General features: G+C 43.3%; 1 protein-coding gene across 3 annotated transcripts; it reads right to left on the bottom strand.

Annotated features, from left to right (window-relative positions):
- Positions 1–12,343: 12,343 nt before the first annotated feature.
- On the bottom strand, positions 12,344–65,118 carry impdh1a (IMP (inosine 5'-monophosphate) dehydrogenase 1a). 3 transcript variants are annotated; one of them, XM_072241673.1, is made up of 15 exons: positions 64,896–65,118; positions 52,995–53,043; positions 46,636–46,737; positions 45,397–45,471; positions 42,108–42,314; positions 40,792–40,879; positions 40,007–40,206; positions 39,568–39,658; positions 38,878–38,973; positions 35,657–35,800; positions 26,659–26,803; positions 26,022–26,165; positions 20,107–20,190; positions 15,350–15,366; positions 12,344–13,724 (listed from the first exon to the last, which is right to left on the bottom strand). In XM_072241673.1, the coding sequence occupies exons 1-15, from the start codon at positions 64,991–64,993 to the stop codon at positions 13,624–13,626; spliced, it is 1,641 nt and encodes a 546-aa protein (XP_072097774.1). In that variant the 5' UTR covers positions 64,994–65,118; the 3' UTR covers positions 12,344–13,623. The 3 variants fall into 3 exon arrangements, with proteins under 3 accessions (XP_072097774.1, XP_072097772.1, XP_072097773.1); XM_072241671.1 differs by lacking the exon at positions 15,350–15,366 and having other exon boundaries at positions 20,136–20,190; XM_072241672.1 differs by lacking the exon at positions 15,350–15,366 and having other exon boundaries at positions 13,613–13,724.
- Positions 65,119–72,089: the final 6,971 nt, after the last annotated feature.

The following is a 72,089-nucleotide window of genomic DNA, read 5'->3' as shown; positions in this document are numbered from 1 at the left end:
TCTGCTCCTATGTCTTGTGGTCTTATGGGCTATTTCAAGAGGAATAGAATATAAAAGCAAGGAGATAATGCTAAGGTTTTATAAGACACTAGTCAGGCTGCACTTGGAGTATTGTCAACAGAAAGGGTGTGTTGTCATTGGAGAGTGTTTAGAGGAGGTTCATGAGGATGATACTGGGAATGAAGGGGTTAACATTTTAGGAGTGTTTGGCAGCTTTAGGCCTGTACTCACTGGAACTTAGAAGAATGTGTGGTGATCTCATTGAAACCTACTAAATGTTGAAATGACTAGATAGGGCGGATGTGGAGAGGATGTTTCCTTTGGTGGACTTGGAGAACTTACATGTAGCTTTACTTACCCTTCATGAAGCAAAACAGACCAAAGTGAATTATCATCATCAGCATGTATTCAACAATACATTCAATAATCATTTACGTAGAGGTGCCTTGACAATAGTTAAAGTACTTAGCAGTAATCAACTATAAATTCATTTGATGTGCAGGTATTCTTAATCTCTGAGATACCTTCAACTTTTAGAAGATGATGGGTTTATTTTCACCTACTGGGCTTCAGATCTCCAGTCCATCATGAGCCCTGAGGTATAGAGAAATAGGGGAGTCCAAGTGCATGATTCTCAAAAGGCTAGTATACACATACAGCAAGTAGTTAGAAAAACAAAGAGCATTTTATCAGTTAGCTCAATCATAGTAGTCATAGTCATAGTCATACTTTAATCAGAATGGAAGACAGGATTAGGAAGGTATGCTTCAGTCATGTGGGACTCTGGTGAGACTATATCAAAGGTAAAAGGAATATGAGAGGATCATGGGACAGGAGGCCCAGGGAGAAAGAAAGGGGGAGGGGGAGGGAAAAAACCCAGAGGATGTGCAAGGGGTATAGTCAGAGGGACAGAGGGAGATAAAGGAGAGGGAGGAAAAGGGTCGGTACTAAATTTTGCTTACTAACTTTGTTAACAGAAGTTCTGTTTATTCTTTCTTCTAGTATTTGGATACATCTGTGCACTTGTAATGCTACTGTGACACTATAAATATCCTTTGGGATCAAAAAAGTATCTATCAGTGAAATCAGTCCCTTTTGCCAATCAACTGTCCAGCTCTTGGCTCCATCCCTCCCCCTCCTGTCTTCTCCTATCATTTTGGATCTCCCCTCCCCCTCCCACTTTCAAATCTCTTACTAGCTCTTCCTTCAGTTAGTCCTGACGAAGGGTCTTGGCCCGAAACGTCGACTGTACCTCTTCCTAGAGATGCTGCCTGGCCTGCTGCATTCACCAGCAACTTTGATGTGTGGTGATTGCTCGGCACTCTGATCAATGAGGAACAATTGTATAGGCGCTAATGTTGAGTAAATTGCGGAAACAGTCTCTGGAGACTGGTTGACCCAGTGTGATTAGATTTACTATATTAATTTGAATTGTAGCCTTCCATTGGCGGTTGTGCAGAACGACTCCCATGAATTCACTAAATAAAGGTGGCAACTAGCCTCGAGATCTTTGCTTACTTTGTGTTTGATCGGTACTAAATTTTGTTTACTAACTTTGTTAACAGAAGTTTTGTTTATTCTTTCTTACTTCTAGTATTTGGATACATCTGTGCACTTGTAATGCTACTGTGACACTATAATATCCTTTGGAATCAATAAAGTATCTATCAGTGAAATCAATCTTTATCTTATTAAAGAGTGAAACAGGTTTTAGGAGGCACATGGCCTTCCTCTCCTGTATATTGTTTATATCACACAACCAATCCTGTTAGTCAATACCAGGCTCAATTTGTTAATGACCATCTGTATGGACAGAGCACGTATATCCCAAACCATTGAAGAACCTTTCACCTATCTAGTATTGACTCGGGCACTTCTGCAGTCTCCCAGGGCTTCATTTTAGATTAGATTAGATTCAACTTTATTGTCATTGTGCCGAGTACAGATACAAAGCCAATGAAATGCATTTAGCATCTGACCAGAAATGCAAAGAATAGTGTTAATTACAAAATAACTGCGAATAAAAAAGTGCTACAGCACACAAATATAAAAGTACTAAGACAGTACAATATGGATGCAATACTGCTTAGCGCTGTGATGAGAGGAACGTTTTGCTAATCTTCCAGAACTTAGTGGTTAGAGCACACTTAGTTTTCCTTGTTGCAGTCATCTCTTGACTACATCATATGTACACATTTTCTTCCACCTGGACTGTCTGGGGTTTTGGCATTGTACAGCTCGCCTGGAATCGCCTGTGGTGAAATATTGGATGATTCTGTATATGAGCTGAAACTATGCCAACTGGTGATTCATCGTCCCATTCACTGCCTGGACAGAACATTTAGCCTCGCCATTAGATGGCAGATACAGGTATAGTGAGGATGTTAAAATACATCGAATTCCATTAAAACAAAGGAATGCTACATATTGAAAATTAAAGCACACTGCTGATACTGAACAAGCAACACACACAAAATGCTGGTGGAACGCAGCAGGCCAGTCTGTTGGTCCTGATGAAGGGTCTCGGCCCGAAATGTAAACTGGACTTCTTCCTATAGATGCTGCCTGGCCTGCTGCATTCCACCAGCATTTTGTGTGTGTTGCTTCTGTAGTCCACTGGTAAGCCTCAGGCTCGCTTTCGTCTAGGGGGAGCAGCCTTTGGCCCCGCCAAACTGGGTAATCAAGTTTGTGTGGATGCTGTGTGATGTACCCCACCCCGCCAAATGACAGACAATACACCATATGCGATTAAATGATTACACTTTATAGATCTTACTGGAACTATGTAATTAATAGAGATAAAATATAAAAGGAAAATAAAAGGCGCCAAACTTATCAAAGTTCAACCACTTTGTGCACAACAGTTGGAGTTCAATTAACGGAGTCCTCTTTCCACCATTCGATCCCTTCCAACCGCCCGGGACCAACCACAGTGGTTGACCAGATGCTCCACACTAGTCTGTCTTTGTCTCCTCTCCTCGCCGAACACCCTAGGCCTCGGACTGCCGCTTGGGGTCCGTCCCGCCACCCAGCTTACAGCATCATGTCCCCTCTCTCTGTCCCCATCGCCTTCTGCTCCAAAGCCCACGAACAATAGCTTACAGACACACAAGAAAGAATAACATCTATCCCAATTGGTTAACAAATGAATACAATGCTCTTATCAGTAATATAACCCAAACAAGCAGAAAGAGAGAGAAAGAGAGAGAGAGAGAGAGAACTCCTTACATCACAGTTATTATTACAGAAAAGCCATTTTATTCTAACATAACAAAGAAGCCATTTTTTTGATTAGCCTCAGCAGTAACATAAAAGAAGAAACCCCTTACGCTTGAATTGCATCTGCAGATTTTCTCGTGTTTGCAGATACTGGAAATCAGAAACAAAAACTGCAGGTACTTGAAAGCTCCAAAGGTCAGGTGGCACCTATGAAAAGACCCGTTAACATTTCAGGTCTATAACCCTTTGTCAGAACACATCATTGGACTTTGTCAGCTAAGACAGTGCATCCAGAGTAGTATTCCACATTGATAGCTTGTAGTCCAACTGCATTAAGACAATATCCCCAGACTGGTAACAATTACCAGAATTATTAACTTTCTCCTAAAGGTTACCAGTGGTTTAGAGTCAATGCCTAAAGTGAAATGTCTGTGCAGAGAATGAAATTTATTGAAGTTAGTAACTTCAGAAATGGCCACCAATATGCCTTTTTCGATCTGGAGATTTTTTCTCTAGAAGTAGTTGCTGTCTCACTGCCGAATATCTCCATTGTTGAAGGAATCACATGACAGCAATTAGTCAAAAAATCACTTCTAAGCATTGCTTATATGCCCAGGATGACAATGATTCAAATCATTCCATCCAGTCATTTCCTGAGACCATGTGATAGGAAGCAGCTGCCATCGTCGTTTTCTTCCTGAAGCCTTCATCCACACTCCAGAATTATATTCCAAATTAAGTTGTCTTGCATGTTTACAAGTCATCTCCATTAAAAACAATTCTGCATACCACTTCAAAAGTCTCCCTTATCAAATTCTTTTATTTGAATTCCCTCATCAACCAGCCCACTAATGATCATATAGCACATGTTCTAAAAGGGTCCTGACGTTGCACCTCTTTACCAGTGTCCTTAGTCTGATCATGTATCAATCTGGCCTTATTTATAAACTCCAGAAGTACATACTAGGGGAATGAACTGCATTCTCCTAATAAATTCATCAAAGTCCTTATGCATTGCCGACTGTAGTCAGCAACAAGGTTACCTTCTTTTAATGCATGACTGCATTCCTCTGTTCTGTTCCCTCTCCCTGGGTCTCAGTGATACTGTTCATTCTCAGGAGCATTGCCACTCACCCCACATACAGAACAAGTGGCCTCGATCTCTCTAGTACACCAATATATCCACTGTATCTGCTGTCTGACCTCATTGCCATTTTACATGGTGAACTCCCTGTGTCATATCTCATGTTTGATTTCTACCCTGTTACTTCCACAAGGAACAATACCCCAAACTCAATAATAACGTTTCTTTAAGCTTGAAGGGGGGGGGGGGGGGTCTCATAGAAACATTCCAAATGTTAAAAGGACTGAACAGATTAGATATGGCAAAGTTATTTCCCATGGTAGGGGATTCTAGGACAAGAGGGCACGACTTCAGGATCATCCTTTTAGAACTGAGATGCAGAGAAATTACTTTAGTCAGAGGGTGGCAAATCTGTGAAATTTGTTGCCATGAGTGGCTGTGGAGGCCAAGTGATTTTTATTTAAGGCAGAAATAGCTAGGCTCCTGATTGGCCAGGGCATTAAAGGGTATGGGGTGAAAACAAGGGAGTGGGGATGACTGGATGAAATGGATCAGCCCATGATTGAATGGCAGAGCAGATGTGATGGGCCGAATGGCCTACTTCTGCTCCTAAATCTTCTGCTGTAAGGTCTTTGTGTTCTCCCCTAAGGCAATCAGCATGGAGAGAGCTACCAACAAAGCATCCTTTATTGAAAGCAAACAAGAGCAAATCTGTACAACACACACAAAATGCTGAAGGAACTCAGCAGGCCAGGAGAAAAAAAATGATGAAGATTTTTCTCCAGTCCTGCCGAAGGGTCTTGGCCCAAAACGTTCCTCCTGTATTTTATGTGTTGCATCCTTTATTGAAGATAGCCAACAGTTATGGTAGTGAGTGATTAGTGTAACAATGTACCGCATGCATGCACCATTTCTAAAGATATTTTCATATTCATATACAGTGGATTACGCTTAATTGGGATTCATCAGAACCAGTAGATTTTGGTTCAATTAAGTGGCTGTCTCAATTAGCCAAATTTTCATGGAAATAGTTAACGGGTATATAAAAGCAAAACTACTGTTTAACTGAATAACGAATTATGTATGCAAATAAAATACAAGACATATTAGAACACTATCAATACTACTACAGTACTATAAAACTATGGGGATCAATTCCATATGGAATTCTTATTGGAAGAATTCAGTGTAAGCTGCCATGTTCTTTTGATTGACTGTAAATCTACTGCCTTCATACAATGCCATTGATGATTTCATCCTCCAAATCTTCACTTTCATTGTAACATTCAAGATGATTGTCAATATCTTCAGATCCTTTGTAGGTCTTAACTTGTTGAAGTAGTGAAATCGTTTTATTTTGACTCTCAACCATTTCTGGCATTTCCAAGTCTGAAAGCTTGAAACTGCAGTATGCAAAACAGTTCTAAATTGTCTTACTGCTTACTTCTCATCAACTATCAGTGACAAAAATCACTGCTTTTTGAACACAAACACATATAACTGATGCTATTTAAAAACTGTTCACTCTAAGCACAGTGTCGTGTGGAATGGCCACACAAGTGCACATGCCTGCCAGTTAGAACTCGTTCAATAACGGTCTCCACCAATAATTAAGCAGCAAGGTGCCTCAGAAAAATGAAGGAAACCCAGCCATTTCTCGATTTGTTTTTGTTCTTTTGTGCTCGAATAAGCAGCTGCCCCAATTAACCAGAATCCAACGTACACTAAAATGAGGTTAGAGAAAGATTTAGTGCAAGCATTGTAGGATAAAAAAGGGAAAGTGTTTTAATTGACATGGAACATCCCTTCAATAAACACATTCAGCAAAACAAGGAGATACTCAGTTGTTTTAACAAAAAGTAGCCAGATGTTATATGTTGATGCCATGGCCAAGGAAGCTCACCAATGTCTCTACTTCTTCAGGAGGTTAAAGAAATTTTGCATGTCATTGTCAATTCTTACCAATTATTATCAATGCACCATAGAAAACATTCCCCCTGGATGCATAATGGCTTGGTATGGCAATTGCTTTGCATGTGACACAAAAAAATGCAGAGTTGTGGACACAGCTCAGCACATCACAGGAACCAGCCGCTCTTCTACGGACTGTCTATATTTCTAACTGTCTCAGTAAAACAGCCAGCATAATCAAAGACCATACTCACCCCAAGCAGTCTCTCTTCTGCTCTCTTCTATCAGGTAGAAGATAGCAGAAACCTAAAAGCATCTACCACCAGGATCAAGGACAGCTTCCAACTCTCTATTAGACTCTTTAATGGACCCCTTCTATGATAATGGACTCTCGACCTCACAATCCACCTTGTTATGATCTTGCACTTAATTGTTTACCTACACTGCACTTTTTGGGAATTGTTACACTTCATTCTGCATAGTTATTGTTTCACCTTATTCTAACTCAATCCACTGTGTAACGATCTGGTCTGTATGAATAGTATGCAAGACAAGCTTTTCACAGTTTCTTGGTACATGTAACAATAATAAACCAATATAACCTGAAATGTACATCCAGAAAGAAAGGTGGAAGCAAATTAAATAACTGGCACCAAGTTATTTAATGGTACATTCTGAAGGACTATTGAGAAAATATAGGGAATGACTTCATAAAGTATAGCTGGGCTGAAATGGCTTGTTCTGCATTCGTCTAAAACTTCATGAGTTCCACTTAGAAGACAGCTTGATTTGATAGAATCCATTATGCCCCTGGGTTAGAAACTGACAAGAAATCCCACAAGAAACTCGAACCCATTCCCTGAGTCAACTCATTTCCATTAACCCATGGATTTTAAGTACTGTATGTCACTCTAGATTAATTGCACAGATCACGACTAACATTCTTAGCCATCCTATTACTGTACCTACTTTGATGACCCAGTGAAGATGGAGAAGAGATTTGAATATGGAGTCACAGGGAAAGACAGACTAGCATACCTTAATTGTCTTGGGCAATTGCACAATTCATATTTTAGTATTAATGTCAAAAATGAGACAATAGGGATCTATAGAAACACAGAAAACCTACAGCACAATATAGGCCCTTCGGCCCTCAAAGTTGAGCCAAACATGTCCCTACCTGAGAAATTACTAGGCTTATGCATAGCCCTCTATTTTTCTAAGCTCCATGTACCTATCCAAAAGTCTCTTAAAAGATCTTATCATATCCGCCTCCACCACTGTTGCCAGCAGCCCATTCCACGCACTCACCACTCTGAGTAAAAAATTTACCCCCGACATCTCCTCTGTACCTATTCCCCAGCACCTTAAACCTGTGTCCTCTTGTGGCAACCATTTCAGCCCTGGGAAAAAGCCTCTGACTATCCATACGATCAATGCCTCTCATCATCTTAAACACCTCTATCAGGTCACCTCTCATCCTCCATTGCTCCAAGGAGAAAAGGCCGAGTTCACTCAACCTGTTTTCATAAGGCATGCTCCCCAATCCAGGCAACATCCTTGTAAACCTCCTCTGCACCCTTTCTATGGCTTCCACATCCTTCCCGTAGTGAGGTGACCAGAACTGGGCACAGTACTCCAAATGTGGTCTGACCAGGGTCCTATATAGTTGCAATATTGCCTTTCGGCTCCCAAATTCAATTCCACTGTTGATGAAGGCCAATACACCGTACGCCTTCTTAACCACAGAGTCAACCTGCACAGTTGCTTTGGGCGTCCAATGGACTCGGACCCCAAGATCCCTCTGATCCTCCACACTGCCAAAAGTCTTACCATTAATACTATATTCTGCCATCATATTTGACCTACCAAAACGAACAACTTCACACTTATCTGGGTTGAACTCCATCTGCCACTTCTCAGCCCAGTTTTGCATCCTATCAATGTCCCGTTGTAACTGCTGACAGCCCTCCACACTATCCACACCTCCAGCCTTTGTGTCATCAGCAAACTTACTAACCCATCTCTCCACTTCCTCATCCAGGTCATTTATAAAAATCACGAAGAGTAAGGGCCCCAGAACAGATCCCTGAGGCACACCACTGGTCACTGACCTCCATGCAGAATATGACCTGTCTACAATCACTCTTTGCCTTCTGTGGGCAAGCTAGTTCTGGATCCACAAAGCAATATCCCTTTGGATCCCATGCCTCCTTACTCAATAAGCCTTGCATGGGGTACCTTATTAAATGTCTTGCTGAAATCCATATACATTACATCTACCGCTCTTCCTTCATCAATGTGTTTAGTCACATCCTCAAAAAATTCAATCAGGCTTGTAAGGCACGACCTGCCCTTGACAAAGCTATGCTGACTATTCCTAATCATATTATACCTCTCCAAATATTCATAAATCCTGCCGCTCAGGATCTTCTCCATCAACTTACCAACTACTGAAGTAAGACTCACTGGCCTGTAATTTCCTGGGCTATCTCTATTTCTTTTCTTGAATAAAGGAACAACATCCGCAACCCTCCAATCCTCTGAAACCTCTCCCGTCCCCATTGATGATTCAAAGATCATCATCACTGGCTCAGCAATCTCCTCCCTCACCTCCCACAGTAGCCTGGGGTACATCTCATCCGGTCCCAGCGACTTATCCAACTTGATACTTTCCAAAAGCTCCAGCACATCCTCTTTCTTGATATCTACATGTTCAAGCTTTTCAGTCTGCTGCAAGTCAGCACTACAATCGCCAAGATCCTTTTCCATAGTGAATACTGAAGTATTCATTAAGTACCTCTGCTATTTCCTCTGGTTCCATACACACTTTCCCACTGTCACACTTGATAGGTCCCATTCTTTCACGTCTTATCCTCTTGCTCTTTATAAGATTACGTCATCCTAGAACTTTGATGTACAACTCTATACTAGGAAACATAGAAGCAAATACATGCATAACAAGCACTGAGATAATACACCAGCTGACCCATTTGTTTTGAATGCGAACAAAATGGCTTTTTAGAGCAGCTTGTGCTTGAGCCTACTAGAGGAAAGGCTATCTTAGATTAGGTGTTGTGTAGTAACCCAAATCTATTAGGGAGCTTAATGTAAATGAACCCTTAAGAGACAGTGATCATATGACTAAATTCATACTGCAGTTTGAGGGAGAAACAGAACTTACATGTATCGGTATTGTAACGGAATAAAGGGAATTACAGAGGCATGAGAAAGGAACTTGCCCAAGTGGATTGGAGAAAGATACTGGCAGGGATGACAGCAGAATGGACATGGCTGAAGTATCTGGGAGTAGTTCACAAGGTGCAAAATAGACATGTCCCACTGAGGAAGTTGTTCTCAAATGGGTTGGGAAAGGAAGTTAAGGACTGCATAAAAGACAAGGAAAGAGCACACAAGTAGGAAGTTGGATGATTGGGAAGCTTTTAAAATCCAACAAAAGGCAACTAAAAAAGCAACAAAAAGGGAAAAGATGAAAGATGAGGGCAAACTAGCCAATAATATAAAGCAGGACACCAGAAGTTTTTTCAGTTATATGAAGAGTAAAAGGGCAGTGAGAGATGATATTGGACCACTGGAAAACAATGCTAGTGAGGTAGTAATGGGGGACAAAGTAATGGCAGATGAACGTAATGGGTACTTTGCATCAGTCTTCACCGTGGAAGACACTAGCAGTGTGCCAGAGGTCCATGAGTGTTAGGGAATAGGAGTGAATGCCATTGTTATTACAAAGGAAAAAGTGCTAGGCAAACTCAAAGGTCTTAAGGTGAATAAGTTACCTGGGCCAGATGGAATACCTCCCAGAGTCCTGAGAGAGGTTGCTGAAGAGATAATGGATGCATTGGTTATGATCTTTCAAGACTCACTTGATTCTGGCATGGTCCCAAAGGACTGGAAGATCGCAAATGTCACTCCACTCTTTAAGGGAGGAAGGCAAAAGCCTAACCTCAGTGGTTGGGAAAGTTCTGGAGTTTATCATTAAGGACGCAGTTTCGAGGTACTTGGAGACTAATGATAAAATAAGTCAAAGTCAGCATGGTTTCTGTAAAGGGAAACCTTACCTGACAAATCTGTTAGTCCTTCGAGGAAGTAACAAGCAGAGTGGACGGGAAGGTGATTTACTTGGATTTTCAGAAGGCGTTTGATAAGGTGCCAATATGAGTCTGCTTAACAAGGTAAAATCCTGTGGTGGAATAGCTGACAGGCAGGAGGCAGCAAATGGGAATATAAGGGGCTTTTTTTGGTTGGCTGCTGGTGAAAATCGGTGGAGAGGTTGGTAGCGCTGAGGAAGCAATGCAATTGCAGCAGGACTTAAGACAAATTAGAATGGACAAAAAGTGCCAGATGGAATACAGTGTTAGGAAATGTATAATAATGCATTTTGGTAAAAGCAACAATAGTGCGGACTATTATATAAATGGGGAGAAGGCTCAAACATCAGAGTTACAGAGGGACTTAGGAGTTATCGTGCAAGACTCCCAGGTTAATTTACAAATTGAGTCTGTGGTAAAGAAGGCAAGTGCAATGTTGGCATCTATTTCAAGGGGAGTAGAATATAAAAGCAAGGAGGTAATGGTTCTGGTCACCTCACTGTGGGAGGGATGTGGGGACCGTGGAGAGGGTGCAGAGGAGGTTTGCAGGGATGTTGCCTGGATTGGGGAGCATGCTTTGTGAGGATAGGTTGAATGAATTTGGCCTTTTCTCCTTGGAGCGACAGAGGATGAGGGGTGACCTGGTGGGGGTGTGTGGGATGATGGGAGGCATTGGCCGTGTGGATAGTAAGAGGCTTTTTCCAAGGGCTGAAATGGCTAGCATGAGAGGGCACAGTTTTGGGGTGCTTGGAGATAGATACAGAGGAGATGCCGGGTAGGTCTTTTGCGCAGAGTGGTGAGTGCATGGAATGGGCTGGCGGCGACAGTGGTGAAGGCGGATACAATAGGGTCTTTTAAGAGACTCCTGGATAGGTACATGGAGCTTAGAAAAGTAGAGGGCCATGGGTAACCCTAGGCAATTTCTAAGGTAAGGACATGTTCGGCATAGCTTTGTGGGCCGAAGGGCCTGTATTGTGCTGTAGTTTTCTATGTTTCTATAATGCTGTGCCTTTATAAGACACTAGTCAAGCTGCACTTAATGTCAACAGTTTTGGGCCCCTTATCTCAGAAATTATGTATTGTCATTGGAGAGGGTCCAGAGGACGTTCACAAGGATGGTTCCGGGAACGACGGGGTTAACATACGAGGTGTGTTTGGCAGCTTTGGGTCTGTACTCACTGGAATTTAGAAGAATGCAGGGGGATCTCATTGAAACCTACCGAATGTTGAAAAGACTAGGTAGGGTGGATGTGGAGAGGATATTTCCTATGGTGGTGTTGTCCAGAAATAGAGGGGACAGCCCCAAAATTGAGGGGCGATCCTTTAGAACAGAGGTAAGGAGGACTTTTTTTTTTAGCCAGAGAGAAGTAAATCTGTGGAATGCTCTGCCACATAATGCGGTATGGGATGAGGTAGTATATACATTTAAAGCAGAAGTTGATCATTCCTTGATTGGTCAGGGCATCAAAGGATATAGCGAGAAGGCAGGAGGTGTATGGGGTTGAGTGGGATCCGGGATCAGCCATGATGGAATGGTGGAGCAGACTCGACAGGCTGAATGGCCTCATTCTGCTCCTATCTGTTATGGTCTTTAAGGTAACAGGATAGAGTTGTGAAAGAGAACAGCATATTCTATTTCCTTTTACACATTTTAAAGTTTAAGCTTCTTCTACAGTTGCCCAGAATAGTTTTCCTGTTGCTCTTTTCACGTCCTGCACAAGCTGCCTGTGGCTTCTCAAAGTAAAACCGTTGAGTTAAATGGAATTAGGCTGCAATCCAAAGATGCTGAATTCAAGAGGACCTGGAAAGATAAGTAATTTCCTATCAAATGTGTTTCACTACATTAACTGCTTATCACTTCAAATTTCCAGAGCTCATGGTTTCTATTTATAGCACTTATTTAGCAGTACAACGCTGTGAACTGTAATTTCCAGAATATTTTCAGCAACCCAAAGGTTGCTCAACATCAACATTTGGCTGTATTTACTGACTGTCTAAATGAAAAAAATGTTTTAAACTGTCAAAATCAAAAGCATTTATTCCATTTGCTCCACCTCACAGTAAGTGTTTTCTTCTTTACCGGCATGGAATTGCAAATTATTTCTCATAGCTTTGTCCAACAGTAAGCATCAGGAATGGAGTAATTCTGACCCAGAGTTCTTCCAGCTACCCTTTGCCCAGATTGCCTAGCCTAGACTTGGGGCTAATACACCAAAGTATTTTAGTGTTTGGCCTGAGAACTTGTAACTGAGTATCAGATTACCGGATGATAGATAAAGGATGGGTAAGTGTGAAGAACTTGAATGAACAAAAACAGGTGAGTCACATGGTGGCAATTTATTCTGATGGATTTTGCTGGGGTCAAGTCAATAAAACTGGAACATGCCCTTGAAGCTTAGCCCAAGGTCACCAAAGGACACATCCACACAGCTGTAGCAAAGCCAGTCAATGGCATGCTCCACAAGGTGTAAGGAGTGTCCACAACTCCCCTTTTCCATACTTGAATGGTATGATGTGACTTCAAATACATGATGCATTGTATACTGGAAGCTCAGCAAACCTCTGGAAACAATGAACCATTTCCAGCTTCTGTCCAAAGCTCACAGTGCCCTTCTTTCCCACCATCCTATCATGTTTTGTTGTGTAACAGGGAGGAGATTAAAACAAAGTCATTTCCATCAGTTACAGTGATGCATTAACCGCAGGAAGTGACAAGGACACACGTATAACATATAAAACTGTACAAAGCACAAATCTGAAACAAAAACAGAAAGGATGGAAGGACTTAGCTGACCTTGTGGCAGATGCTGCTAGGCTGGCTGAGTTCTTGCAGCATTTGTCTTTTTTTGACAAGGACACAATGTTAACAATTCACTCCATATTTGCCTTTTGACAATTCTGGTCACTTGGACTGAACAAAATCATGCTTTCCCCCCACCCAAATTAGTATTTTTTTTAAATTAAAGCAGAAACACAAACAATTCTGATGACAAAAATAAACTTATTGTCCAATCTGTTGAGTGAAACCATCAAAGAGAAATCCTCTTGTGAAAGCTGGACACCAGGCTTGGCCCCGGGATTCGGGAAAATAGCAAGCACATAGTGACCATCACACTAATAGCTCACAGTCTCACTGGATGAGGCCACTGTTGCATTGATTTTTTTTCTCTCCCAGATTCTATTCTTCACAGCTCAGGTTACAAAAGTCCAAAATAAAGTAAAAAAATTGTGCGTCACAAGCCAGGAGGCGCAAAGCAGGGTAGCTGCCTCTATGTCAGAGGCAGAAGATGGTCTAGATGGTCATGGGTGCCTTTGCTGCTTGATGGCCAATGGGGAGGGGACATTGGGAGCCATGGTCTGGTGAGCAACATTCCCATCTTCAGTAAAGTCGCTTCTCGTAACTGGAAGAGGGAAAAAAAAAAATCAGCACACTCAATTCCTTTCAGGAAGATCATTCATTCTATAATCTCCCCTCCATTGTCCAAGCAGTTACCCCTCAGTTATTCACCCCTCACCCTAAACATTTGGTCAAACAACTAGTCGCTCAGTGCACTGGCATCTGGAGGTTGATGTTTCTGCCTATACAATGATTATATATTAGAAATCCTTTGGCTTTATAACATCTGGAGATGATCTGATGGTATCAAAGATATCACCTATGTAAGTTATTTTTCTTCCTCTTTTCGTCCCCTTAGACCTCCACACAAGTATGTTGCTGGGCACCCTTAAAAGGGCACATGTCCAGAGTTCAAATGGCACTGATATCCTAACTCATCAGTGAATTAAACTGGAATGTTACTGATCATTTCTGTCACAGGTTCCCATTGCAAGAGTCAGTTACATGGGAGGTAACCAAATGATCACTGCACTTTTTGCTAACAGAAATATACTGTCTCTAAATAGAGAAAGCAGCTGACCTTAGTATGGCCAGTGGCCATAGGATTTTGGTTGCAATTTACAGCCCAGAATCATTGTTAAGAACCCTGGCAGAAGACAGGGCTTGGTGGAAATTCCGGGAGGGGCAATGACACTGTACGATAGGGGTCGGGGACACTGATTGGAGCTCAAGGGCACCACAGGGTGTCTCAGGGATTGAAAGGATGGGACAGGATGGAAGCAGAATGAGGACGTGATGAGAATGGGATAGGAGGACCTTGGTCAAAGATCAGGGAGGGAGGCCTCTCCTTATGACAACTGAAGAAAAGGAAGATGTTGAAGGAAGTGCTGGGATAGGGTGGAAATGATCAAGGCCTCAACAGCCTTAGTCAAACAGACAGAAATAAGAAGATATGCAATTAAGCAGAAATTGACAGGGGGACCAGGGTGTGTGTGTGAGCGCGTGCAATGGAGAGAGTGACAGTGTCTGTAGGAGACAGAGGAGGTGGTGAAGGATGAAAATGGGGGATTGGTATCTTACAGTTGGTATGTGGTAGAGTTTTACAGTAGGAAATCCCATAGCCCCTAGAATAATAAGTGGTCACTGGTTTAGTAATTTATTCTAAGCTTTTCCAGATGATCCAAAAGGAGAGTTACGTAAGGAATGAGATTACAGCAGTCACTGAGAGATACAAGAATAGCCTTCACCTCAGGATGAGGCTTGCTGGAAAAGAACCTTGAAAAGGTGCTGTTGGCTTTCTCTAGAGCTCACATGGACACACAATACTGAATCCTCAATGGGTATTCATGTTAATAGCCGAGATTCCAACACCTATCACGTTAACATGCCAGGGTCCTTTGGGCATTGAAGCCAATTGACAGACTACACCAGTGGCAAAGCCACCCTCTGCATGACTGTGTAACCCCAGGGTCTTTCATGACACTTGTAACTTTTGCACAGGACTTTACCGAGTGAGATCTTCACATCCAGAAATTCACAGCACGGAGCCAAAATTCAGGCCACAAACATCAATCTGTGGTTACCAAACATACGTCAACTGGGCAGATTGTTGAGTAACTTTCTGTGGCAGACATAACTTAAGATGCTATTAATCTATTAATTAACAGTTGATTCCAATGGTTTACTTACATGGCAAAAATGTGTATCTGATACGCGATTGCATGAGCAAAAAAAGAGAAAGAAAAATAAAAATGTGTGGATATAACAGCCATCATGGCAAAATACAGTTTTAGTTTCACATGTAACTGCCTAGTATAGTACATCAGGTGAGAACAGCACATGCCCCAGCATACAGCAGCTCTTTTCATATTATAGTCAAGGCCCTGAGTTTGTAAGGTTTCTCAAAAGTGGAGACAGCATTGCCCAGTACAGACAAACACGGAATAAATGTTAACGAGTTCAAGAAGCAAGAGAATTTAACCTATTACACCTCACAGACAGTGGCCCTGACTTATTATGTGCATGAGCTGAAGGTGATTGCCAGACTCTATACATGCACTACAGCAGACAGCTGAGATGTCGTCTACGGGAGAAGCAAAGGAAGCGGGGTGACGCTGAACAACTTCTATCCTTTCCTTTCTGGACTGAAAGAGACACTCCACCTGTCAAGTCTGCGTTCACCACCACAAACCAGAATTGAATCTGGGCACCAACCAGATTGCTCCCCTGTACATATAAACCATTCACCGGCTCAAAATTACATTAGCCTAGGGATATTCAGGCTATCCACAACAGTCATGCTTGGCCATCATCCTCAGTTCTGTTTGAGAAACCAACACCAACCTGCAAAGAGCTTTCATCAAATGTTCTGGCTCAGATCAAGAAAGTTCCCAGAAGAACATAGAACAGTACAGCACAGCACAGACCCTTCGGCCTACAATGTTGTACTGACCCTTAAACCCTACCTCCCATGTAACCCACCTTAAATTCCTCCATATACCTGTCTAGCAGTGTCTTAAATTTCACTAGTGTATCTGCCTCCGCCACTGACTCAGGCAGTGCATTCCATGCACCAACCATTCTCTGAGTAAAAAACCTTCCGCTAATATTCCCCTTGAACTTCCCACCCCTTACCTTAAAGCCAGCTCCTCTTGTACTGAGCAGTGGTGCCCTGGGGAAGAGGCACTGGCTGTCCACTCTATCTATTCCTCTTATAATCTTGTACACCTCTATCATGTCTCCTGTCATCCTTCTTCTCTCCAAAGAGTAAAGCCCTAGCTCCCTTAATCTCTGATCATAATGCATACTTTCTAAACCAGGCAGCATCCTGGTAAATCTCCTCAGTACTCTTTCCAATGCTTCCACATCCTTCCTATAGTGAGGAGACCAGAACTGGACACAGTACTCCAAGTGTGGCCTAACCAGAGTTTTATAGAGCTGCATCATTACCCCACAACTCTTAAACTCTATCCCTCGACTTATGAAAGCTAACACCCCATAAGCTTTCTTAACTACCCTATCTACCTGTGAGGCAACTTTCAGGGATCTATGGACATGTACCACCACATCCCTCTGCTCCTCCACACTACCAAGTATCCTGCCATTTACTTTGTACTCTGCCTTGGAGTTTGTCCTTCCAAAGTGTACCATCTCACACTTCTCCGGGTTGAACTCCATCTGCCACTTCTCAGCCCACTTCTGCATCCTATCAATGTCTCTCTGCAATCTTCGACAATCCTCTACACTATTCACAACACCACCAACCTTTGTGTTGTCTGCAAACGAGCCAATCAACCCTTCTACCCCCCAACATCCAGGTCGTTAATAAAAATCACGAAAAGTAGAGGTCCCAGAAACGATCCTTGTGGGACACCACTAGTCGCAACCCTCCAATCCGAATGTGTTCCATCCACCGCGACCCCCTGCTTTCTGCAGGCATGCCAATTCTGAATCCACCTGGCCAAACTTCCCTGGATCCCATGCCTTCTGAATTTTTGAATAAGCCTACTGTGTGGAACCTTGTCAAATGCCTTACTAAGATCCATGTAGATCACATCCACTGCACTACCCTCATCGATATACCTGGTCACCTCCTCAAAGAACTCTATCAGGCTTGTTAGACACATCTGCCCTTCACAAAGCCATGCTGACTGTCCCTGATCAGACCATGTTTCTCTAAATGCCCATAGATCCTATCTCTAAGAATCTTTTCCAACAGCTTTCCCACCACAGACGTAAGGCTCACTGGTCTATAATTACCCGGACTATCCCTACTGCCTTTTTTGAAAAAGGGGACAACATTCACCTCCCTCCAATCCTCCGGTACCATTCCCGTGAACAACGAGGACTTAAAGATCCTAGCCAGAGGCTCAGCAATCTCTTCCCTCGTTTCGTGGAATTCAGAATGGGGTGGAAAACAGATTATATTTCACTCAGGACTCAGCTAGATGCATTCTCCCAAGAGGCAAACAAGGGAACAAAATCTATCACACTGGGGTGCACACTGAGGCTCTCCATTGGTCAGGGTTGACCATAGATTTGCATCCTTGCTGTCTATGCTAACACCATCTGTTGATACGCAAGCCACTGCTGTGCGATATGGAAAGCAAGCTGTTGCCCATGGAACAGGCTCTCCCTCTCCATGCAGCTGATGGATCACAAGGAGTAGCAGGGACCGATACAGTTTCGCACGAGCAGCGTCACAGGAGTTGGCAGTCAGCGTTGAACTGCCTTTAGGGACTCTGGCTCCTGACATACCTTCCGGATTCACTCCCACAGCCCGCCCATGAGTGGATATAGCAGCAAGGCAGCGGGGGTTTGAAATCAGTTTTCCTTCTTCTAGATAAGCTATTAACCACGGCTGACGAGGCCCATCTGCCCAGATAGGGCCCGTCACATCAGAATCAGAATCAGGTTTATTATCAGCGGCATATGACGTGAAATTTGTTAACAGTGCAGAAAAGATGTTAAACCGATGCTCCCTATTTCCTGTTACACAGATCTAAACTACTCATAGAGTCATTGAGAATATACCAAAGAAACAGGCCTTTCAGTCCATCTAGTCCATGCAGAAACAATTTAGACCACCTACTCCCACTGACCTGCACCAGGACCATAACCATACTATCCATATACCTATCCAAACCTCTCTTAAATGTTGAAATCAAACCCACGTGGATCACTTGCACTGGCAGCTCATTCCACACCCTCACGACCCTCTGAGTGAAGACGTTTCTCCACATGTTCCCCTTAAACTTTTCACCTTTCACCCTTAAGCCATGACCTCTGGTTGTAGTCCCACCCAACCTCAGTGGAAAAAGCCTGCTTGCATTTACCCTAACCCTCTATAATGTTGTATACCTCTAACAAATCCCCTCTCATTCTTCTCAGTTCTAAAGAATACAGTCCTAACTTATTCAATCTTTACTTACAACGCAGGTCCTCCAGACCCAGCAACATCCTTGTAAATTTTCCCTGTACTTTTCAACTTTATTTACATCTTTTCTTTAGGTAGGTGACCAAAACTGCACACAATATTCCAAATTAGGCCTCACCAACATCTTATACAACTTCAACATAACATCCCATTCTTGTTACTAATACTTTGATTTATGAAGGCCAATTGCCAAAAGCTTTCTTTATGACGCAATCTACACATGACACCACTTTCAATAAATTACGGACTTTGTTCCCAGATACCCTTTGTTCTACCACACCCCTCAGTTCACAGGTTAACCTACCCTGGGTGGTCCTACCAAAGTGCAAAACCTCACACTTGTCTGCATTAAATTCTATCTGCCATTTTCAGCCTATTCTTCCAGCTGATACAGATCCTTCTACAGGCCACTACGCCCCCAATCTTGGTGTCATCCACAAATTTGCTGATCCAGTTAACTACATTATCATCCAGATCATTGATATAGGTGACAAATAACAAAGGACCCTTGCGGCAACCCTCTACTACCACTCTGGCTTCTCCCACAAAGCCATTATCTCATCCAATTTACAAACGTTTGTACTTCCTCATCCTGAATGCCGAGCAACGGAACCTTCTTGATCAGCCTCCTGTACGGGACCTTCTCAAATGCCTTACTAAAGTTCATGTTTACCATGACACAATCTGAAGAAGAGCAGGAACAGTCCATCAAGAAAGTTCTGATCAATATTCTTGCTAACCAGCATCACACTAGTTAACATTACAATACACAGGATCACAGAGTGTTCAAATTGGTGACTGGAATTAATTTATTTTTGTACTGAGATACATTTCAAGACAGGGCAGGTAGGGTAACAGTGGGCACCTATACATCAAGGAACCAGAGTAGGTAGTTGTGCCAGTAAGAGCTAAGGTAGGTGAGAACACTAGAGGGCAGGGGACAAGTGCCAGGGAGCAGAGAGCAAGGCTATGAAATCTGGGTGGGCAGCAACTGTGCCAAGTAGCAGGGGGCAAGGGTTGGCAGGCATGCCAGGGAGTAGTGGACAAGGTTGGTAAACATAGGGTGGGCAAAGGGCATGCCAATCAGCAGAGGATGAGGGGACGAGGGGACGTGGTGAGGGAGCAGAGGTTGATGTTGAGAAGCCTCAGTGGGTAGCAGACACCCACAAGTACAGAAGGTGTGCGGGTGAAAAGGCTATCATAATGAGGAAGGTGGATTGTTAAAGGTTTAGTTCTTCAGTGCCAATGAGTGCTTATGAGACAAGGAGAACAAGGACAAACTGCTGCTTGATAATGAGTTAAACATTTGTATATTTCCCTCAAGTTAATCACAGGGAACTTCTCAAATATTTCAATCTTGCCTGGTTCAGGGAAATCATTTTTATAACTCTGCCATTCTATCTTAGGTGACATGATGAAATGGTCATGAGGATGGGCTGCAACTAATCCACCACTAAAAGCAAAAATGAAGTCTAAGTAGAAAAAAATGGAGACAGGTTGAGAGACTTACGAATGCAGACCATGCACACCACCTTCTACCTGAGCGGAGATTGTTCTCTTCTCAAACTTCAGCTCCCCTGAGTACATCATTGATCTGAAAAATGGGTAACATGCAAACAGATTATGAAGTGTCAGGTAGAAGAAATGGTTCAGATGGAAAAACGACAGAGAGAACAAAAATGAGAAGTGATATAGACCAAGTGAATTAAGTAGTCAAGATGTATTCTCCAAAACATTATAATACAATCTAAAGCATTAGTGTTGAGAATCCGATAACCAGTCTCCCTTTTTCGCATGCTCAATGCCCCACTACATTAAATCTTATCTCCATATAATGTAAGATTTATAACAGTAGATTAAGAGCCAAACAGACCATCTTAAGGAACAATGTATTGTCCAGTGTGGAGCTACTGGAAATGGTGGTCTTCTCATTTGTAATTACCACGGAGAAGGCTATAGAAACTAGGGAACTGAAGGAAGAAAACAGTGATGTCCTGAAACAGATCCACATAAGCCACATAAAAGTGGATAAACCGCAAAGGCTTGATTAAGTCTATACTAGGGCATTGTGGAAGACTGGAGAAGAATTTGCTGGGATCTTGGCAAAAATATTTATAACCTTATTACCTACAGGTAAGGCACTAGAAAACTGGAAAGTGGCTAGCATTGTGCCTTTATGATAGGCTGCACAGACAAACCAGGGAACTATAGGGTGGTAAACCTAAACTGAAAGGTGGGTAAGTTACTGGAGGGGATTCTGAGACAGAATCTAGCTACATCTGCATAGGCAGGGACTTATAAGAGACAGTCTGCATAGCTTTGTGCAAGGGAAATCATGTTTCACAGATTTAATTTGAGTTTTTTTTGAAGAGGCGACCAAGAGGATTGACAGGGGAAAGATTATAGACATTATCTAGGCCCCACATGATAGATTGGACTGGAGGGTTGAATCACATGATCCACGAAGATACTAAGCTGGCTTGGTCGTATGGGTCACAAGGTTGCTTCTCAGATTGGAGCTCTGTGTGTGACCAGTGGTGACCGCTCTTATCTGTCTTCTACGAGGGGTGATTGATAAGTTCGTGGCCTAAGATAGAAGAAAGTCCCTTACTATAAGACTATAAGACAAAGGAGCAGAAGTCGGCCATTCAGCCCATCGAGCCTGCTCCGCCATTTTCCCATTTAGTCCCACTCCCCCGCCTTCTCATCATAACCCTTGATGCCCTGACTACTCAGATACCTATCAATCTCTGCCTTATATACACCCAATGACTTGGCCTCCACTGCCGTCCGTGGCAACAAATTCCATAGATTCACCACCCTCTGGCTAAAAGAATTTCTTCGCATTTCTATTCTGAATGGGCGCCCTTCAATCCTTAACTCATGCCCTCTCGTACTAGACTCCCCCATCATGGGAAACAATTTTGCCACATCTACTCTGTCCATGCCTTTCAACATTCAATATGTTTCTGTGAGGTCTCCCCCCATTCTTCTAAACTCCAAGGAATACAGTCCAAGAGCGGACAAACATTCCTCATATATTAACCCTCTCATTCCTGGAATCATTCCAATGAATCTCCTCTGAACCCTCTACAACGTCAGCACATCCTTTCCTAAATAAGGAGCCCAAAACTGCCCACAGTACTCCGAGTGAGGTCTTACCAGCGCCTTATAGAGCCTCAACATCACATCCCTGCTCCTATACTCTATTCCTCTAGAAATGAATGCCAACATTGCATTCGCCTTCTTCACCACCGACTCAACCTGGAGGTTAACCTTAAGGGTATCCTGCACGAGGACTCCCAAGTCCCATTGCATCTCAGAACTTTGAATTCTCTCCCCATTTGAATAATATTCTTCATGATTTTCATAAATGACCTGGACGAGGAAGTGGAGAGATGGATTAGTAAGTTTGCCGATGATACAAAGGTTGGGGGTGGTGTGGATAGTGTGGAGGGCTGTCAGAGGTTACAGCGGGACATTGATAGGATGCAAAGCTGGGCTGAGAAATGGCAGATGGAGTTCAACCCAGATAAGTGTGAAGTTGTTCATTTTGGTAGGTCAAATATGATGGCAGAATATAGTATTAATGGTAAGACTCTTGGCAGTGTGGAGGACCAGAGGGATCTTGGGGTCCAAGTCTATAGGTCGCTCAAAGCAGCCACGCAGGTTAACTCTGTGGTTAAGAAGGCATACGGTGTATTGGCCTTCATCAATCGTGGAATTAAATTTAGGAGCCGAGAGGTAATGTTGCAGCTATATAGGACTCTGGTCAGACCTCACTTGGAATACTGTGCTCAGTTCTGGTCGCCTCACTACAGGAAGGATGTGGAAACCATAGACAGGGTGCAGAGGAGATTTACAAGGATGTTGCCTGGATTGGGGAGCATGCCTTATGAAGACAAGTTGAGTAAACTCGACCTTTTCTCCTTGGAGCGATGGAGGATGAGAGGTGACCTGATGGAGGTGTATAAGATGATGAGAGGCATTGATCGTGTGGATAGTCAGAGGCTTTTCCCAGGGCTGAGATGGCTTCCACAAAAGGACATAGGTTTAAGCTGCTTGGGAGTAGGTACAGAGGAGATGTCAGGGGTAAGTTGTTGTTTTTATTTTATGCAGAGAGTGGTGAGTACATGGAATGGGCTGCCGGCAACGGTGGTGGAGACCGATACAATAGAGTCTTTTAAGAGACTTTCGGATAGGAACATGGAGCTTAGAAAAATTTCTTCGGTGTCCACATTTCCAAGGATCTCACCTGGTCCCTGAACTCCTCCATCCTGATCAAAAAGGCACAACAGCACCTTTATTTCCTGCGAAACATCAAGAAAGCTCACCTCTGTCCCAGGATACTGATGGACTTTTACCACTGTACCATTGAGAGCATACTCACCAACTACATCTCAGCATGATATGGCAATTGTCCCATATCGGACCGCAAAGCGCTCCAGCAGGTGGTGAAAACTGCCCAGTGGATTATCAGCACCCAATTGCCCACTATTGAGAACATCTACCATAAACGATGCCTGGGCAGGGCGAAAAGCATTATCAAGGATGCATCTCACCCTAACCATGGACTTTTTACTCCCCTCCCATCTGGTAGGCGCTATAGGAGCCTCCGGTCCTGCACCAGCAGGCACAGGAAGAGCTTCTTCCCTGAGGCTGTGACCCTGCTGAACCTCACATCACAGCGCTAAGCAGTACTCAATACCCAGAGCCTGGACTGACACCAACCTACTGCCCTCTACTGTGCCTATCGTCTTGCTTATTACTTATTGTAAAGCCTGCATTGTTTTGTGCACTTTACGCAGTCCTGGGTAGGTCTGTAGTCTAGTGTAGTTTTTGTGTTGTTTTATGTAGTTCAGTGTAGTTTCTGTATTGTTTCATGTAGCACCATGGTCTTGAAAAATGTTGTCTCGTTCTTACCGTGTACTGTACCAGCAGTTATGGTCGAAATAACAATAAAAAGTGACTTGACTTGTATTGCACCCATATTGGACTGTCTCAGTACTTTTATATTTGTATTCTGTAGCACTTACTTTTTATTTGCAGTTATTCAGTAAATAATACTATTCTTTTGCACTTCTGGTCAGATGCTAATTGCCTTTCATTGGCTTTGTATCTGTACTCAGCACAATGACAATAAAGTTGAATCTAATCTAACCTAGAGGGCTATGGGTGACCAAAGTAATTTCTATGGTAGGGACACGTTTGGCACAACTTTGTGGGCTGAAGGGCCTGTATTGTGCTAAGGGTTTTCTGTTTCTAAATACGTTCTCTATGTCCCCGGGTAGGGGAGTCTGAAACTAAAGAGCAAAGGTTTAAGGTGAGGGAGGAAAAGTTTTAAAGGGGATCAGAGCACAGAGGCTAGTGGGTACGTAGAACAAGTTGCCAGAGGAAGTGGTAGAGGCAAGTACAGTTACAATGTTTAAGATATTTGGAGAGTATGTGGATTGGAAATGTTGAGATGGATATGAGCCGAAGGCAAATGAATGGGATTGGTTCGGGTGGCACCTTGATTGGCATAAACAAGTTAAGGCGAAGAGTCTGTATAGTTCTATGATTCTATATCCGCTTGGGAAAAACAGGGTCATCCATCAAGCTGCCCCACATTCACACTGGTTTATAGTACCATGAGAAAACGTTTCCACACAGATGGGTAAACAATAAGATTCAAATTACTTGAGAAAAATATAGGAACAATGAAAGAAAGTACACTGCAGGAAAATAGGTTGGCTTTAGGGAGAGGAGGTGTTGGAGTTGTTAAAATACATTAGGATGGATAAGTCCCCGGGGCCTGATAGAATATTCCCCAGGCTGCTCCACGAGGCGAGGGAAGAGATTGCTGAGCCTCTGGCTAGGATCTTTATGTCCTCGTTGTGCACGGGAATGGTACCGAAGGATTGGAGGGAGGCGAATGTTGTCCCCTTGTTCAAAAAGGGTAGTAGGAATAGTCCGGGTAATTATAGACCAGTGAGCCTCGCGTCTGTGGTTGGAAAGCTGTTGGAAAAGATTCTTAGAGATAGGATCTATGGGCATTTAGAGAATTATGGTCTGATCAGGGACAGTCAGCATGGCTTTGTGAAGGGCAGATCGTGTCTAACAAGCCTGATAGAGTTCTTTGAGGTGACCAGGCATATAGATGAGGGTAGTGCAGTGGATGTGATCTATATGGATTTTAGTAAGGCATTTGACAAGGCTCCACACAGTAGGCTTATTCAGAAAGTCAGAAGGCATGGGATCCAGGGAAGTTCGGCCAAGTGGATTCAGAATTGGCTTGCCTGCAGAAGGCAGAGGGTCGTGGTGGAGGGAGTACATTTGGACTGCAGGGTTGTGACTAGTGGTGTCCCACAAGGATCGGTTCTGGGACCTCTATATTTCCTGAATTTTATTAACGACCTGGATGTGGGGGTAGAAGGGTGGGTTGGCAAGTTTGCAGACAACACAAAGGTTGGTGGTGTTGTGGATAGTGTAGAGGATTGTCGAAGATTGCAGACAGACATTGATAGGATGCAGAGGTGGCAGATGGAGTTCAACCTGGAGAAGTGTGAGGTGGTACACTTTGGAAGGACAAACTTCAAGGCAGAGTACAAAGTAAATGGCAGGATACTTGGTAGTGTGGAGGAGCAGAGGGACCTGGGGGTACATGTCCACAGATCCCTGAAAGTTGCCTCACAGGTAGATTGGGTAGTTAAGAAAACTTATGGGGTGTTAGCTTTCTTAAGTCGAGGGATAGAGTTTAAGAGTCGTAAGGAAAGATGCAGCTCTATAAAACTTTGGTTAGGCCACACTTGGAGTACTGTGTCCAGTTCTGGTCGCCTCACTATAGGAAGGATGTGGAAGCATTGGAAAGGGTTCACAGGAGATTTACCAAGATGCCGCCTGGTTTAGAGGGTATACATTATGATCAAAGATTAAGGGAGCTAGGGCTTTACTCCTTGGAGAGAAGGAGGATGAGAGGAGATATGATAGAGGTATACAAGATATTAAGAGGAATAGATAGAGTGGACAGCCAGCGCCTCTTCCCCAGGGCACCACTGCTCAATACAAGAGGACATGGCTTTAAGGTAAGGTGTGGGAAGGGGGATATTAGAGGAAGGTTTTTTACTCAGAGTGGTTGGTGCGTGGAATGCACTGCCTGAGTCAGTGGTGGAGGCAGATACACTAGTGAAATTTAAGAGACTACTAGACAGGTATATGGAGGAATTTAAGGTGGAGGGTTATATGGGAGGCAGGGTGTAAGGGTCGGCATAACATTGTGGGCCGAAGGGCCTGTACTGTGCTGTACTATTCTATGTTTAATTGGAGCCTTAGAATGACTGCCTCTCCTACAGGGGCTTTTCCCAATCTTAAACAATTTCCCCTTGGATCCTTCCACCCTACCAGTGAAACAATGGTGATTGGAAAATAAACACACTGCAAACTTACCGAAGGATGGAGAGGCTCTTGGCTCCGATATCCTGGCATCCATGCTGAATTCCTGCTATCAAGTAAGGTGCAAACTTGTGTATTGATCCCTTGTCCTGAATTAATCCTGAAACTCCTTGGGCTACTTTCACCTTATCACCTTCACTGAACAAGACATGACAGGATCAGTACTGAGAACAGGAATCCTCTAAAATGCCCTGTGCATTGAGATGAGGGCACAATTCTCCTGCCTACTATAATCAGCCTGTAATCAATAAGACCATAAGGGGTCTAGAAGGAGGTAATACTATTTGCCTCTAACTCAGGGGCAAAGTAAGCACAACATAAGGTAGAATTTTACTAACAATCACCCAAACCAGGTCATTTTCAAATAAAACTGGCATTCACACAGGGTGAGAGGACCTGGCTGTATTGGAGATGGACAAATTTAGCTTGATATAAATGTGTCAGTTCTTCGGGTTTTTCAACCAATTAGTATTGTATTTTGTTTTATAATTGACCTACATTTGGCAATGAAGTTAAAATATATCAGTGCATACACGTTACAGCTTCTTTCAAATAGGGAGGAAGATGGGAATCCACCTGACCTCAGAAGAAATGACTTCATGCTGCTGAAGCCTCCTGGTCCCAAACTTACCTGAAGTATCGTTTCTGACTGTTTGTGCTTTTCTCCATTGCGTCCAATGACCCCATGCCACGGTATTTCTTCAACCTCACTCCATCAGAGAAAAAATACTCGCCTGGGGCCTCTGTTGTAGCTGCCAGCAATGAACCCATCATCACTGAGAGGGAATGGTGAGAGAGAAAGATTGAAGAATGTGAAAGTGAGGATGAGTGGAAACAGAAAATACAGAAAGAATTGACATCAACATTGAGCATTCCTTGGTGAGATTTCTGTTATTATCCCACCGTAGCTTCAATGCACATGAAGGGTAATCGTAGACCCCAAGTTAAATATAAAGTATTAACACCAGTTCAAGTATGAACTGGAAGAGGAAAGGCTATTTCACCCTCTGTATCACACGTACCATTTCAGACCCAACTCCATAATGTCATCATTTCCATACATTTCTTTTGTTCTTTGAATAAAATGATCAAAAAAGTGTTTAAGTATAACACTTGACTTTATCAACAGAAAATTAGGGGTCCAAATCAAACATTCCCACAGGAAGGAATTACATAGCAAGACCCAGCTTTTATGCAATCTGCCAAATCCTAATGATAGATCCTGTATCTATGAGAAATGAAGTCAGGGTTGTATCAGTACTGCAGAATCACACTAGTACACAAACCACTGATCTTTTGCTGTTTCCTTTAACAGTCATCCCTACAAATCCTTTCACCCTCTCCTCCAAACAGACTGTCAAAACAATTGAGATATCTGTTTGGATACACCTGGTACTTTGAGCCTGCCATGCCAAGGAAGCCCCAATGCTTCTCCAATGCCCAATACTTAATTTGCATTGTTACTGATTTCTTTCAAAGTTCATCTTATCCATTAAATGATCCCTAGTCCATAAAATCCTTTTCCGTAAAGGTTTAACCTCATCCTGGCCTAATCTTAACAGCTTCTGCTAACGATTCTCTTTATTCAAGTATTGTGCCTTCTTTAAACTCTCCATTATCTCCTACTGAAAATTAATGTTCGGCTTTTATTGCCCAAACTCCAACTTCCTCATCCTCTTAAAAGAAAAATAAATATATTCTCACAAATATTTGAAGTGTCATTTTTATTTGGAGAGCTGTCCTACAGGCTAGCCAAGCAACTTCTTGCTGATGATTTTAAGGCCCGATTCTATGGGTATTGGCTACGTAACAGAAACATTCATCATAATCCCTGTTCCAACATCAAACCCACCAGAGGAGCTAGCAGATATAGAGGCCAGAGGGAGTAACACTGAAACAATGTTAATTTATTTTATTTAGTATAGAACAGGCCTTTCTGGCCCTTTGAACCAGTGCCATCTGCAAACCACCACCCACAGTCTTCACTGTGGAAGACACTAGCAGTGTGCCAGATGTTGTGGTGTGTGTAGGAAGAAAAGTGGGTACAGTTGCTATTACAAAGCAGAAGATGCTCAAAAAGCTGAAAGACCAAAAAGTACATAAGTCATCTGGACCATATGAACTGCACCCTAGGGTTCTGAAAGAGGTAGCTTTAGAGATTGTGGCGGCATTAGAAATGATCTTCCAAAAATCATTGGACGCTGGCATGGTGGAGGACTGGAAAATTGCAAATGTCACTCCACTCTTTAACAAAGGAGGAAGGCAGCAGAAAGGAAATTATAGACCAGTTAGCCTGACCTCAGTGGTTGGGAAGATGTTAGAGTCAATTATTAAGGATGAGGTGATGGAGTACTTGGTGACACAGGACGATATAGGACAAAGTCAGCATGGTTTCCTTAAGGGAAAATCCTGACGGACGAACCTATTGGAATTCTTTGAGGAGATTACAAGTAGGATACATAAAGGGGATGCTGTGGATGTTGTATATTTGGACAAGGTACCACACATGAGGCTGCTTACCAAGTAAAGAGCCTATGGTATTACAGGAAAGTTACTTACATGGTTAGAGCATTGGCTGATTGGAAGAAGGCAGCAACTGGGAATAAAAGGATCCTTGTCTGGATAGCTGCCAGTAACTAGTGGTGTTCCAGAGGGGTTGATCTTGGAATCACTTCTTTTTATGCTATATATAAATGATTTAAATGATGATATAGATGGCTTTGTTGCCAAGTTTGCAGATGATACGGAAATTGGTGGAGGGCCAGGTAGGTTGCAGAAGGACTTGGATAGATTAGGAGAATGGGCAAGAAAGTTGACAAATGAAATATTGGAAAATGCATGATCATTCACTTTGGTAGTAGAAATAAATGTGTGGATTATTTTCTAAACGGGGAGAAAATTCAAAAATCTGAGCTGCAAAGGGACTTGGGAGTCCTTGTGCAGGACACCCTGAAGATTAACTTGTAGGTTGAGCCAGTGGTGAGGAAGGCAAATGCAATGTTAGCATTCATTTCAAGAGGTCTAGAATACAAGAGCAGGGATGTGATGCTGAGGCTTTACAAGGCACTGATGAGGCCTCGCCTTGAGCATTGTGTACATTTTTGGGCTCCTCATCTTAGAAGAGATGAGCTGGCATTGTAGAGGGTCCAGAGGAGGCTCACAAGGATGACTCCAGAAATAATGCAAGGAACGTTTAATAGCTCTGGGTCTGTACTCACTGGGTGGGGGGGGGGGGCAGAGAATCTCACTGAAACCTTTTCAATGTTGAAAGGCCTAGACAGAGTAGATGTGAAAAGAATGTTTCTCATGGTGGGAGAGTCTAGGACAAAAGGGCACAGCCTCAGGATAGAGGGGCATCCATTTAAAACACAGATGCAGAGAAATTTCTTAAGCCAGAGGGTAGTGAATTTTTGTAATTTGCTGCCACGTGCAGCAGTGGAGGCCAGGTCGCTGGATATATTTGAGGCAGAGATTGATAGGTTCTTGATTGGACCGGCCATCAAAGGTTACGGGGAGAAGACCAGGAAATGAGGTTGAGGAGGAGGAAAAAAAAAAGGATCAGCCATGATTGAATGATGTAGGAGACTCGATGGGCCAAATAGCCTAATTCTGCTCCTATGTCTTATGGTCTTATTTAGCCCTAGCTTAATTACAGGGCAATTTACAATGACAAATTAACCGACTAACTGGTAGGTCTTTGGGGCTGCAGGAGGAAACTGGAGCATCGGGAGGAAACCCATGCGTTCACAGGAAGGGCATACGGAGACTCCTTACTGATGTCGGAATGCCCCAAACTGTAATAGTGTAGTGCTAACTGCAACGCCACAGTGACACCCCCAACTGACCTGTTAGTTCCCTGGATATCATGGTATCTGGTCAAACCTCGGTAAGGAAACCTCTTCTTCACTATCACTGATCTCTCAGACAATGACACACTGCAGCTCCATGTTGAACAACACTTGAAAGAAGCACTGAACATTGCAATGCACAGTGCGTACTTTGGGAGGGGGCCTCAGTTGGCTAAGTGCCGAAGGTACGTTACCAGACTGGATGTTAGGCATATAGAGCAAGCGAACACAAGGAATAAGCTAATTTAACATTATCTACATCCATCCATCCTCCAGCAGATGCATCTGTACCATTACAAGTGTTATCAAGTTTTCACAGTGAGGACATCCTTTGTGACACATTATTGGTGTTACACTCACCAGTGATCTTAACCAAGACCAAAGACATAGGAGCAGAATAAGGCCGTTCAGTCCATAAAATCTGCCCTACCATTCCACCACGGCTGATCTCGGATCCCACTCAACCCCATACACCTACCTTCTTGGCATTTCCTTCGATAACCTGACCGATCAGAAAATGATCAACTTCCGCCTTAAATATACCCACGGACTTAGCCTCCAGCAGACTGTGGTGGGCATTCCACGATTCACTACTCCCTGGCTAAAAAAATTCCTCCTTCCCCTGTTCTAACAGGTCGCACCTCAATTTTGAGGCTGTGCCACCTAATTCTGGATACCCCCAGTAGAAGAAACATGCTCTTGACATCCACTCTGTCTTGTCCTTTCAACATTAAGTAGGTTTCAATGACATCCCCTGCATTCTTCTAATTTCCAGTGAGTACAGGCCCAAAGCTGCCAAACACTCCTCATATGTTAACCCCTTCATTCCCAGAACCATCCTTGTGAACAGTCCCGACGAAGGGTCTCGGCCTGAAATGTTGACTGCACCTCTTCCTACAGATGCTGCCTGGCCTGCTGCATTCACCAGCAACTTTGGTGTGTGTTGCTTGAATTTCCAGCATCTGCAGAATTCCTGTTTGTGTTTCTCGTGAACCTTTGGACACGTTTCAATGACAACACATCCTTTCTGAGATATGACGCCAAAACCGTTGACAATACTCTAAGTGCGGGCTCACCAGTGTCTTATAAAGCCTCAGTATTATCTGCTTGCTTTTATATTCTATTCTCCTTGAAATAAATACCAACATTGTATTTGCCTTCTTTACCACAGACTCACCCTGCAAATTAACCTTCTGGGAGTCTTGCACAAGGGCTCCCAAGTCCCTCTGCATCTCTGCTGTTTGAACCTTCTTCACACTTTGATAATAGTCTGCACTATTGTTCCTTTTACCAAAATGCATTATCGTACACTTCCCAATTCTGTATTCCATCTGCCATTTTTTCCCATTCTTCCAATTTATCCAAATCCTGATGTATTTACATTGCTTCCCCACCACCTATCTTTGTATCATCTGCAAACTTTGCCACAAAGCCATCAATTCCATTATCCAAATCATTGACAAGCAATATAAAAAGTAGCAGTCCCAATACTGACCCCTGAGCAACACCAGTAGTCACTGGCAGCCAACCAGAAAAGGCCCCCTTTATTCCTACTCGTTGCCTCAATCCTGTCAGCCATTCCTCTATCTATGCCATTACCTTTCCTGCAACACCACAGGATTTTATCTTGTTAAGCAGCCTCATGTGTGGCACCTTATCATATGCCTTCTGAAAATCCAAGTAAGTGACATCCTCTGCCTCTCCTTGGTCTACCCTGCTTGTTACTTCCTCGAAGAACTCTAACAGATTTGTCAAGCAAGACACTCGACCCATCATTGGACTGTTCCACAACCTGTGGACTCACTTCCAATGATTCTTTATCTCATGTTCTTAGAAGACAACTGTGTCAGATATTAATGGTAGATTTTTAATTGTTAAAGGAACAATTTGTAATAGAAAAATTGTCCTGGTTAATCTATATGGACCTAATGTAGATGATCCTTCTTTTTTTAAAAATGTATTTCCTTTATTGCTGGATTTAAATGGAATATATGTTGTTAATGGATGGTGATTTCAACTGTTGTTTAAATCCTTTGATTGACAAGAGTTCAACCAATCAGTGGCTTCTGAGTTGTTCTGCATCACTTATTAACTCTTTTTTAATTGATTATGGCCTGGTTGTAGATTGGAGACATTTACATCCTAATGATAGAGATTATTCTCTTTTACACATGTTCACAAAAAATATTCGCAAATCGATTATTTTATAGCTGATCTTCGATTTTTGTCCAAAGTCCAGAAATGTGAACATGATGCTATCATTCTCTCGGATCATGCACCTTTAAGCTTAGCTTTTTGAATTGAATGATGTCGTTACTGCAAATTTGCCTTGGCGTTTTCCAGAAAATTTATTACAAAGTTCGGATTTTGTCAATTTATTGAGACTCAGATAAAAGATTCTTTTCTTTTTAATAATACGGGAGATGTGTCGAAATTGATTATATGGGACACATTTAAAGCATACTTGCGCAGTCAGATCTCCTATTTAGCTAAGCTTAAAAAACAGACAGAAACAGAGTTAGATAAGATTTTAAAGCAAATTAAAGACTTGTATAATATTTATGCAATCTCTCCTAACATTGATTTATTCAAAGGGTTGAACTCCAATCACAATATAATTTATTATTAACTTATCCTATTGAAAGAAATTTGCTTAAATTGAAAAGTCAATTTTGTGTGTTTGGAGATAAAAATAACAAGCTATTAGCATTTCAATTAAAAGCAGCTAGAGCTAAAAGACAAATTTTAAAAATTCGTAAGGGAGACGGTAGTTTAGCATGTAATTATAAAGACAATAATAAAAATCTTCAAGACTTTTACATTGAACTTTATAAATCTCAGTTTCCAGTTGATCCTTCTAAAATGAACGCCGTTTTACAAAAGATCAATTTTCCTCAAATTTCTGTTGAAGATCAACAAACTCTTGATGCTCCTATCACTGAAAATGAAATTCAGAAAGCTATTTTTTCAATGCAATGTGGTAAAGCTCCTGGACTGGATGGTTATTCTGTTGGATTTTATAAAAAATTTGAAAAATTGCTTTCTCCATATATGTTGGAAATGATTAAAGATTCTTTTTTGATAGGAGAGTTACCTCCTACATTTTATGAAGCTTCTATTTCTTTAATTCTTAAGATAGATAAAGACCCTACTGACCATTCTTCATATAGACCTATTTCATTATTAAATATGAATGCTAAAATTCTTTCAAAAATAATGGCTAATCCGCTGGAGAATATTCTAGCTAAAATTATCTCTCAGGACCAAACAGGTTTTGTAAAGGACCGTTATTTCTTCTCTAATGTTTGGAGATTGTTAAATGTTATATATTCATCCTTTTCTAAGACTCCCCAATGTGTTGTTTCTCTCGATGCTGAAAAGGCATTTGATAGAGTTGAATGGAAATACTTATTTAACATTTTAGAGAAATTCAGCTTTGGTTTTAATTTTAATAAGTGGATCAGAATGATATATAAAAGCCCTATTGCTACTGTTACTACCAATAATTGCAGATCTTTTTTTCAGCTTTCGCGGGGCACGAGACAAGGGTGTCCGTTAAGTCCCTTGTTATTTACTTTGGTGCTGGAACCCTTGGCTATTGCACTTTGTGAAGCTAAAGACATCCATGGAATTTTCATAAATGGGACTATTCATAAGATCTCCTTTATGCTGACGATCTCCTAGTTTATAATTCGAATCCTGAAGAATCTATTCCTAGCTTATTGAAACTATTAAACGAATTTGGAAAGTTTTCGGGATATAAACTAAACCTTCATAAAAGTGAATTATTTCTCCTAAATGATTCTGCTTCTATATATGATGACATTCCTTTTAGAGTTACGGACTCTTTTAAATATTTAGGTATTATTATTACTAAAAATCATAAAGACCTTTATAAAGCTAATTGGGTTCCTTTAGTGGATTTTATGAAGCAATTATTTTGTAGATGGAATCCACTTACATTTTCATTAGCTGACCGAAATCATGCAGTTAAAATGATGATTTTACCAAAATTTTTATATGTATTTCAAAATATCCCTTTTTTTTAACTAAGAAATTTTTTGATCAGGTTGACCATTATTTCATCTTTTGTTTGGAATAATAAAAGACCAAGAATTGGTAAATATCATTTACAAAAATTAAAAAAGGATGGAGGTCTTGCTCTGCCTAATTTGAGAATGTATTATTGGGCTGTTAATATACGTCATTTGTGTTTTTGGTTATATTGGGCTAGTAAAAATGTAAGACCACCTTGGGCTGATTTGGAATTGAAAGCTGTGAAACAGTTTCACTTAACATTATTAGGAGCTTCTCTACCTGTACAACTGGCCAAAATTGCTAATATAAATTTATATCCTGTGATTAAGCAGTCATTACGAATTTGGTTCCAGTTTCCTAATTTTTTTAATCTCAAAAAACTTAAACTTATTAGTTTAATTTATCAAAATTATTTATTTAAACCTTCATTAAGTGATCCTACCTTTCTTCTTTGGAGGAATAAAGGAGCTTATTCCTTCACGGCAGGCAGCATCTCTAGGAAGAGGTACCTCTTCCTAGAGATGCTGCCTGGCCTGCTGCGTTCACCAACAACTTTGATGTGTGTTGCTTGAATTTCCAGCATCTGCAGAATTCCTGTTGTTTGCATTATTCCTTCATGGATCTGTTCCAAGATGGCCAACTGATGTCTTTTGAGAAATTAGTAACGAAATACTCTCTCTCATATTCACATTTCCTGCAATATCCTCAAGTCAGACACTTTCTACAAGAATATTTAAGTAATTTTCCATATATACAGGATTCTGACCTGTTAGATATTATTTTAAAAATGAACCCTTTAATGAAAGGTTTTATTGGGAAAATTTATAATTTATTGTTACAACAGCACAACTACCCTTCACTTAAGATTAAGCAAGATTGGGAGACAGAGCTTAATATGATCCTGATAACAGAGGATTGGTTGCAGATTTTGAAGTTGGTTAACTCTTCTTCGATCTGTGCCAGTCACTCTTTAATTCAACCTCATATTCTTGATATTCATCACTTACTTATTTATTACTATTTCTTTTGTGTTTGCAGTTTGTTGTCTTTTTCATTGTTTGCATGTCCATCCTGTTGGGTGTGATCTTTCATTGATTCTATTATATTTCTTGGATTTATTGAGTTTGCCCACAAGAAAATAAATCTCAGGGTGGTATATAGTGACATATATATACTTTGATAATTAACTTACTTCGCACTTTTGAACAGATCTGACAGCTCCAAAGTGGGAACCTCAGGCTGACAGCTCAGTCCCACCCGGAACACACATGTGGTTAGCAAGCTTGCAACCTCCCTAAAAATTCATTTCTTCCATCACTAGCAACAATGTGTATCATTAACAATATGCATTGTGGTCATTCACTTGGACTTCCAACGCAACAACCGAAACCTGTGACTTCTATCAATAAATGGACGAGGGCTTCACGCACACTGAAAGGCCATCAGCTGCACAGTTGCACGTTATCTCCACCTTGGAGTATGTAACTGCTCCACCATTGCTAAATGTAAGCCTTGAAGTTCCTTCCTCAGAAATGATGTGGGAGCCCCTTCACCACAGGAACTACAGCAGTTGAAAGTGGCTCACACATTTTCAAGGGCAAATAGGGACGGACAATAAATAACAACCTTGTCAATGACACCTGCATTCCAAAAATCAATCTTAAAACTTTATAAATCTTATGCATTTATTTTAATTGCAAGCTTTGCCAAAACACGGACAAGTATATAATATTGACATGGTACCTGTTGAAGCACCCAAAGCCAGAGCCTTCACCACATGGCCGACCGTCTGGATTCCACCATCAGCAATAACTGGAACACCAAAGCGACGAGCATATTCTGCCACTTTGTATACTGCTGTACCCTGAGGTCTGCCACATGCCATAACTGTAATGGAAACAAATAATAGATTATCAACCAGATCCGATTCTCTCTCATGTCACCTACTGTACACAGACATTAGCACTGTATCAAGGCTGCTCTCCTGGATAAAGTGCAGCCCAGGTGACACTAGGCACTAGGACAGGTGGATAGAAAGAGTTCTGCCTAACCTTACCTAAAAAAAAAATCATTTGGTTAGCAGAAGAAGATGGAATGATACCTGATTCAGGTCACAGTTTGGGATTACTGCCACTTCACATCAATGCAAGTTGATGTTAAACAATTCCAAACCTGACACTAGATAGAGTAAAGAGAAACATTCAGTTGCTGTGCACTCCTGACATGGGACTCGGTTCCCATCATTTCCAGCAATGACTTCAGTGTATGTAATCTAAATTATATAACAGAAACACAGAAAACCAGAGTGGGTGTTAGTCACTCAATCTTCAAGCTGGTTTTCCAAATCAATACAATTATGGCTGATTCTTCATCTCAGTAAAAAATACTCTTACTCTTCCATCTCGTTAGGACTAAATGTTTATCACAACTTTAAATATATGTACCTCAGGATTACTTCAAAAGCCTTTCCTTCCCATGTCCTCAATTCCTGAGGATATCAAGGAAATTGAACTTTTAACCGTTCAGACTTGGGCCGCATTCTTGAACTTCATTACAACCACAAAACATGAGGTACATGCATTGCCTCAGGCATGGACAGTACTGTAGAACTCTAGTTTTATTTATCCGGTTACTGAACCTCCACAGAACCAGGTATCAACACTAAATGGTGACCATGCCAAAGGTACCCACACTCTAGGAAGAATAACTCACAAACTAAATTACCAGACTCTGAAGGCAAAAGGCTTTAAGTACCCAGATGAGGGGTTTGCCCCACAACTGTTCCACCAAGGCCAGCATTCATCACAGTGTGCTAGGTGTTGCCACGAGAAGTATCTCGAGTGGAAAGATGAGAATCCTCAATCACTGCTGCCTGCCTGCAATGCTGATGACCACCAGAGGGCAGCAGCACACTCAGGATAATTGCAGTATTACCCTATAGCAGAACTGCACCCACTTCCCTAGGAATTATACTAACAACTTAAGGATTGAATTATGAGCAACACACATAAAAGTTGCTGGTGAACGCAGCAGGCTAGGCAGCGTCTCTAGGAAGAGGTGCAGTCGACGTCCTGACGAAGGGTCTCGGCCTGAAACGTCGACTGCACCTCTTCCTAGAGATGCTGCCTGGCCTGCTGCGTTCACCAGCAACTTTTATCTGTGTTGCTTGAATTTCCAGCATCTGCAGAATTCCTGTTGTTTGAATTATGAGGACAGTTTTCATAAATTTGCCTTGTTTTCCTTTGTACTAAGATGACAGGAAAGTGAGAACACATCCACTGTGATAGGAAAAACAAAAAAGTAGGCAATTTAAATTGTGCATGGTTAAGTGTTGGAGTTCAGAGGGAGGTTTAAGTATTCTTAAGATCTTATATATTTAATGGCATCGAAGAGGCTATTCAGTCCGTGACGGCCATATCAGATACCAGGGGAGCAATCCTATTAGTCTCATTCCCACTCCCATTACTTCCCTGCATAGCTGCACAAATTTCAATCTCAGAGATTGATTCCCGAGATGAAAATGCTATTTTGTAAGGAAAAACAGAGCAGATTGGCCTGTTTCACAGAGCTTATAGAAATGAGACAGGATCTTATTGAAACACAAAGACTACCTGCCACCACCAAGTTATGTGTGAGTTATATGTACTGTGTTGTGCTCCTTGGTCCAAAGGAACATTGTTTCGTTTGGGGGTACACATGTGTACAATTGAATGACAATAAACTTGAATTTTGAAAATATTCAAATGCTGGAAAAGGAAGCATTGTCTCAACATCTGAATCAAAGATTAGGAATTTATTTTCAAAACAGCCGTGAATCTTTTAAATTCTCTATCCCAGAGAAATGGGCAGATTTTTGCACCAAAGTGGAACCAAGTGTTATGGAGATCAGCCAGGCAAATAGAGTTGGGGCCAACAGATTAATCATAATCCTGTTGAATGTTGAAGTAAGCTTGTATTTATTGCTTACACTCAAAGTTGAGAAGTGATCCAACTGACATGTTTTAAGATGGCAAAAGGATTTCACAGAGGTGGTAGAGGGCATCTTGCAATCTGATGGAGGAGTCTGCCAACAAAAGGGCACCAGCCTAAAGATTAGGTCTCACAGCTACCCTCACACAGGAATGGCAGTTGGGTTCTGGATGGGTCACAGTTCCGAGGGGTCAATGGGAACTTCCTACACTGAAGTTGACAGATCTTGATTGATTAAGAAATTCAAGTTCAAGATTGTTTAATGTCATTTCCAGTACCCAAGTATAAAGGAAAATAAAATAATTGTTACTCTAGATACAACAAAATAAAACCCACAATAAGTATAAATACATAAGATAGCTTATTATACATACATTATTTGTACATCCATAGTGACGCTTGGCACAGGAGAGTCTACATAAGACGACTCTGACAGGAGCTGAAAAGTAATGGTGGTTGAAAGTTGTGGAGGGGTGGGTTAATGAGTGGAGGTAATGATCAGCCTTACTGCTTGGGGAAAGTAACTGGTTTTGATTCTGATGGTCCCAGCGAGTATGCTATGTAACCTCCTCCCTGATGAGAATGGGGCAAACAGAACATGGAGCAGAGATAAATAACTGGAACTCCTTACACTGAGGTCGAGAGATCTGCTTCGTAAAGAACATGGAACGAAGGTAAAAAAAGCTAGAGTTGCTACAGATTAGGCTCAATGTAACATGATGGTGGAGCAGGCTGAAGTTTTGCATCATATCCCAGTCACCAACTATCAGCACTTTGCTTCTTCTGCATCAGCTATTCTAAATTATATCCAGCTGTTTGCTGTGAAATAAACTACTAAAAACAAGATCCTCAAGCACTAAAGAACCCAATTTGGACACGTTAGTTTCATTAAGCTTGGAAAGCATTTGGATCCCTGTTTAAGGGAAAGCTGGATGTATTCTGCTATCCCAACTAGTCCCTCACCACGCCTCTCCAAGTGCATGCCCCAGACGTACCTTCCTGAGTGATGCAGATTGAGCCACACCCCATCCCAACCCGTAGACCATCCACTCCAGCGTCAATCAGGTTTTTGGCTTGTGCAGCAGTTACCACTGTGAAGACAAAAAAGAAGCAATGTACTCAACAGTGAATGAACCATCAGGTCTCCTAATGACCCGAGCTTCCCACAATGTAGGAGACAGTAACCCCCTTCACTGACAAACACGGGGATGTCCTCATTGGCTTCATAACGAACAGAGTAGGAGAGAGTGAGAGCGATCAGGTCACTTTGCTCACTGAGCTATAGAAGGACAAGAAAAGAATATTTGGCCTAAAGAAACATTTTAGCCGTATCCATGTACAATCTTCGTTAGTATTACAATGAAACGTCACTCTGAATTTATTTATTTATTCTTATTTAGAACACGGTAACCCCGCCGATCCTGTGCTGCCCAATTATACCCATGTTGCTAATTAAGCCACTAACCGGTACATCTTTAGAATGTGGGAGGAATCAGGGGCACCCGGAGGAACCCCATAAGGTCATGGGGAAAATAGACAAGCTCCTTACAGACAGCTGTGGAAACGAACCCAGATCGCTGACACTGTAATAACATTATGCAAACCGCTATGCTACCAATTCAGCCATCTGACACTAATGATCTGATGGTGGGTCAGAAGAGGACAAAGTGCTGATTTTCACTTACCATTCCCACCAACCACCTGCAACTCTGGGTATTTCTGCTTTATGTATCGAATCATGCTTATCTGGAACACAGAGTTTCCTTGGGAAGAATCCTGTAAACAATGGCAAATAAACATTACAAACCCCTTCAAAGGGAAATAATTAACAGTCACCAGAAAATGAAAACAGGGTTGTGGTTTTACTATCTTATCTGAATGAGGTCACCTCTACAAGCACAACACTGTGTCAGTCTCACACTGGAGTGCAGACCTGCATTGAAGTTAATGGCTGTGCAGTGGAACTTCACCTATGAACATTGGCTTCAGGGAGCAGGGTGTGACCCACTGACTCAGTGAGTCATTGTTGAGTGAATGCACATGAATGGACCCTGATCTCAGGGCTCCAGGCTGACCACCTAGCTCCAGCAGGCATATGACTACAAGTTCCCACTTTGCTCTTACCAAGACAACAACATCCACCCCTGCCTGCATCAACAGGTCCAGCCGATATTTATCATCCTCCCGTGTTCCAATGGCTGCACCACAGAGCAGCTGCTTCCGTGAATCTTTCGACGCCAATGGGTAATCTCGGTTCTTTTTCAAGTCTGTTCGTGCAATGATTGAGACAAGCTCATCCATGTCATTAACGATCGGCAACTTCCCTGAAGGAAAGATAGAAGGATTAAAAAAAATTCAAGCCACGAGGCTGGGCTCCACAGCCAAGACAGGAAAAGCAAAAACCATACTAGCATCCTGCCTCCTACTCCTGAGGACAGAGTGCCATCATAATGGCCCCTGTTCCTCCTCTCTATGCAACATATCCACAAATCTGTAAGGAGTCTGTCCAGGCTCCATGTGGAATGTGTGGGTCTTCTCCAGGTGTTCTAGCTTCCTCCCACAGTCCAAAGACATACCGGTTAGTAGGTTAATTGGTCACGGTAAATTGTCCCAATAAATAGGCTAGGGCTAAATTGGTAGGTTGCTCAGTAGTGTGGCTCAAAGAGATGAAAGGGCCTATTCCGCACTGCATCTCAATAAATAAGTTCCCCATCTCACATACTGTATTCCCCATGGACATCCACCCCTCTCAACCAATCACACGATATCCATGGACCTTCTCCACTCCACAGACCTCACATCAGTACCGAAGGACATTCCTCTCATACAGGAAGTCAGCCCCACCTACTGTCCATCCCAGAGCAACCTCATTGCCCCATCCAACGAGCGCAGAAATATAACATTCAAACCTTTCTTGCTACGTTGTAGAATTTCATTGGCTTCCTTGAGGGTCACACCAGCTGGTGCAACAACCAGGTCTTCTCGCTTCGTCATCACCTGAGCATGGAAAAGGCAACACTTGAGTGACTGCATACACTTTACGGTGCCCCATATCTCCTACAGATTCCACTTCACCTCTTGTAATAGGCACAGCTACACATGGAACAGCCACTTTATTAGGTACCTCCTCTACCTAACAAAGTGGTCACAATGTATGTTCATGGTCTTCTGCTGCTATAGCCTATCCACGTCAAGGTTTGACATGTTATGTGTTCAGTGATACTCTTCTGCACATCACAGTGGTAACTTATGCTTATTTGAGTTACTGTCACCTTCCTGTTAGCTTGAACCAGTCTGGCCATTCTCCTCTGACCACTCTCATTAACAAGGCATTTTCATCCACAGAACTGCCGCTCACTACTAGATTTTTTTTAAAATTGTTTTTCACACCATTGTCTGTAAACTCTAGAAACTGTTGTGTGTAAAAATCCCAGGTCAACAGGGTCTGAGATACTCAAACCACTCTGTCTGGCACCAACACTCATTCTGCAGTCACAGTACAAAGTCCGAAATAAAAATTCATTAACAGAGTACATACACATCACTACATACAATCCTGAGAATTTTTTTCCCTCCGAGCATACTTAGCAAATCTATAGAACAGTAACTGTAAACAGGACCAATGAACAACGAACGATATAAAGATGAGCAGATAATTGTATTTTTTAAATTTTTAAATGATGATATATCATGTACACAAAAATAAGTCCTTTGACCATTGGTGACAACCAGCTTTCATTCCCAATAATCCAATTTTATTCCCATCAACTCCCCTCAGGTTCTACCACTCCCCAACACTGCTAGGGTGATCTACTGTAGCCAACTACCCTATTAATTAGCACGTTTTTGAATGTGGGGCAAACATGCTTGTTCAAAGGGAGAACTGGCAAATTCCACAAACAGGCTAGGACTAAACCTAGGTTGCTGTTACTGAGGAAGCAGCTCTACTAGCTGCATCACTGCACTGAGCCAATAACAAATAGACAAAGGACAAATATAGACCTCAACTACAAGAATAATTCATAATGCTCCTTTTATGTCTATCCTTAAGTTTACCTTAGTGATCAACAGGTGAAAATTCTGTCGTAGTAATTATACCCACAGTCTTCTGACTTCAGAGGCAATTAATCCTGCATGTGTAGTACTGAGTAAGAAACAGACAGCTCTTTCAACCTCACTGGCCTGCATAATATGCCATTTATAATAATCATTGTAAATTTTATACCTCATTCAAGGCAATGTCATAATCTTTCTCAGAAAGAAAGTCAATGTCCCGCGATGTGACGATCCCCATCAGCTTGCTTCCCATTTTGCCTGTTTCTGTGATTGGAATTCCTGAGAAACCATGCCGTAATTTGGCTTCAAAGACATCTCCGACTGTGTGGTGGAGGCTCATGACCACCGGGTCTGTGATGAAGCCTTGCTCAAACTTCTACAAGAGGCAAGACAAAGACATAAACCGCACATAGGTAGGAAAGTGGCAAGGTTATGGGATTGAAAACAGCCTCATCTGAAGATAGCCTTGCAATGGTACTGGGTTATGGAAAGACAGGTTAATGGGGCAGAAAAAGACGGTCCCCAATATGCACCCTGGCACCATATCAATGAAGATCATAAGACAAAGGACAGGAATTAGGCCATTCAGCCCATCGAGTATGCTGCACCATTTAATCATGGCTGATTCATTCTTGCTCTCAACCCCATTCTCTTGACTTCTCCACATAACCTTTAGCATTGACTAATCAAGAATCTATTAACCTCAACTTTAAATATATCCAATAACTTGGCCTCCATAGTCACCTGTGGCAATGAATTCCACAATTTCACTATCCATGGCTAAAAGAAATTCCTCATCTCTGTTCTAAAGGGATGTCCTTGTATTCCGAGGCTGTGCCCTTTGGTCCTAGATTCCCACACAATAGGAGCATCCTCTCCACATCCACTCTATCTAGGCCTTCAATTTCCAATAGGTTTTAATGAGATTCCCTCCTGATTCTTCTAAACTCTTCAGCAAAAAAAAAACTACTTGAAGCTGGAAGGTTCCCCCCTTCAACTCAAGTGGTTTCAAGAAAATAAAAGCTACAATAAAATCAGAAAACAGGTCCACAGTAACTACGGAAGAAGGAACAGAGTAAATTTGACTACAAACATCAACTTTATTTCTCTTTACCTGGATGCTACCTGCTCTGCTGAACAGTTCCTGCAGTTTCTAACCTAGTAATAACAGTACTAGGGCTTAACCATTTGGGCACGTGGCCGAGTGGTTAAGGCATTTGACTAGCGACCTGAAGCTCATGAGTTCGAGCCCCAGCCGAGGTAACGTGTTGTGTCCTTCAGCAAGGCACTTAATCACACATTGCTCTGCGACGACACTGGTGTCAAGCTGTATGGGTCCTAATGCCCATCCCTTGGACAACATTGGTCTCGTGGAGAGGGGAGACTTGCAGCATGGGCAACTGCTGGTCTTCCATACAACCTTGGCCAGGCCTGCACCCTGGAGAGTGAAGACTTTCCAGTCGCAGATCCATGGTCTGGCAAGATGAACGGATGCCTTCATAACAGTATATAACCTAGCAAGAAGAGAAATGGAGCCAAGGCAAGGGGACAAAATGTAATCAGTCATGTCTATTTAGAATGCAGAGCAAGCCTGAGGAGCTGAAAGTGCCTCCAAAAACAAAATCATGCTTTAAAAAAAAATCACAAACGAAAGAAAATCTGCAGATGCTGAAAATCCGAGCAACACACAGAAAATGCTGGAGGAACTTAGCAGGCCAGGCGGCATCTAGGAACAATACAGTTGACGTTTCGGGCTGAAACCCTTTGGCAAGACTGGAGAAGAAAGCTGAGGAGTAGATTTAAAAGGTGGGGGGAGGGGAGAGAGAAACACAAGGTGGTAAGTGAAACCAGGAGGGGGAGGGATGATGTAAAGAGCTAGGAAGTTGATTGATGAAAGAGACAGAGGTCTATGGAAGAAAGAAAAGGTAGGAGAAGCACCAGAGGGAGCCGATGGGTGGGTAAGGAGATGGGAAATGGTGAAGGAGGGTGGGAATGGGGGCATTACTGGAAGTTTAAGAAATCAATATGCATGCTATCGTAGCCAAGCAGAATACAAGGTGTTGTTCCTTCAGCCTAAGTATGGCCTCATCACAACAGTGGAGGAAGCCATGGATATTGGAATGGGAATGGGAGGTCACAACAATCATTTGTGAAAACAGATAGCTTCAGAGCGAGTTTATGAACAAAGAATATTTATTCATTTTGAGATACAGAGCAGAATAGGCCATTCTGGCCTAACCAGCAACCCATCTATTTAGCCCTACTCCAATCACAGAAGAATTTACAATGACCAATTAACCTACGTATTTGGACTGTAGGAGGAAACCAGAGCACCCTAAAGAAACCCACACGGCTACTGAAAGTACACACAAACTCCGTGCAGAGTGGGAATTGAATCCAGGTCGCTGGCGCTGTAAAGCATTACACTAACCTCTACGCTACTGTGACACCAAATTTTGACCACCAATTTCATCAGTGATATATAGTTTGATAGGAAAAGGAAATGTGAAAATTCCAGAGAAAAAATACAAAAAACAGAGAGCTACTCATGAGGGATAAATCAGAAGGGAACAAAAATCATGGACCTGTAGTATTTGTAGACTCTCAGCTATCCCTTATATTCTTTGGAAATGTCAGCCTGGATTTATCTACACATTCCGGCAAGAAATTGAATCCCTTGTTTCAAACCAAGACACAAAAGTGCAACTCAGCAAACTAAAGGTACAGATTTTTTATGGTGGAGTATGATAGAGAACATCAGTTATTTTCATAATGGCATGAACATTATTTTCTCCAACTTCCAGTAACCACTCCTCTCCGTTCCTTCCCCTCAACCACCTTAACTTTGTTTTCCTCTCATTCTGTGGGCTCTCTCAACGTTTCTCTCTCCTCCCCGCTCTCATTTTCCTGCCGTCACTGAGTTTCCACCTCCTTCCCTTTATTTCACTGTTCTCGCCTGTCATATTCCTTCTTCTTCAGCCCTTTACCTCTGCCCAATATTACCCCCAAGCTTCTCACATCATCCCCCCCGCCCCAGCCACCCACCTTCTCCCTCATCTGTTCTCACCTTTCCCCTGCCAGCCTGCACTCCTTCCTCTCCACCCACTTTTTTATTCTAGCTTGTGTGCTTCCTTTCCAGTCCTAATGAAGAACACTGGCCTGAAATATCCACTGTTTATTTCCCTCCGTAGATGCTGCCCGACTTGCTGAGTTCCTCCAGCATCTTGTTATATGTTGCTCAAGATTTCCAGCATCTGCAGAACCCCTTGTGTCAGTTATTTTCTGTTACACTAAACTCACTATAAACAATGCAGCAGTAGTACAGCTAAATATATTTAAGCAAATCCTCATTTAAATCAATAAAATAAACAACTATTTTACAACAAATTTCAACTCTTCTAAATCTGAAAAGCCAGTCATGATAAAGTGAACCATACAAACACGCAAGTGGAGCCTACCTTGACTTTGCGGACCTCGTTAGCTTGAAACTCCGGGGTGCAGTTGTGATGGATGAATCCAATTCCACCCATTAACTATAAGGAAAATGACAGAATATGAAAGCACTATCAGATTTATCATGTGTCAAGTAATCATTGAATGCAACCTGCCATGCTGTGCCTCCATTCAGAGGAGTAATGTGCAGTTTAGATAGACAAATAGCCACTCTAAACTGCTCCGTTTGCAAAAACAGCAGATATTGAATGCAGAATAAAGCTCCCTCCACTCCGTCCCATCAAACATTCTTGGATCCCTATATAAATTTATAGCTCCTCTTGCACAAACTGAACATGGGAGCCCAGGATAAGTCAGAGTAGAAATCTGGGTTAATTTACACCCAAACAACATTGGAACAATTCCTTTGGCCCAGTGAGTTCACTCTGTTCACTAAGCACCCATTCATGCTATAGCTCCATCACTATTCTCTCCATATTCCCAAAACTCCCTCCAGATTCTCCCACACATCTACATACCAGGGGTAATTAACAGTGTATGTTAATAACTTACGTTAATAGTCTGTAACTTTGCAAAGCTAGCGTTATAAGAAGCAACTGCAGGATGGGAATTGTCAGTACAAGGCAGACAATCACCAAAATATCTCAAACCTTGAGAATAATACTGTGCACAGTTCTGGTCTTCATATTACAAGAATGATTATCACAGCACCGGGAGGCGCTAAAGATTAAAGAGTGATACCCAGATAGAGAAGATAATTTCTTAAATCCAAGCAGTCAGGGGATCTTTTCTCTGGATTAAGAATGATTTTAATAGGGTAAAATTTGCATGAACTTCAGTTGTTAGAGATCAGTAATAGATCCAAAAGAGAACTCACAAGAAACTTCCGTTTGTAGTTGAACAGTTGTTTGCAGAAACTTATGGTTTTTAATTTTGTCTCATACTGTTATGACTACGTAGATTTAGTTTACAATCTTGTAAAGTACTTTGAGTCTGCAAGTTAATGTATGAAAGGTGCTATATAAATAAAGTTATTACTATTACTCAATTAAGATCACTCCCCTGCTTTGTTCCTCAAGGAGTGCAATTTATTTTTCATGATACTGACTCCGATTCCAATACCCATTAAATGTTCACATTCCATTTCATGCATAAAATTATTTTCCCTTTGGCAACCACTGTTTCTATTGGCTAATGTTACACCCATAAAGAAAATAGTGTAGTCTTTTTTTCTTGATACTCACCCCCATAGCAATTGCCATACTGGATTCTGTAACGGTATCCATGGGAGAGGAGACAAGGGGAGTCTTTAGGGTAATTTTTTTGGTGAGAGCAGAAGTCAGGTCCTGTTGGTGAGATACAATCTGTCTGAATCAGCTCTACTTGTACCCCATACACGATCCACCCAGCCAACACACTTTTCATCCCTCTTCCCTCCAGGAGAAGGCTCAGGAGCTTGAAGACTCGTACGGCCAGATTTGGGAACGGCTTCTTTCCAACTGTGATAAGACTGCTGAACGGATCCTGACCCAGATCTGGGCCGTACCCTCCAAATATCCGGACCTGCCTCTCGGTTTTTTTGCACTACCTTACTTTCCAATTTTCTATTTTCTATTTATGATTTATAATTTAAATTTTTAATATTTACTAATTTTTACTATTTTTAATATTTAATATTTGTAATCCAGGGAGCAGAAACTGCAGAATCAAATATTGCTGTGATGATTGTACGTTCTAGTATCAATTGTTTGGCGACAATAAAGTATAAAGTACACTGCTGAATTAAAAACCTGAAATGACTTGGTTATCAGCCAAAGTTTAATTTAGGGATTTAGAAATTTATGTATAAAATAACACGCATACATTCAATCAATCAAATCAATGGGTTAAGGATTGGGGAAATGATCTGAACCCTGGGAAAAACAAATTATAAGCTGAATCCAATAAAAGGATACCCTAGAGTGAATTACAGACTGGAAGCTAAAGCACTGAGTCTTAAGGCCAATTTTCATACTTCTGCGTTGGATCTACACCGTAGGTACGGCATAGCCGCGTACCCTACACCGTAGCCTGACGCGCACCTCCCCAAAAATGTAACTACACGTCGCAGCCATGCAGACCGCAACAACTGTGATTGGTCCACTTGGTAGCTTCACATTTTTGGTTGCTTCTTCTCATCAAATCGTCAAATCTGCCAGCCAACATCTGAAAATATTTGAAATGCATTTCCTCGTCCATATCTCTCAGTGGCCGAACAAGCACAGCAAATTCACCCTCCTTCTGCCTCAATCCGTTCAATGGTCATACACACCATCTCCTCCGACGTCTTCTCTCTTTTCGGCCTTGCAGTAATTTCAATAAAAGTAACGCTTGTTCAACACTTATTAGCTCCAGCTCCAACATGATGCGCTCAGTTTCAGTCGCCGTTGTCTGAAGTACACAAAGAAACTTAACACAGTGGCACAGAAACCCCACCGCCAACTAGCGTTTTGGCAGTGAATTGCAGGGCGATGCACACACACCATTGCACAAGTATAAATGCTCACAACGGCGTAGAGCCTACGCAGAAGTATAAATCAGCCTTTATCCTAGATTTCCAATTTCTCTAATAGTATTCTGCAGATCTAATTTATTTTATTTATTGGTATACAGCACGGAACAGGCCCGTCCAGCCCTTCGAGCCATGCTGTCCATAATCACTGGACAATTTACAATAACCAATTAACCAACCAGTATATCTTTGGACTGTGGGAAGAAACCAGAGCACCTAGAGGAAACCCTCAAGGTCGTTACGCAGATTTTGCACAGACTGTAAAGGGTTAAGTTCACCGTGTATGTTATGCGTTACGTGGTAAGTTATTATGTTTTGGGGGCAGTGTTTTTTCTGATATATATCATGTTGCCATTTGTTTGCAGGTAATAAAGTGCGTTAGAAGTAATTACACTCGTGTTGATTTTTGTCGACACTCTCAGGCAGAGGCCCAGTTCGCAGTGCAGGGACTCTCGCAAAACGACACGAAATACTACTACATTGTTGCAGCGTTAGACAGCTCTATGGTGACCAGGGTGATGAGTGTCTTACAGTATCCCTGGAAGTTGGCAGGTACAATACCATTAAGCAACTCCTTCTAGAGACTTTCGGACTTTCCAAGTCTGAAGGTGCCCGTCAGCTCCTCTCACTGCCTGGCTTAGGCGACTTCAGGTTGTTGGAGTCATTGGACCACATGTTGTCCCCCCTTGGCGGACATGAGCCATTTTTCATCTTCAAAGAGCTTTTCCTGTAACAATTACAATGACTGCAAGATGCAGTCGGCTCTGGCTCGATCTCCCCTCAAAGACTTCCAGGCTCTAGCAAGAGGCTGACAAGGTGTTTTCCATCACCAAGACAGCTTTTGCAACCGTGCAGCTGGACGACTTCGCCACCTCTTGAACATGATACGATTGCCAGGGCTCAACGATAGCCTCTTACCTTGTGTTTCTACCACGAGAGATTTAGGTCGAGAGCTAAGAAGCGCCACCCACCCTACGGGTTCAAGGTGTTGAGAAATGGAACGGCCATCGCCCTTTAGCTGCTATGGCCATCGGCAGGTCAGGCAGTTACAGACTGTTTCCAGATGCCACTTCCTCTGTGACACAGGCGCTCAAGTGAGTGTCCTGCCCGCGTCTAAGTTGGACATATGAACTGGGGAATAGGGACTGTCTTTCGAGGCTGCAAATGGCAGCGCCATCGAGACTTTTGGTAAGCGCAAGATGGCGTCGTGCTTCGGCAGGCAGAAGTTCCGCTGGCACTTTGTGTTGGCGGTTGTGTCCACACCCCTGCTGGGGCCGACTTCCTCTGCACCAACAGCCTTCCCGGTGATGTCCAGAGTAGATGCCTCATCAACACAGACTTTCTAGTCCCTCTCCAGCACATCCAGCACCACCAGCACTTCAAAGTTGTCCAGCACCCTTTCCACCTCCGACAACTTCCTCTACCTCCTCGCTGAGTTCCCGGACCTGACCGAGCCTACCTTCAGCTCTTCCACTGCTAAGCACGGGTGAAGCACCACATCCTCACCACCAGCACACCCATTCACACCTCCGCCAGGCACCTTGACCTGGAGAAGCTAGCCGTCGCCGTCTGAGTTTGACGCCATGGAGCGCCTGGGCATCGTCAGGCAGTCCAGCAGTCCACGGGCTCCCCTCTCCACATCATGTGAAAATCAGGCGGCAGGGGGCAGGGGGCAGGGGGTGTCCATGTGGCGACTACTGCCACTTCAATGACGCCAAGACCCCTGACCGATACCTGATCCTGCACATCCAGGATTTCTCTGACCACCTGGCAGGAAAGTTATTTTCTCAAAGGTGGACATTGTTCACGGTTATCACTAGGTCCCTGCCCAGCCGAGTGATATTCCTAACGCTGCTGTTATTACACAGTTTGATTTGATTGAGTTCCTTTGAATGCCATTCAGGCTGAAGAATGTGGCACATACCTTTCAGTGCCTAAAGGACAGTGCTTGCAGGGATTTGTCATTCCTGTTTTGTTTACCTAGATGACTTTTTGGTAACCAGCTCCTTTAGGCACTAACAGCTCTTACACTTAAGGACCCTTTCTGAATGCCTGGTCGTGGTCTTATCGTCAACCCGGCGAGTGCCAGTTTGGACGGTCAATGGTTGATTTCCTCGGACGCTGCATCAATGCAGCAGGGGCAATTCCCCCGCGGGGAATCAATGCAGCAAGGGCAATTCCCCCGCGGGGAATCAGTGCAGCAGGGGCAATTCCCCCATGGGGAATCAATGCAGCAGGGGCAATTCCCCCGCGGGGAATCAGTGCAGCGGGGGCAATTCCCCCGCGGGGAAACAGTGCAGCGGGGGCCATTCCCCCACGGGGTATCAGTGCAGCAGGGGCAATTCCCCCGCAGGGAATCAGTGCAGCGGGGGCAATTCCCCCGCAAGGAATCAGTGCAGAAGGGGCAATTCTCCCCCCCTGGAGAATGTGCAGCAGGGGCAATTCCCCCACGGGGAATCAGTGCAGCAGGGGCCATTCCCCCGCAGGGAATCAGTGCAGCAGGGGCAATTCCCCCACGGGGAATCAATGCAGCAGGGGCAATTCCCCCGCGGGGAATCAGTGCAGCGGGGGCAATTCCCCCGCGGGGAAACAGTGCAGCGGGGGCCATTCCCCCCCCCCGGGGAATCAGTGCAGCAGGGGCAATTCCCCTCCCCCGGGGAATCAGTGCAGAAGGGGCAATTCTCCCCCCCCCCGGGGAATCAGTGCAGAAGGGGCAATTCTCCCCACCCCCGGGGAATCAGTGCAGCAAGGGCAATTCCCCCGCGGGGAATCAGTGCAGTGGGGGCGATTCCCCCGCGGGGAATCAGTGCAGCAGGAGATGGAAGAAAGGTCCAAGGCGTTCTCGGACACTATGCAGACATTGTCTAATGCAGCGCTGATGGTGCACCCCTTCCGACGTGCCGATTGCTCTCACCAGGGATGCGTCGGGTTGCACGGTTGGCGTGGTGCATAAGCAGTTGGTCAATAGCTTTTGGCAGCCTCTTGCCTTTTTTAGCTGTCGATTTCACCCCTGCGAGCACAAGGACGCCACTTTCGACTGTGAGCTTCTCAGCCTGTACACGGCAGTGTGGCATTTTCATTTTCTCCTAGAAGGCTGTTCACTTACGGCTTTTGTGGATCATAAGCCCTTAGTATTCGTCATGGCTAATGACTCTGAACCTTGGTCTGCTCAACAGCAGCACCATCTTTCTTTTATTTCAGTGCTCACTACAGACATCCAGCCTGTCGCGGGGATGCAGAACCCTGTGGCTCACTGCCTTTCCTAGTCCTTCACTGGTGCTGTCCACTTGGGCATGGACAACAGTCAGATGGCAGCAGATCAGATTTGGACCCGAGTGTGCGGGCGCTGCATTCGGCAGACACAGGGCTGAAATTGGTGGACGTTGCTTTCGGTGACAGCAGCGTTTCACTACTCTGTGATGTATCAATAGGGCGACCCAGGCTAGTTAGGGCGCGCTTTCAATGCGGTCCATGGGCTTTCTCACTTGGGCCGGAGGGCATCGCAGAAACTGGTGACAGGAAAGTTTGTCTGACATGGGCTTAAGAAGGATGTCAGGGACTGGCCTAGTGCTTGCAGTACCTCAGCAGCATATCGACCACGTGAATGTAGATTTACTTGGCCCATTGTCCCCATCCCACATGCTGACCAGAGGCAATGCCGTTGTCATCCAATGCAGGCATTCGTTGGCTCGTGAATTGCTCAGTTTGGCATCCCATCAGATATCTTTTTAGCAGTTTACATCCGAGCTTTGGTGTGTGGTTGCCTGTGACCTGGGGGTCAAAACGCACTGGACCACAGCTTCTCACCCTTAGGTCAACAGCCTGTGCGAGCAGTTCCACTGTTCAATGAAAATCGTTCTGCCTGCATACCTCAGCAACAGTTGTCGGGTGAACAGACTGCCGTGGGTCATGTTGGGCCTGAGGACAACCCCTAAGGATGACCTTCAGCCTTCTTCTGCAGAGCTAGTTTTCAGGCAACCCCTGTGGATGCTGGGAGAATTTCTCCCAGCATTCACGGTCCCATGGTCCGCTTCACAGCAGCAGTCAGCTTTTATGGACAGCACCAAATCTTTTGTTTTGTTGCAGTGCCCACAACACAGTATAGCCTGCCGCAGTCTGTTGCTGGGTCTGTAGGAGGCGAAATGTGTGTTTGTGCATCATGATGGACTTAGGGGCCCCCTGCGACCACCTTATGATGGCCCGTTCCACCTGACAGAAGCAGGGGACAAGTTTTTACGCTGGACTTTGGAATTCCAGACAGTGTTTCAGTGGATCGTCTAAACTGCCCATTTGGACCTGGACTCTCCAATGGATGTAGCACAACCCCCACAGAGGCACCAGCCTCTCACCTCCAGACCTTCTGATGACTGTTCGTTCTTCCTCCTCAACACTAGCCCATGAAGACAGGAGTGTGTTCGGCTGAGTTTTGCGGGCCCCTGCTCGCCTGACATTGTCTGCTAGGGTGCATTCTGGGGGAGGAGGTGGGGTGCATGTGTAGGGGCTGCTTAATTTCATTAGGTAGCATTCACCCAGATTGTTAAGGGTTAAGTTCGCCGTGTATGTTACGAGTTACGTTGTACGTTATTACATTCTGGGAGTGCGTTTTTTTTCTGATAGGTCACCACCCGCAGGGTCAGACACCCTGAGCCAATAGGCTGGTTCTGGACTTATTTTCAGCTGGCATAGTTTGCATATTGTTGTTTGATTGTTTGTGGGTTTTGTATTGCTATATTTATGCTCTATTCTTGGTTGGTGCAGCTGTAACGAAACCCAATTTCCCTCGGGATCAATAAAGTATATTTATCTATCTATCTATTTGTTTGTGGGTAATAAAGTGTACATTAGAAGTAACTCACTCGTGTTGATTTTTGTTAACACTCCTACAATATAAAATTCCTTACAGGCAGTGATGGGAAATGAACGCGGGTCACTGGTACTGTAAAACATTGCACTAACCACTATGCTACCATGCCGCCCTTAATGTTGGCTGACTTCATTATTCACCAGTCCTGCTCCTTGCACCTGACTGGAAATATAGGACTTTTAACTCACCACTTCATCTGCAGCGAAGTCAATGAAACCGGGAAGAATCAGGAAGTCACTGTATAGAGAAAAAATGGGGAAAAATAACAAGAAAAAAATTAAACCAATCAGACATCATTTGCAGGAAGAATTTGTGAGGGCTTGTACAAGGACATTGCACCCAGTACCCACAGTACAACACAAGCAGAACAAGCTTTGAAAAACGAAATGAAAAGGATCTCTGGATGGCAGCATCTCTGGAGTGGAATAAACAGTTGATGTTTCAGGCTGAGACCCTTCATCGGGGCTGGAGAGGAAAGGTGCAGAAATCTGAGTATCAGGAATACAAGCTGGTGATAGATAAAAACAGATGGGGGGGGGAGGTGGTGAAGTCCTAGCAGGAAGCTGGGAGGTGATAGCAATAAGAGGTAAAGAGCTAAAGAAGGAGGAATCTAATAGGAGAGAGCAATGGACCATGGATTAAAGGAGGAACCAGAGGGAGGTGATGGACAGATGAGGAAAAGGGGCGAGAGAGTAACCAGTATGGAGAATGGAAAAAAAAAGAGAAGGGGAAGAGGGGAGTAATTACTGGAAGTTAGAGAAATCAGGTGTTCATGCCATCAAGTTGGAGGCCACCCAGATGGAATGAGGAGTTGCTCCCCCACCTGAGTTTGGCATCGTCAAGGCAGTAGAAGAATCATGAACAGACACGTCTGTATGGGAACAGGAAGTCAAATTGAAATGGGTAGTCACCAGGAGATCCTGCTTTTTTGCAGCAGACAGAGCGAAGGTCCTCCAAGCTGCCTTAGATCTCACTGATGTAGAGGCTGCACAGAGAGCAGTGGATACAACAGATAAGCCCAACAGACTCACAAGTGTTGCTTCACCTGGGAGGATTGTTTGGGGCCCAAAATGGTGGTGAGGGAGGAGGTGTAGTGGCAGTTTTAGCACATGTGGAATAATGAAATAATGGAATAGGGAAAACTGGAAATGCCCAAATCACTATCAGTACACAGATATTGGAGAGGTGGAGGTATCAGTAGATAGGAGGACAGGAAGGAGAATTTGAGAATAAGCTTGCAGTTTTGAAATGAAGATCCGTTGTGTCCAGAAGCCTAGGTAGATGAGCTTCACAAAAGAGAGAAATATGAAGAAAGTGAAGGAGCAGGTTTAGACTCAGAATGGATCTAACTCTGCAAGGGCACTGTGATAAAGCAAGTATACCAAGTGCATGATTTAATCAAGCTAAGGGTTCAAATCTTCCTCCACACTGGAGTCTACAATGCAATCCAGGCTAATACTATAGCTATACAGAGGGAACACTGAATTCCTGTTGTCTACTCTCTCAACTGAATCTTATAAATTCCATACAACTATCCAAAAGAGCAGTGAGGTTCCTAGGTTCCATATTTATCATTCTTCCTAAAATCTGACAAATGAATCATTCATCTGATTGTATCTTTTGGGTTCCTACTGTACACAGAACAGATGCTTGATTTGCTTGTATGTAAGTCACTGACTACGGGTTTGAGCTGCAAGCAAAAATGGCAGATTTGGAGTAGATGGTTGCTAGAAATTCTCTGGCATGACGGTCAGTGCAGCAGTGTCCGACAGCCCCAGTTTTTCCTACACAAAAGCAATGCCTGAAGCCCAGGCCCATGCATGTTAGCAGAACAGCAATGCACACATTTGTAGAGGGAAATGTATTACCAAAGACCACAGAACCAAGGTGTAAAAGAGGGCCGAGATCACTTCCTCAGCACCAGGGTCCTAAGTGCATAACATTCTCTAAGTACCAGCATCCAGAAGGTGCAACATTCCCTTAGTATTGTGGATTGAAGTGTGTAAACTTCCTTAGTTCTACATTGAACATTAACATGGATTTGGTGTTGAATTGGCTACAGCAGGATGTTAGCCTTCTGCACATGGGCTGTTAACTACAGAATCTACCAAAAGGCTGGAATTCACAGCCACAGGATTCAGCACTCATCCCAGACACAAACACAAAATTTTCAGTCAAGGCCAAGTCTGGAACCAAAATAAATGTTTTTTCTTTGCTAAGCACGTTCATCTTCCCAATACACCGTGTGAACTTCTGTGACTAGTGTCATTATCAGAAATAACTTTACTGCCAGTATGTAAAACATACCAGAATTGATTGTGGTTCGGTGCCAAGCTTAAAACACAGTACAAGACCATAACAGACTAGACAATAGCAACCAGTAATTTACAAGACAACAGTGCAAACAGCCATGAGCAATCAATAATTAGCAGAATGGTCACATGCGCAAATGTCAATATTCAAACTTAAAGAAATGTGAACATACAAACAGACCAAATAAGTATCAACAGAACAAGGAGAGCAGGAAAGACCATTTAACAGATGTTGTGCAGGGAGTTAGGAAATTACACCTGAATGAGTTTTGTTGAGAAGCTGAATATCTACAGAAAAGAAGCTTTGGAGATGATGTATAGTCCTGGTGATGATGGATTTGTAGCATTTCCCTGATGACAATTTGGTGAATAGGTGACTGTTAGGGTGGGTGGAGTCAGCAGGAATTTTTTCAGCGCTTTTCTTTGCTCTGGTGATGAACAGGTCTTTTAGTGTCGGTAGCCAACCGCCAATGTCCTCTGTTGAGTGGACCACTCACTGTAACCTGAACTTGGAAAGGGAAGAGGTAGCAGAAACCAAATGGTGATAGAGGTGGTCACAACACTCTCAATAATGGTTAAGTAAAAATTCATCAGGATACACCCTAAGCTGGCACTGGAAGAACAATTTCTGCTGGGCTTTCCTAGTAATGAGCGTAAGGTACTTGTCCCACTTCAATGTATTGGTAATGGCAGACCCCAGCAGTCTGAATGACTCAACCATGGACAGAGCCTGACCATTAATTTCCAAAGGGGGGGGGGGCGCGGGAGTCAATCCTCATTTTCACTGTTGATAGCATTACGTTCCAAATTGCTATCAGTGTTTCACAATGCAAGGTAGTCTACCTTTCTTTGATAGCAGGTCACATCATCATTAGAGATGAAACCAACTCCAGTCACGTCATCTGCGAAGTTTAGGATTTTAATGGATTTGCCTGTGGAGGTACATTCTTTTGTATAAAGTAAAAACAAGAGGGATGAAAGAACCACATTGGATCAAATAAATAGGAGCTAAGCTTTACATATTGCTTCCTTCCAGGAAGTTTGTGATCCACTGACAAATACTGTAGAGTACAGCTAGCTGGGTTAGCTTTCTGTGAAGCAAATCTGGAACAACAGTGTTGAAGGTGGAGCTAAACTCCACAAACAAGATTCTCACATAGGTGTTGAGGGAGCCCAAATGTTGAAGTATGTAATGAAGGCGCAAGTTAACTGTATCCTCAACTGAGAGATTTGCTCCAGTAACAAACTGTAGCAGGTTGAGAAAAGGAACCGTAATGGATCAGTATCTTCACAACAGATAACAAACATCCAATTAATAACAGCAAATCATAGCTGCCCGCTGCTGAAATGGCTTTCCGACAAGGTCCTCCAACATCTGTGATCAAAGTGTTTGCTGCTGACAGAAGCAATAAGCCAGTGTACTCAACATTCATTGCATAATTGATCACAAATTGATAGGGTTGTTAACTGTTGAGGTTCATTAGGGCAAATAAGTGGCAAATTCAGGACTGTGTATGCTGTCGTCCCTGGGAGTCAGTTCCCCTCTCAAGTGATCAACGTTGTTTATAATTTTCATTATAGATAGCGTGTGGAAAAGGCCCTTCCAGCCCAACAAGCCGCACCACCAGCAACTCACCTATTTAACACTAACTCAATCACAGGCCAATTTACAATGACCTACTAACTCTTATGTCTTTTCATTGACAGGGGGAACATACAAAATTCTTACAGAGAGTGCAGGAATTGAACTCCAAACTTCAGAATGCCGAGCTGTAATAGTGCCATGCTACGTTACCATGGCACACAACAATAAATTGAGATTTTCAACCCAAATGGGTGATGGTGGTATTAATGCTTCAGGAGGCGCTCATAGCCGCTCTTCATCCAGTCCATGCTATACTGTATGTACCTGTTCTGGGAATAAGACAGAAGAATATTGACTTGACTGTCTTTAGTATGGCAGTCAATAGTGAGAAGATCAAGGAAAATGAGAACCAGGGCAAGTGATGACATGGGTAGAAAAACAGCTGGATACACCGAGATTGCTCTTGCTCTGGGGATATGGTAGAAAGACATAATTTTAGCTGGGATTGAACTTGAAGAGATCGTTTCTTCCCCTCGTGAATGCAGTTATGAGTGCTACAGGTACAGGATGAGAATCTGTGACTCACCTTTGAGAACAACAAAACTTCTGTGGGGTACACGTTATGTGTTGGAACTACAACATTGCCAGATGGAGCCACACCAATCACTATCCTGACTCTCCAAGAAGGGAAAAAAAAACAACTCACGCCAGGGTGGCAAGTAGTGTGGACTTGGGTGAAGATTTCCATGAGGTACTTGGAAAGAATAAGTTTATGGCAAAGAATTAAATTCAACAGATTCAGGAGGCAGAACTGAACCGGTAATTATAAAACGATTTGCATTGTTCAAAACATTAAGAAACTCAGGGACATTGTAATGTAGTAACCTTCAATTTACAACGTTCTCTAGCCACTTATTGTTATAAAACCAAGATCAAAATAACCACAAAAATCTGTCCTTATCACTATGAGCAGTGCAGTTATGGGGAGGCAAAGAAGATTCAGCATTACCAAGTTCTAATGTTCTGCCAGAGGATGCTAGAAGAAGATTCAAATGCAGCTTCCTAAAGAGATGAGTGTTTTTAAAGAGCAGACTTAGGCAGAGCTATGGGAAACAGCACATCAATAAAACTAATCAGGGACCTTTGTCTTGTTTTCACTAATTGCTACAGTCTTCAGCTTTTTAAAACCACAGGCTTGATGCTACCACATCACTACTGTGGGGTTTTCAAAGTGGTGCCCCTTCCCATCTGCTTCTATTCCCTCACACTCTTAAAATAAAATACAAATTATTTTCTAGTTTAAAAAAAAATCTATGTTTTGCAGAGATTACAGAACACACATTATTCACAACTAAAATTTACAATCACTTCTGACATAAAATCTCTAGTAAGACCATAAGACATAGGAGCAGAATTAGGTAATTCAGCCCATCAAGTCTGTTCATCATACACCCATTCAATCCCATACACCTGCCCTCTCACCATATCCCTTGATGCCCTGACCAATCAGGAATCCATCAACTTCCACTTTGAATGTACCCATAACTTGGCCTCCACCGCAGCCTGTAGCAGAGCATTCCACAGATTCACCACTCTTTGGCTAAAAAAAAATTCCTCCTTACTTCTCTTCTAAAAGGTTGCCCCTCAATTTTGAAGCCATGCCCTCTATTTCTGGTTACCCCACCTACTCGACACCCAACTTATTTAGCCCTTTCAACATTCAGTAGGTTTCAACGAGATCTCCACGCATTCTTCTAAATTCCAGTGAGTACAGGCCTAAAGCTGCCAAAGGCTCCTCATATGTTAACCACTTCAATCTCAGAATCATCCTCGTGAACCTCTTCTGGACTCTTTCCCATGATAATACATTCTTTCTGAGATAAGGGGCCTAAAACTATTGACAATACTCTAAGTACGACCTGTAGTGTCTTATGTAGCTCAGAATTTTCAACCAAAAATTTAAGTTGCTAATCCTCTCCACCTCTGATGAGGACTGGTTCTTGGACCTCTGGTTTCCCTCTCCTGAAGTCTACAATCAGTTTCTTGGTCTTGGTGACACTGAGTTATGACACAACTCAGTGAGGGAATTTTCAATCTCCCTCCTGTATGCTAAATCATCACCACCTTCGATGAGGCCAATACTTCAGATCAATACTTTATCTCAGCACATTGGTGATTAGACAATTTAAGACAGATATAAAAAAAATCTCAAAAACAAAACACATACACAGATTGAGAGCAGAATAATTACATTCTTCAATACACTGCAGATTATCACAATCTAAAAGAAAAAAGGGCCCCTTCCACTTTCAAATCTCTTACTAGCTCTTCCTTCAGTTAGTCCTGCCGAAGGGTCTCGGCCCGAAATGTTGACTGTACCTCTTCCTAGAGATGCTGCCTGGCCGGCTGCGTTCACCAGCAACTTTGAAATGAGTACCAGGTATAGTTTCATACTCTATCAGGGTGGACGTGCGCAGGCTATTTTCGTTAACTCAAATGTCCCACCTGTCTGATCATCTGCACCACAATGAACAGCACCAGGCCTTTTGGAACATAGACTCTGCACCAACCATCAAGCATCCAGTCACACTAATCCCATTTCAGACTCTCACAATCCTATCAAACCCCCTTAGAGTTTACTTCTCAAATACACAGGAAAAGCATTTGAAAGAAGTCAATTTCCCTACCAGCTCACACATCTCAGTCAGAGTGGAAAACAGGCCATCTGGCCTACCATCTCCACAATGACCAATGGGCATTTGTCCATATGAATCCCATCTTGCAGTACTTGGCCTAGTCTTCAACGTGATGACACTTGACGATTCAAGGGTTCATCTAGATACTTCTCAAATGCTATCCACCAGTTGTAATCTATCTCATTTTTGTACCTTTCCAGGCCTTTGTCCGAATCACGTCACTATCTAGGCTTGCTCAGCTTGTGGACCAGCCAAAGTAGCTAACATTTTACTCTACTTCCACCAGTGTGTTGCAAGTACTCATTAAAGCTCGCCCCACCCTAAGTTCAAAGGTTAACCTGCAGATGAGCATGAACCCCCCCAGCAGACACAGGACCAATATGTCAATTCTACCTAGGTGAGGACTGAACCTCAGAGATGGAGGCAATAGCATTACTAGCTGAGCCACTGGGTCACTCATCTTCTCACTGGCAATCTAGTTGGCACAGCCAAATCAATGAGAATTACTTCAAACAGTATTTTAAATGGACAAAACAAAAATGGTCCAAATATCATGCTTGTAGATTAAGTAATAAATTTTACAGATTTTAGGCGAAACCTTGTCCCCATTCTCAGAAATCAACTCACAAAATACAACCACTTGCTATTGTCTTAAAGCCTAATTTATACAAACGTTTGTCAATAAAACCTACAAAACTTCCTGCAGGTTCACTTGAGGTTCTTGTGGGAAAGGTATGCACCGAGGAAAACAACTGTTCTGGAACAATATCTTCAAGGGGCAGGTATGTTTGGATTTAATGCACAAGCTTCTTGCATAAGTGCTCTCCCCACCACTGAGCACAACTACAGGGAGCACTGTTGCCGAAAAGCATTCATTTCAAGAACCACCACTACACAGACCTTGCTCTCTTCACACTGCTGCCATCAGAAAGAAGGTACAGGCGCCTCAGAACTCACACCACCAGGTTTAGGAACAGTTATTACCCCTCAACTAAGACTAAGATAATCGTGCTGCTCCAAAGAGCGCAATATGACATCATTCTAACCCTCAGCCATCAGCTTCTAAGATGGGTCAACCTATAGCTGGGGAAGTGATGACCCCTCCTGTTATAGACTGTTTGAGGTAACTTTAATTTTTTCTTCCTTAATTCTCTTCTAATATTTGTATATCTGTGTACTTGTAATGCTACTGTGACACTGCAATTTCCTTTGGGATCAATAACCTATCTATCCATCAACCAGGAAGCTATTGAACCAGAGGGGAAAATTTCATTTGCCCCATCACTGGACTGTTTCGACAACCTATGGACTCACTTCCAAGGATTCTTCATCTCATTTTCTCAATACTTATTGCTTTTTTATGTATTTGCAGTTTGTTGTCTTTTGCACATTGATTGTTCGCCTGTCCTGTTGGATACAATAATCCATTGATTCTATTGTATTTCTTGGATTTACTGTGTATGTCCACAAAAAAATGAATCGCAGGGCTGTATATGGTGACATAAATGTACTTAGATAATAAATCTATTTTGAACTTTTAAAATCATAGGTAACAAGGAAGTGTTAATGTGGAATGTGAATTGTTAACTACATTTGCTGGTACACAAAGTAACCAAGACATAACCGGGACAATAATGTGATCTGCACAATAGTCTGGAAGGGAACAATAATGAGAAAGGCTGATGCTCACATCAATGGAAAGTAATCTGTTCAGATTTTAACACTTTCCCGAGAACAAAGCATTCCATTATTCGGACTGTGTTGGTTAACATTCGATACCAGGAAAGAATACAAAAATCTAGCCCGGTATATCAGCGGGGGAAGTACCACACTGTTGTGAGGACATCTCACAATGCACAGATGGGCTCAGCATAAGAAGGCATGCTAATGTCTTTACTCTCTTATAAAGTTAAGGAGATCCAGCATGTCACCATAGATGAAGGTACTTCTACAGATGTAGGCAGGAAGCTTTCTGACTGGTTGCATCGTGGCCTGGTATGGAAACTTCCATGCACAGAAACACAAGAGGCTACAGTGACTGGTGGAATCAGCAAGCTCCATCTCTTTTTAGTTCTTCCCACCATCGAGGACATCTACAAAAGACAAGGTCTCAAAAAGATGAGATCCATCATCAAAGATGCCCACCATCCAGGACATATCCTCTTCTTAAATACTGCCTTTCAGACAAGATGTACAGGAGCCTTGACAGCCAAATCTCAAGGTTCAACAACAACTTCTTCTTCACTGCTACCTAGTTCTAAATACCCATAACACTACCTCAGACTATGCTTTTCCTTCTCTCAGCAAGCAGTAACGCCATTACATTTATGTTAAAATAAGTTTATGTTAACTGATATTTGTCACGTTTGTAACGATATTGAACCTCTGCTGCGAAAAACTAATTTTCATGGTATACATTACCTGTGTGTGTATTCTATGACAATAAACTTAAACTTGAAGACAAGGCATTAAACTGAGGTCTATTCTACTTTCTCAAGTGGATGCAAGAAATCTCAATGTGTCATCATTTGGCCAAAATTCATTCCTCAATAAGCACCAGTAAAAACAAAGCGACATACATAAAAAATGCTGGTGAACGCAGCAGACCAGGCAGCATCTATAGGAAAAGGTAGTCGACATTTTGGGCCAAGACCCCTCGTCAGGACTAACTGAAAGAAGAAATAGTAAGAGATTTGGAAGTGGGAGGGGGAGGGGGAGATCTGAAATGATAGGAGAAGACAGGAGGGGGAGGGATGGAGCTAAGAGCTGGAAAGTTGATTGGCAAAAGGGATATGAGAGGATCATGGGACAGATGGGAGGCCTAGGGAGAAAGAAAGGGGGAGAGGGGAAGCCCAGAGGATGGGCAAGGAGTTACAGTGAGAGGGACAGAGGGAGAAAAAGAGAGAAAAAATACATAAATAAGGGATGGGGTACAAAGGTGAGGTGGGGCATTAACGGAAGTTATAGAAGTCAATGTTCATGCCACCAGGTTAGAGGCTACCCAGACGGAATATAAGGTGTTGTTCCTCCAACCTCAGTGTGGCTTCATCTTTCTTGACAGTAGAGGAGGCTGTGGATAGACATATTAGAATGGGAATGGAACGTGGAATTAAAATGTGTGGACACTGGGAGATCCTGCTTCCTCCTCGTGTTTGAGTAAAAACAAAGCACTTGCTCATCAACTCTATATTTTTAGTAACTTGCCTTGAATAAGTTGCTATGCTTATGAAATTATAACTGACTTTGTAAGTCCAAACACATCATGTAATTGTGAAAATCAAAATATAAATGCAAGTCGTTTTTACAAAATTGGGAATTATAAGACTGACTAGCAGGGAATTCAGGACATTCATCAAAAGTTCAGAAGAAAAATTGCAAGTGTGCAAGGAAAGAAAGCTCTGACTTCAATTTGTGGGAAATTGAGAACATGTCAATGTGCAATTATCAGTAATTGCTCTAATATGATTACTACAAGTTCAGTATTTCTATTTTCTCAGTCTATCTTCCAACTAATACATGAAATCTTTCCCAACCTCTTCCTCAGGCCACATCCCTTACTGGAACAACCCTTCACCAACCCCAGCCCATATCTTTGATCATTAAAAGTTCTTGTGAATACAATTTATCCAAATACAGCAAATGAAATCTTTTATTGAATTACCTCAAATTAATTTACCATCATTCTAGTCAAACTAAAAATGAACCTTTCAACATTGAACATGTGATAAACTTTTAAACAATTATGTCTCTCAATAAAGATGGTTCACAACATAATCAATTAGTGACACGCGCACTTGGGTCTCAAAGTTATGCATCAAAAGCAAGCTCTCGGTGGGGGTTGGAGGAGTGAGAGGGACAGGGGATTGGGGTCAGGGGTAGAGGGGTGGATGGAAGGGGGGGTCGGAGAGCAGATGGGGACAGGCAATGGGGTTACAGGGGGTCAGGTTGGGGTGGGAGGAGGTGGAGGATGTGGGACAAAGCGGTGAGAAGGTTGGGGGATGGGGATGGGGAAGGGGATCACGGGAGAGAGGACCACTTGAGAGGGATATCCCTGTGAGGGGGATTATGGGGAGCGGGATCACAGGTGAGGTGGTTTCAAGGGGGAGGGTATCATGGGGGAAGGGGATCACGGGGGAGGTTGCTTCAAGGGTGAGGAGGATCTTGGGAAGGGGGATCCCAAGATCAGTTCATGGGGAGAGGGATCATGGAAGGGGTGATCCATGGGGAAGGAGGTTCCTGGGAAGAGGGATAACAGAGGAGAGGATCATGGGAGAGGGGTTCACAGGGGATGGGGGATCAGGGGAGCAGATCACGGGGATGGGGGATCAGGGGAGTGGATCACGGTGGATGGGGGATCAGGGGAAGGGATCACGGTGGATGGGGATCTGGGGAGGAGTTCACGGGGGAGGGGGGATCAGGGGAGCAGATGATGGGGGATCAGGGGAGCGGATCATGGGGGATGGGGGATCAGGGGAAGGGATCACGGGGATGGGGGATCAGGGGAAGGGATCACGGGGATGGGGGATGAGGGGAGCAGATCACGGGGATGGGGGATCAGGGGAGCAGATCACGGGGATGGGGGATCAGGGGAGCAGATCACGGGGATGGGGGATCAGGGGAGTGGATCACGGTGGATGGGGGATCAGGGGAAGGGATCACGGTGGATGGGGATCCGGGGAGGAGTTCACGGGGGAGGGGGGATCAGGGGAGCAGATGATGGGGGATCAGGGGAGCGGATCATGGTGGATGGGGGATCAGGGGAGGAGTTCACGGGGGATGGGGGATCAGGGGAGCGGATCATGGGGGATGGGGGATCAGGGGAGTGGATCACGGTGGATGGGGGATCAGGGGAAGGGATCACAGTGGATGGGGATCCGGGGAGGAGTTCACGGGGGAGGGGGGATCAGGGGAGCAGATGATGGGGGATCAGGGGAGCGGATCATGGTGGATGGGGGATCAGGGGAGGAGTTCACGGGGGATGGGGGATGGGGGATCAGGGGAGCGGATCATGGGGATGGGGGATGGGGGATCGGGGAAGGGATCACAGGGATGGGGGATCAGGGGAGGAGTTCACGGGGGATGGGGGATCAGGGGAGCGGATCACGGGGGATGGGATCACGGCGGATGGGGGATCTGGGGAGGAGTTCACGGGGGAGGAGGATCACTGGAGAGGGTTCAGAGGAGGGAGATCGCAGGAGGGGGATCATGGGGGAGGGGGATCGGCGGGAAAGGCTGTCAGGGAGAGGGTCACACGTGGGGGGGGTCACGGGGAGAAATCACAGGGTGGAGGGGATCCGCGGGTGGGGCTGAGGATAGGAACGTTGTTGAGAGGACTGGATGGGTGGCGGAGCCGATTGGTGTGGTCCTGCTCTCCTCGGGCAGAAAGCGAGGTCCTGGCGCCGTGGGGCGGGGACTGATAGCATGGGTCACAGACTGCATCCGCCCGCTCTGCAACGTGTCTCGCCGGGAAGCACCCATGGGCGCTACAACTCTTACTTGTAAGTGAGTCCGTCGGCAGAAGCGAAGAGAATCTGTGCGGTGAGGCCATCCTCGGGCACATAGCCGGTGCCGCCGCTGATCAGGTAATCGGCCATGCTGCAGAGAGACGAAAGGAGAGGAGCAGTGAGTGAATGAGCGGAGCCCGGAGGGGTGGGAGACCGAGGGCGAGCGGGCGCCAGGCCACTGGCTCGGGTACGAGCCTCCGCCTGGGGCGCGCGCACGCTCCCCGAACGTGCCGCCACACTCGGCGTGCTCGCGCACCGGCCGCAGGCGGGCACTTGTGCGCATGCGCCCGATCGCCGCCGCCGCTGTGGGAAGGTGAGCACATTGGTTTCTGTGGAGACACGTGGTGGGGCTAGTACTACTCAGCGGGTCGAGCAGCGTCTGTAGGAGGGAAGAGATAGTCCGCACTTCATCCTGACCCAGGGTTTTGTCCTTTCCTCCCACCGACGCCGCATGGAAATCGGGGCCCTCGGAGATTCCTAGGGATTTTTAGAGGATTATGTGTCCACCCAGGAAACGCAACAGCTCCCGTTAATTTCATTTCTTGGGCAATTTATACCCTTTATAATTCATTAAACAATTTTTGTGGTATAGTTGATGGATGCGAATTGGACACTTCAAATAATGTTCAGCAGAGTAGCCCTGGTTTAATGTATGTAGGATTGGGTAGTACTTAAGAATTTTACTTATGACAGCGTAATAAAATTCATAGACAAGTCTTAACAAAAATAACCTTTTCCCAGAAACGAAAGAATAGTAGGAAACGAAAATTCACAGGTGAAAGGTCATTAATTTTAAAAGAGCAAGTTTTGTTTGACTGACGCGACATTTCCTGAATTCTGTGAACCGCTAAAAGTATAAAGTATAAATAAAGTACATAAGATTGTATTTGTACACTACGTTTATATTTCTAAAGCACCTTCTATAAGTTGAAGCATAACTGACTAATTAATATCTGAATATCAGAATGTAGAATCAGGCTCTAAACAGAAATCAGAGATGATGTGTGTAATGTACGGACCTATTTCTTTTAACATAATGACTCCCCTTAGCACTAATTATTTACTGATAACTTACGCATGCACATTGATCTCTCTCTCACACACACACACACACACACACTTCTCCAAGTGCATGCCTTTATTTATTTGATACGTATTTGTACGGGCACAATAATTAGGCAACAAGTATGAATCTAAATGTCAGCAAATATCACCAACTGCACTGACGGTTACAAGACAACAGTTTGGAGGAAGGGTGAGGGGGAAGTGTGGACCAGTACAGAGAAGGCAGTCATGGATGCTAGAAAAAGGTACCTGAGTAACAGTGCACTGTACACAGTGAAAGACACACAACAAACAAAACTAACGTTAAAATAATGTGCTGCTATCCTTAGTCGGGAAAGTTGACGAATTTTGATAATGCTAATGAGAACTCGGAATCATATATCGAGAGGGTTGAACTGTATTGTAATGTTAACAACGTGGATGAGGTAAAGATGGGCTCCACACTTCTTAGCTTAATGAGTGCTAGAACGTACAGTCTCTTACACAACTTACTAACTCCGGAAAAGCCAGCAAGCAAAACATGCAACGAAATTGTTGAAATTTTACAGTCACCTGAGTGCAAAATTGCTAATAATAGCTGAGAGATTTAAATTTCACCAAAGGAACCAGTCAATAACAGCTGAGATATTTAGATTTCACAAAAGGAACCAGTCGAAGGATGAAAGCATTTGTTTTCTCAATTTTCCCAATACTATGACTTTGGAGATGGACTTTTTGATGCATTAAGGGACTGGCTTGTATGTACCACACACAGTCTAAGTGCTCCAAAGAGGCTACTGTCAGAAAGAGACCTAACCTTCGAACGTATCTTGACCATTACAATATTGTTAGAGACTGCAGCAAAGGATGCGGCAGAACTACACAAAACAAGTTTAGAATGTGAAACGCTCAAAATGTCCCTGAATGGTGCAGAGAGCTAAAAATGTTATTGTGTGGCAAGTTCTCCATAAGGCAATTGACTGTTAGTTCAAAGAAAAAGTTTGCAGAAAGTGCCACTGACAAGGCTACGTGTGCAAGTCAGACAAAAAGCACAAAGAGAAAAATCATACAGAGGGAAAAATTTCCAATACAAAACCAAACAAATGCAATAAGGGACTGATTGTGAAACTGATTCAGATGACACAGAGTCTGATAAAGGTGAGCTGTCATGCCTAGAACTAAATATCATTCCTGATGCAGATCGCTAAATCATGTGGATCACAACAGATATGTCTGGTGTAGAACTGAAAATTGAGCTGGGTACAGGGTCAGCTTTGTCTGTAATTTCAGCGGCTGATTACAACAGACTAGTTTCTAAGCTACCGTTAGAAAATACCTTGGTGATGCTAAAGACCTAAACAGGTGAAAAAGTGTCTCCCAAAGGCAAACTGAAAGCAGATGTGACCTACAGAGGCAAAACACAACAGTTGGAGCTCTATGTGTTGAAAAGTGGAGGGACAGCACCTTTCGGACATGAATAGACTATAAGACATAGGAGCAGAATTAGACCATTCAGCCTATCGAGTCTGCTCTACCATTCCATCATGGCTGATTCCAGATCCCCTCAACCCCCATAACTTGCCTTGTCGTCATATCCTTCGATGCCCTGATCGATCAGGAGATGGTCAACTTCTGGCTTGAATATCCCCGTGGATTTGTCCTCCACCACAGTCTGTGGCAGAGAATGCCACAGATTCACTACTGTCTGACTTAAAAAATCCTCCTTACCTCTGCTCTTAAAGGTCGCTCCTCAATTTTGAGGCTATATCCTCTAGTCTGGATACCCCCACCATAGGAAACATCATATCTACGCAACACTCACAAAACGCTGGAGGAACTCAGCAGGTCGGGTAGCATCCATGGAAACGATGCTGAGACCGGGTGAGGGAGGTGATGGGGAGGGGAGATGATGTAAAAATGTGGTAGAGGATAGTGGTTCCAAAGAAGAAATCTCACAGGAGTCGACAGAGGACCATGGTAGAAAGTGAAGGAGGAGGGGGGACCAGTGGGAGGTGGTGGGAAGGTGAGTAGAAGAGAAGGACTAAAGATCACTCGAATATGGAGTGGAAAAAGCGAGGAGTGTTGGGAGAAATTATAAGTTAGAGAAATCAATGCTTTTAAAATTTTTTTTCTTAATTGTTAATTCTTTAGTCATGTACCTGCACTAAGTATCTAACAGCATATCTTTGGAATGTGGGAGGTAATGAACACCCAGAGAAAACCCATGTGGTGAAGAGGACAACATAAAAATTTCACATGGGCCGCACCTAAATTCAGGAGCAACTGTGAGTCAAGGGAGGAGGTGGCATTAACTACTGTGCCAAAGCGCTGTCCTGAGGCAGAATATGAAGTATTCTGAGAAGGAAATGAGAATCAAAGTGGGGTTCTAGAGCAAAAAGAGCAAGGAGCGCAAATATTGTACAAAAATCACCAGAAGTTGTGACAGGTGAATAAGGCATTAATAAAAAAAACAAATATTTTGGTTTGTTTCTGAAAGTATGGAAATGGAAGGTGGAGATGATAGAATCATAGAATGCTTATGGACCATCAGGAGGTCACATAGGCAAGATGTTCTTGCTAGCACTCTAGCAGGAGTTCCAACCTTGGTCCTTGCTGCTTGCATTTTTCTCTATCATAAGTTTAAACGATTCCCTAGGGTACATGGGTTCCCAATCTTTTTTATGCCATGGATTCTTACCGTTAACTGAGTGGACTGTGGACCCCAGTTTGGGAACCCCTGCTCTAGAAGGTCACAAATAACCACCAGATCATCTCAGCTAAAGCCTAAATAAAATTAATTTTATATATGTAGATAAGCTTTTATAGATACATGAAAAGAAAAAGATTGGTTAAGAAAAATGTAGGTCCCCTACAGACAGAAACAGGTGAATTGATTATGGGGAACAAGGACATGGCAGACCAATTGAATAACTACTTTGGTTCTGTCTTCACTAAGGAGGACATAAATAATCTTCCGGAAATAGTAGGGGACAGAGGGTCTAGTGAGATGGAGGAACTGAGGGAAATGCATGTTAGTAGGGAAGTGGTATTAGGTAAATTGAAGGGATTAATAGCAGATAAATCCCCAGGGCCAGATGGTCTGCATCCCAGAGTGCTTAAGGAAGTGGCCCAAGAAATAGTGGATGCATTGGTGATAATTTTTCAAAACTCTTTAGACTCTGGACTAGTTCCTGAGGATTGGAGGGTGGCTAATGTAACCCCGCTTTTTAAAAAAGGAGGGAGAGATAAACCGGGGAATTATAGACCGGTTAGCCTAACATCGGTGGTGGGGAAAATGCTAGAGTCAGTTATCAAAGATGTGATAACAGCACATTTGGAAAGCGGTGAAATCATCGGACAAAGTCAGCATGGATTTGTGAAAGGAAAATCATGTCTGACAAATGTCATAGAATTTTTTGAGGATGTAACTAGTAGAGTGGATAGGGGAGAACCAGTGGATGTGGTATATTTGGATTTTCAAAAGGCTTTTGACAAGGTCCCACACAGGAGATTAGTGTGCAAACTTAAAGCACGCTGTATTGGGGGTAAGGTATTGATGTGGATAGAGAATTGGTTGCCAGACAGGAAGCAAAGAGTGGGAATAAACGGGACCTTTTCAGAATGGCAGGCAGTGACTAGTGGGGTACCGCAAGGCTCAGTGCTGGGACCCCAGTTGTTTACAATATATATTAATGACTTAGATGAGGGAATTAAATGCAGCATCTCCAAGTTTGCGGATGACATGAAGCTGGGCGACAGTGTTAGCTGTGAGGAGGATGCTAAGAGGATGCAGGATGACTTGGGTAGGTTAGGTGAGTGGGCAAATTCATGGCAGATTCAATTTAATGTGGATAAATGTGAGCTTATCCACTTTGGTGGAAAAAACAGGAAAACAGCTTATTATCTGAATGGTGGCCAATTAGGAAAAGGGGAGGTGCATCGAGACCTGGGTGTCATTATACACCAGTCATTGAAAGTGGGCATGCAGGTACAGCAGGCGGTGAAAAAGGAGAATGGTATGCTGGCATTCATAGCAAGAGGATTCGAGTACAGGAGCAGGGAAGTACTACTGCAGTTGTACAAGGCCTTGGTGAGACCACACCTGGAGTATTGTGTGCAGTTTTGGTCCCCTAATCTGAGGAAAGACATTCTTGCCATAGAGGGAGTACAAAGAAGGTTCACCAGATTGATTCCTGGGATGGCAGGACTTTCATATGATGAAAGACTGAATCAGCTAGGCTTATACTCTCTGGAATTTAGAAGATTGAGAGGGGATCTTATTGAAACGTATAAAATCCTAAAGGGATTGGACAGGCTAGATGCAGGAAGATTGCTCCCGATGTTGGGGAAGTCCAGAATGAGGGGTCACAGTTTGAGGATAAAGGGGAAGCCTTTTAGGACCGAGATTAGGAAAAACTTCTTCACACAGAGAGTGGTGAATCTGTGGAATTCTCTGCCACAGGAAACAGTTGAGGCCAGTTCATTGGCTATATTTAAGAGGGAGTTAGATATGGCCCTTGTGGCTAAAGGGATCAGGGGGTGTGGTGAGAAGGCAGGTACAGGGTTCTGAGTTGGATGATCAGCCATGATCATACTGAATGGTGGTGCAGGCTTGAAGGGCCGAATGGCCTACTCCTGCACCTATTTTCTATGTTTCTACGTTTCTCTCTCTCTCCCTCTATATATATATATATATATATATGTATGTGTGTGTGTGTATATATATATATATATATATATATATATATATCAGTTAACTAACACACTTAACTAGGGTGCCTGAGACTTTTGCACAATAAGATCATAAGGTATAGGAGCAGAAGTAGGCCATTTGGCCTGTCGAGTTCTTTTCGCCATTCAGTCATGGCTGATCCAATTCTTCCAGTCATCCCCACTCCCTTGCCTTCTCCCCATACCCTTTGATGCTCTGGCTAATCAAGAACCTATCTATCTCTGCCTTAAATACACCCAGTGACTTGGCCTCCACAGCCGCTCATGGCAACAATTCTACAGATTTACCACCCTCTGAATAAAGTAATTTCTCTGCATCTCAGTTCTAGATGGATGCCCTTCAACCCTCTTGTTCTGGAATCCCCTACCATGGGAAATAAGTTTGCCGTATCAAATCTGTTCAGGCATTTTAACACTCAGAATGTTTCTACGAAATCACCCCTCATTCTCCTGAACTCCAGGGAATACAACCCAAGAGCTGCCAGACGTTCCTCATACGGTAACCCTTTCATTCCTGGAATCATTCTCGCGAATCTTCTCTGAAATCTCTCCAATGTCAGTATATCCTTTCAGAATCAGAATCATAATCAGGTTTATTATCACCGGCATGTGACGTGAAATTTGTTAACTTAGCAGCAGCAGTTCAATGCAATACATAATCCAGCAGAGAGGAAAAAATGATAAATAAAATAAAACATAATAATAAATAAACAAGTAAATCAATTACGTATATTGAATAGATTAAAAAATGTGCTAAAACATAAACACTGTATATTAAAAAATTGGGGTAGTGTCCGAAGCTTCAAAGTCCATTCAGGAATCAGATGGCAGAGGGGAAGAAGCTGTTCCTGAATCGCTGAGTGTGTACCTTCATGCTTCTGTATCTCCTACCTAATGGTAACAGTAAGAAAAGGGCATGCCTTGGGTGCTTTAATAATGGATGCTGCCTTTCTGAGACACCGCTCCCTAAAGATGTCCTGGGTACTTTGTAGGCTAGTGCCCAAGATGGAGCTGACTAGATTTACAACCTTCTGCAGCTTCTTTCGGTCTTGTGCAGTAGCCCCTCCATACCAGACAGTGATGCAGCCTTTCAGAACGCTCTCCATGGTACAACTATAGAAGTTTTTGAGTGTATTTGTTGACATGCCAAATCGCTTCACACTCCTCATAAAGTATAGCCGCTGTCTTACCTTCTTTATGAAAACATCAATGTCTTGGGACCAGGTTAGATCCTCCGAGATCTTGACACTCAAGATCTGAAAGCTGCTCACTCTCTCCACTTCTGATCCCTCTATGAGGATTGGTATGGGTTCCTTCATCTTACCCTTCCTGAAGTCCACAATCAGCTTTTTCGTCTTACTGACGTTGAGTGCCAGGTTATTGCTGCGGCACCATTCCACTAGTTGGCATA

The sequence above is a fragment of the Mobula birostris genome, chromosome 23 (assembly GCF_030028105.1).
Source record: "Mobula birostris isolate sMobBir1 chromosome 23, sMobBir1.hap1, whole genome shotgun sequence".
In the NCBI taxonomy this organism is placed as follows: domain Eukaryota; kingdom Metazoa; phylum Chordata; class Chondrichthyes; order Myliobatiformes; family Myliobatidae; genus Mobula; species Mobula birostris.
Note: the sequence above shows the minus strand (reverse complement) of the source record. Positions and strands in the feature narration are given on the sequence as shown.

Bases quoted from the DNA above. Each gene is read 5' to 3' on its own strand.
- impdh1a (XM_072241673.1), bottom strand. From the start codon at position 64,993: ATGGCCGATTACCTGATCAGCGGCGGCACCGGCTATGTGCCCGAGGAT. The intron at 53,044-64,895 runs GTAAGAGTTGTA...TTCTCTATACAG, and splicing joins GCCGACGGACTCACTTACAA to TGACTTCCTGATTCTTCCCG. The intron at 20,191-26,021 runs GTAAGTTTGCAG...CCCATTTTTCAG, and splicing joins AAGAGCCTCTCCATCCTTCG to ATCAATGATGTACTCAGGGG.